Source organism: Phyllobates terribilis, unplaced genomic scaffold, assembly GCF_046119375.1.
Source record: "Phyllobates terribilis strain yellow unplaced genomic scaffold, ASM4611937v1 Scaffold_71__1_contigs__length_7168151, whole genome shotgun sequence".
Lineage (NCBI taxonomy): Eukaryota > Metazoa > Chordata > Amphibia > Anura > Dendrobatidae > Phyllobates > Phyllobates terribilis.
The window spans coordinates 4485792-4557880 of record NW_027362831.1 but is presented as its reverse complement, the minus strand read 5'-3'; the positions used below and the strand labels follow the sequence as shown (position 1 = coordinate 4557880).

General features: G+C 45.0%; 2 protein-coding genes across 3 annotated transcripts in view; both read right to left on the bottom strand.

Annotated features, from left to right (window-relative positions):
* LOC141194458 (uncharacterized) overlaps nucleotides 1-2980 on the bottom strand; it is an 8473-nt gene extending 5493 nt beyond the window's left edge. The window contains exons 1-4 of the mRNA XM_073662380.1: nucleotides 2834-2980; nucleotides 2627-2750; nucleotides 1588-1890; nucleotides 121-218 (exon numbers count right to left, since the gene is read on the bottom strand). The gene's annotated coding sequence lies outside the window, so the exon portion shown is untranslated. The remainder of the gene's footprint in view (nucleotides 1-120; nucleotides 219-1587; nucleotides 1891-2626; nucleotides 2751-2833) is intronic.
* Nucleotides 2981-25436: 22456 nt separating this feature from the next.
* On the bottom strand, nucleotides 25437-61923 carry LOC141194440 (uncharacterized). 2 transcript variants are annotated; one of them, XM_073662355.1, is made up of 7 exons: nucleotides 61863-61923; nucleotides 31650-31799; nucleotides 31341-31520; nucleotides 31135-31258; nucleotides 30954-31051; nucleotides 30665-30755; nucleotides 25437-27585 (listed from the first exon to the last, which is right to left on the bottom strand). In XM_073662355.1, exons 2-7 carry the CDS (start codon nucleotides 31719-31721, stop codon nucleotides 25913-25915), a joined length of 2238 nt encoding a protein of 745 aa, XP_073518456.1. In that variant the 5' UTR covers nucleotides 31722-31799; nucleotides 61863-61923; the 3' UTR covers nucleotides 25437-25912. The 2 variants fall into 2 exon arrangements, with proteins under 2 accessions (XP_073518456.1, XP_073518455.1); XM_073662354.1 differs by lacking the exon at nucleotides 61863-61923 and adding an exon at nucleotides 32047-32159 and having other exon boundaries at nucleotides 25438-27585.
* Between the last annotated feature and the right edge of the window lie 10166 nt (nucleotides 61924-72089).

The window sequence follows — 72089 nt, the reverse complement described above, 5'->3', positions numbered from 1 at the left end:
GTTCTCATTACACAAGTATAAAACACATAATACTGGTGAATAAAACAAGACTGAGCACAAGAACTTCACAGCCGTCTACACATCATAGGGGAGATCTCATGACACCTTCTCTCCATCTACCTGATGATCCTGAGGAACATTGGGATCTTCTTGTTTACAGTCCTGTGAAAGACGAGGACAGGGACATCTCTCTGGTGTTGTCCTTTTGCTGGATAGATCTGGAGGAAATACATACAGGGACTGAATTCATAGAATCATAGAATCATAGAATGGTAGAGTTGGAAGGGACCTCCTGGGTCATCTGGTCCAACCCCCTGCTCAAAGCAGGATTCACTAAATCATCTCAGACAGATGTCTGTCCAGCCTCTGTTTGAAGACGTCCATTGAAGGGGAACTCACCACCTCTCGTGGCAGCCTGTTCCACTCATTAATCACCCTAACTGTCAAAAAGTTTTTTCTAATATCTAATCTGTGTCTCCTCCCATTTAGTTTCATCCCATTGCTTCTAGTCTTTCCTTGTGCAAATGAGAATAAAGATGATCCTTCTACAATGTGACAGCCCTTGACATATTTGTAGACAGCTATTAAGTCTCCTCTCAGTCTTCTTTTTTGCAAGCTAAACATTCCCAAATCCTGCAACCGTTCCTCATAGGACATGGTTTGCAGACCAGTCACCATTCTGGTCGCTCTTCTCTGAACTTGCTCCAGTTTGTCTATGTCTTTTTTAAAATGTGGTGCCCAAAACTGTACACAGTATTCCAGATGAGGTCTGACCAAAGAGGAGTAAAGACCGATAATGACTTCACGTGATCTAGACTGTATGCTTCTGTTAATACATCCCAGAATTGTATTTGCCTTTTTTGCTGCTGCATCACACTGTTGACTCATGTTCAGTCTATGATCTATTAGTATACCTAAGTCTTTTTCACATGTACTGTTGCTTAGCTCTATTCCGTATATGCTTTTTTCATTTTTATTGCCCAGATGTAGTACTTTGCATTTTTCCCTGTTAAAAACCATTCTGTTGGTTGCTGCCCACTGCTCCAGTTTATTTAGGTCTTTTTGAATCCTCTCTCTCTCTTCTCTAGTATTAGCTATCCCTCCTAGCTTTGTGTCATCAGCAAATTTAATCAGTTTACCCTCAATTCCTTCATCTAAATCATTGATAAAGATGTTGAACAATACAGGTCCCAGGACGGAGCCCTGTGGTACCCCACTTGAGACATTCATCCAGCTGGATGTGAAGCCATTTACAACCACCCTTTGAGTCCGATCACTAAGCCAGTTATGAATCCACCTAACAGTTGCCTGGTCCATTGCATACTTGGTCATTTTTTCAATAAGGATGGTGTGAGATACTTTGTCAAATGCTTTGCTGAAGTCAAGATATACTATATCTACAGCATTTCCCTGATCCACCCAGTCAGTGATTCTGTCATAGAAGGAAATTAAGTTAGTCTGACATGACTTGTTAGTTACAAACCCATGCTGACTCTGGTTAATCACTTCATTCTTATCCAGGTACTTACATACATGTTGTTTAATAATTTGTTCAAAGATCTTTCCTGGTATAGAAGTCAGACTCACCGGCCTATAGTTCCCTGGGTCCACCTTCTTCCCCTTTTTGAAGATAGGAACAACATTTGCTCTTCTCCAGTCTTCTGGGACTTCTCCTGTTCTCCAAGAATTTTCAAAGATTATGGAGAGTGGTTCTAAAATTTCTTCTACGATCTCCTTCAGTACTCTGGGGTGTAATTCATCTGGACCTGGAGACTTGAACTCATTTATGTTAGCTAAATATTCCCTCACAATCTTTCTGTTTACAGATAACTTGGATTCTTCTATTCCTTTAAAAGGACAGTGAAGATCAGTTGATGTTACATTTTCTTTCTGAGAGAAAACAGATGCAAAATAGGAATTAAAAAGTTCGGCCTTCTCAACATCCTCTCTTACCATTTCTCCATTTTCATCCTGTAAAAATCCTATAGCATCTTTGACTTTTCTTTTACTTTTGACATACCCCCAAAATCCTTTTTTATTGCTTTTGACATTTCTTGCAAGCCTTAATTCATTGTCAGCTTTAGCTAACCTGATACGTGCCCTGCAGGATCTGCAGACTGCATTATAATCTTCTTTAGATATGCCTCCCTCTTTCCATTTAATAAACATTTCTTTCTTTCTTTTTAGCATGTGTTTAAGTTCTGTGTTCATCCATCCTGGTTTCCTTAAATGCTTCCCATTCTTCCTACTTTTCGGGATTGTTAACGATTGTGCTTTGAGAATCTCATTTTTAAAAATTTCCCATCCTTCCTGGACATTTTTGTCCTTAAGGACATCCAGCCATTGGATCCCTCCTATTCTCTTTCTGAGTCTCTTAAAATCTGCCTTTCTAAAATCTAACCTTGAAGTTTGAGTCTTCACATGTCTTCCTCCTCTAGTTATCCAAAATTCTATAATAGCATGATCGCTGCCTCCTAGCGTCCCAGCCACCTTTACCTCCTCAACCATTTCCTCCCTGTTTATAAGGATTAGATCCAAAGTAGCAGATCCCCTTGTTTTCTCCCCTACCTTTCATTCTTTACATACAGATAATTATAGTCCGTGTGTATTTAGTCCTGTCTATTACCTGGTGATTTGAGGGGCTGGGGTACCTCCATCATGACATCCTTGTACAGATCTTTGTGTCCTTCTAAATACTCCCACTCCTCCATGGAGAAATAGACGGCGACATCCTGACACCTTATAGGAGCCTGACACATACAATGATATCGTCATCCGCCCGATCCCTTCATATCGTTACTGTATAATGTCCCAGCATTCCCAGCAGTGTCACCTCTCCAGCTAGCAGCTCAATCATCTTGTAGGCGAGTTCTAGGATCTTCTGGTCATTGAAGTCCTCATGCATCTGGGGTTGAGGTGGAGGCCCCATGATTGGGCTCAGGGGTCTTCCCCATCCCTCAGACACAGGGTCTTGACAGCGCTCACTAGAGGTCTTCTTCACTACTGTGTAATCCTGGTAATGGAGAGACAAATTAATAAATCTCACTATAGACATTTCTAGAGTCCTCACCTCTCCAGTTCTGTCCATCTGTTATTCCCATAGATAAGAATGATGTAATGTGACGTCATCAGAATCTCTCACCTCTCCAGTAAGCTGGAAGAGGATCTCTAGGGTGAGGTGTAATATCCTCTCCGTCATCTTGTCTCTTTCCATGTCCATCTTTGATAGGTAAATCAGGAAAATTATCTTCTATGGAAGATCTTCACTGAGAGGATCCAATATTGTAAAGACTTGAATGAGAAGAAGATGAGCCGATGTAGCATCATAATGAATTCTGTGTAATAATATAATTACTGGAGACAATAAGGGGAAACATATCAGGAGATAGAATGTGTAGATGTTGTATTCTCTAGTCTTATATGGACTGGAATATAAGTTGAATTGCTGACTAAGACATCTCCTCCATGCTCCCAATCAATGGTTGTGCTCCTTACTGCTTTGGCAACTGATTGACTGTAGGAATCACAAGTTTGTTGGCACTGACCAGTAAATACAGAAACTGGCGGTGGGGGCCCAAGCAGCAATTGTATAATAATAATAATACAACATTCTGATTTTTTCCCTGGCATCTACTAATAAAACCTATATATTTTAGGCCACAGATAACAAGCAGTCTCTTCCTCGGAGTCTGCATCTTCCATAACGCTAATTCTCGTCTCATTTTCTGACACTGGAATCAGCATTAGTAATACTGCAGGAGATATTCATTACACGTGACATGAGAAATAACTACTTCACGATGAGGACGACAGACATATATTTGGCCGGAGTCCGTCACTAACTACATCACCACCGGCCGTGTATATGAATGTTTCCCGCCTTCCGCGGACTGTAATATTCTATCACGTTAGATCCCATGTCTAATTCACACACAGAAGTTTGAGGAATTTATGAAAGCTTGTTTGTAAGAACACCAACACAAGAGTTATTTGATGCCAATGTCTCCATGTACAGTGTTTTTTTCCCTCTGGATGGGCAATACGTTTTTTATAGTTGGGTCGTATGTATCTATCAGCGGAACAAAAACAAAATCATTGTGATTCTTATAAAGGTGGCAACACAAAAACACCCTAAATATACGATTTTTAAAACAACCTCACAATTTGTAAATCTTATGGGTAAATTATTATCTAACCATTTGATTAGAACTGATATTATTAAGCTAAAGTATCTAAACAGACTTTCTTTCAAATCCATAAAGGGGCACTTTTCCATGTTTGTCATGCCAGAACTGTTCAAGGATTAAAGGTGATAGTTTTCCCACCAATTAGAAGGGATACCTGTGGATATTGGTGTTTTTTTTACCTGCTAAGGTATATGCCCACGATCAGGAAATAGCAGTGTTTTGGAAGTAGCCTATACTGGCTCCATCCAAAACGCTGTGTTCTAATCACGCAGTTAAATCCGCATGTGTTCAGTGAACCATGTGGATTTAACACATCCAATACATTCTGTTGTGAAAATTTCTGTTGCGGAGACGAGCGTTTCTGCAACAGAAATGGACATGCGGATGCTTGTAAACCCGCGCCGTGGGTGAGTTTACGCAGCATCAAATAGATGTAGAACGCAGAGTTTTGGACGCAGCGCAGGTGAGCTGCATCCAAAACGCTGCTATTCCTGATCGTCGGCACATACCTTTACAGTTCTGGTGTGATTTACTCAATAAAGTGCCTTGTGATAAAGTGGATGTTGGACAAACAGAACAATCAATTAAAATCAGACTGAAGGAACATCGCTTCTCTATTTGGCTCTATGAATCTTGGATGAAATTCCACTGCGGCCCCAGCAAGAAAAAGAATGAAGAGCAGAAGTTTGGTGAGACCACCGTGGCCAGACATTTCTCGGAAACGGTGATAAAAGTTCTGATCTCCAATAGTCGGTGTTAGAAGAAACGACCACAGCAGATTCACAATCACAACGCAGTAAACTTCTACAGAGACGTGTTCTGAATTTAGTCCCTGGAATCACTTTCTCCCAAAGGGTTAAATGACGTCTGTAACTTCATTGTCTTTCTATGAAGCTTCTTCTCTGAACTTTATTCCTCTGTTCTCTGCTGTATTTATATTACTCTCCGGAATTAGGAATGTATTAAATCCTATAGAAACTGCTGAGACACAATCATCTCTAATTCTGTGTTCCCAGGATTATTCTTGTGGGAATCGGCTGCGGTATCTCCTGTGCAATATATTTCTAGTATTAACAGGTTAGAATCCTGTAACTCAATGGACGGTGGTGGTTGTTTGTTTCTTTTGTCATGTATTATCTTTATGTAATGTGTGTGTATTGGTTCTGACATTCGAGATCTTCTTGTCATGAGACAATCACTATATAAGAAACACCCAAGGGATAGGACGCCGGCTTTTAAAAGGTGTCCAACCTCGAAACATTGCAACAGATGCGTTTTCCAACAACTTTCTTTCCATGATGTCTCCATGAAACGCTGCTTGTGCCTACAGCGAGACATACGAGACGTCAATATGCCATGGACTACATCGGAACTGCGGGGATAATAAATTGGTGAATGAGGGACTGTCTCTTGTCTTTATTTAATTCTCTCTTTTTATGTCGTTCAGGTTGCCATTTGTGGACTATGTCGGAATCCTTGGACTACCTCGGACCAGCAAGGCTTTTTTTTAATAAGTTGGTGAACCAGGGAGTGTTTTTCGTGTGTTTTTTTTAAATTTTTTTTATAGCTTACTGGGTTAATAGTGGGGGTGTCGCATAGATGTCTCTCCAATACTAACCACTGGGATTGAGGCCAGCTGACATAGACTCCCAAAAATATTGCGCCAAATGCCAATGCACCATGATAATCGGCAAGAGCCTGGCAAAGTGCTGCGAGGGCCATCATATTCATGGACCTTCCTAGCCAGATAATATCAGCTCCCAGGTGTCTGTTTTACCTTGGCCGGTTATCAAAAATATGTTTCTAAATTCATTATTTATTTAATAGGTTTAAAAAAAAAAGGCAAAAGGGGTTTTCCCACGAATGAAAGTTCATTTAAAAAATTGTCTGTGTCTGACCGTGTACGGAGCATACCACATCTCCTGTGCGGGGGAGGAAGGAAAAGACAATACAGACATTACAGCAGGAGATGAAGCAAAAGAGTATACAGACATTACAGCAGGGGATCGCAGAGGATTCATTTTGTGAGATAAAATATTTCACTGTCTGTTTTTAAACAATATTTTACGTCACAAAATGAATCCTCTGCGATCCCCTGCTGTAATGTCTGTATACTCTTTTGCTTCATCTCCTGCCCAGGAGATGTGGTATGTTCCGTACACGGTCAGACACAGACAATATTTTAACCCCTTAAGCCCCGAGGGTGGTTTGCACGTTAATGACCAGGCCAATTTTTACAATTCTGACCACTGTCACTTTATGAGGTAATTACTCTGGAACGCTTCAACGTATTCCCCTGATTCTGAGATTGTTTTTTTGTGACATATTGTACTTCATGATTGTGGAAAAATTTCTTCGATATCACTTGCGTTTATTTGTGAAAAAAAACGGAAATTTGGCGAAAATTTTGAAAATTTTGCAATTTTCAAAATTTGAATTTTTAAGCCCTGAAATCAGAGCGATATGTCACACAAAAGAGTTAATAAATAACATTTCCCACATGTTTACTTTACATCAGCACAATTTTGGAACCAAAATTTTTTTTTGTTAGGGATCTATAAGGGTTAAAAGTTGACCAGCGATTTCTCATTTTTCCAACAAAATTTACAAAACCATTTTTTTAGGGACCACATCACATTTGAAGTCACTTTGAGAGGTCTTTATGACAGAAAATACCCAAAAGTGACACCATTCTAAAAACTGCACCCCTCTAGGTGCTCAAAACCACATTCAAGAACTTTATTAACCCTTCAGGTGCTTCACAGGAATTTTTTGAATGTGGAAGAAAAAAATGAATATTTAACTTTTTTCACAAAAATGTTATTTTAGACCCAATTTTTTTTATTTTCACAGGGGTAACAAGAAAAAATGGACCCCAAAATTTGTTGTGCAATTTCCCCTGGGCACGCAGATACCCAATATTTGGGGAAAAAACACTGTTTGGGCGCACGGCAGGGCTCGGAAGGGAAGGAGCGCCATTTGACTTTTTGATTGTAAAATTTGCTTGAATAATTAGCGGACGCCATGTTGTGTTTGGAGAGCCCCTGTGTGCCCAAACTTTGGAGCTCCCCCACAAGTGACCCCATTTTGGAAACTAGTCCCCCCCCAAGGCACCTTTATAGATGCATAGTGAGCACTTGGAACCCCCAGGTGCTTCACAAATTGATTCGTAAAAATGAAAAAGTGAAAAAAAAAACACTTTTTCATTTTTACGAATCAATTTGTGAAGCACCTAGGGGTTCCAAGTGCTCACTATGCATCTAGATAGGTGCCTTGGGGGGTCTAGTTTCCAAAATGGGGTCACTTGTGGGGGAGCTCCAATGTTTGGGCACACAGGGACTCTCTAAATGCAACATGGTATCCGCTAACAAATTGAATGGAAAATCGGCTCAAATTGTTAGCGGACACCACATTGCGTTTGGAGAGCCCCTCTGTGCCCAAACTTTGGAGCTCCCCCACAAGTGACCCCATTTTGGAAACTAGACCCCCCAAGGCACCATTATAGATGCATAGTGAGCACTTGGAACCCCCAGGTGCTTCACAAATTGATTCGTAAAAATGAAAAAGTGAAAAAAAAAACACTTTTTCATTTTTACGAATCAATTTGTGAAGCACCTAGGGGTTCCAAGTGCTCACTATGCATCTAGATAGGTGCCTTGGGGGGTCTAGTTTCCAAAATGGGGTCACTTGTGGGGGAGCTCCAATGTTTGGGCACACAGGGACTCTCTAAATGCAACATGGTATCCGCTAACAAATTGAATGGAAAATCGGCTCAAATTGTTAGCGGACACCACATTGCGTTTGGAGAGCCCCTCTGTGCCCAAACTTTGGAGCTCCCCCACAAGTGACCCCATTTTGGAAACTAGACCCCCCAAGGCACCTTTATAGATGCATAGTGAACACTTGGAAGCCCCAGGTGCTTCACAAATTGATTCGTAAAAATGAAAAAGTGAAAAAAAAAACACTTTTTCATTTTTACGAATCAATTTGTGAAGCACCTAGGGGTTCCAAGTGCTCACTATGCATCTAGATAGGTGCCTTGGGGGGTCTAGTTTCCAAAATGGGGTCACTTGTGGGGGAGCTCCAATGTTTGGGCACACAGGGGCTCTCTAAATGCAACATGGTATCCGCTAACAAATTGAATGGAAAATCGGCTCAAATTGTTAGCGGACACCACATTGCGTTTGGAGAGCCCCTCTGTGCCCAAACGTTGGAGCTCCCCCACAAGTGACCCCATTTTGGAAACTAGACCCCCCAAGGCACCTTTCTAGATGCATAGTGAGCACTTGGAACCCCCAGGTGCTTCACAAATTGATTCGTAAAAATTAAAAAGTGAAAAAAAAAACACTTTTTCATTTTTATGAATCAATTTGAGAAGCACCTGGGGTTCCAAGTGCTCACTATGAATCTAGATAGGTGCCTTGGGGGGTCTAGTTTCCAAAATGGGGTCAATTGTCGGGGAGCTCCAAAGTTTGGGCACACAGGGGCTTTCCAAACGCAACATGGTGTCTGCTAACAATTTGAGCCGACAATTTGTTAGCGGATATCATGTTGCATTTGGAGAGTCCCTGTGTGCCCAAACATTGGAGCTCTCCCACAAGTGACCCCATTTTGGAAACTAGACCCCCCAAGGCACCTATCTAGATTCATAGTGAGCACTTGGAACCCCAGGTGCTTCACAAATTGATTCATAAAAATGAAAAAGTGTTTTTTTTTTCACTTTTTCATTTTTACGAATCAATTTGTGAAGCACCTGGGGGTTCCAAGTGCTCACTATGCATCTAGATAGGTGCCTTGGGGGGTCTAGTTTCCAAAATGGGGTCACTTGTGGGGGAGCTCCAATGTTTGGGCACACAGGGGCTCTCCAAACGCAACATGGCATCCGCTAACAATTTGAGCCGATTTTGCATTCAATTTGTTAGCGGACACCATGTCGCGTTTGGAGAGCCTGTGATGTGCCTAAACAGTGGAGCTCCCCCACAAGTGTCCCCATTTTGGAAACTATACCCCTCAAGGATTTTATTAAGGTGTATAGTGAACATTTTGAACCCAGAGGTACGGCACAGAATTTGTTTACATTAGGTCATCATATTGAATAAGTTGTCATTATTCTTGAGCGCAAGTGCTCGCTACTTGAGTTTGCATCGGGTACTCAGGTATGCACCATGTACAGCGTGTGCTCGAGTGACATGCTCGAGTCCCTGCTCCGCATGTTTCACGGTTATTAGACACCCAAAAAAAAACATGCGGGGATCGCTCGTGCATGGCAGGCAATCCCCGTAAAGTTTTTTGGCCGCGAAGCATATGGGGCAGAGACTCGAGCATGTCACTCAAATACCCACGACACTCAATGCATACCAGAGCACCCGATGCAAACTCAAGTAGCGAGCACTTGCTCTCAACACTAGTCGCCATATCGTCATCTTTTTTTCTTACTTTTGAAAAAAATCCCAACCCCAGCCCTAACCCTAGCCCTAGCACAACCCTAGCCCCAGCACAACCCTAGCCCCAGCACAACCCTAGCCCCAGCACAGCCCTAGCCCCAAACCCAGCCCTAACCCTAGCCCAATCCTAACCCAAGAGTTTATTTTTGACGCTGTTCCTTGTGCGGTATAAGTGATTAGACGACTTTATTCTTCTGGTCGGTGTGATTACAGCAATGCCAGAATCATATGGGATTTTTATGACTGACAGCTGTCACACACTAAAAGACACATTTTTTGTAAAATCTAGTTTTTGCATCGCCATATTTTGAGAGCTATAATTTTTCCAGATTTTGGCAGACAGTCATGTGACGGCTCGTTTTTTGCGGGATGACTTGACGTTGTTATTGGTGCCATTTTCAGGCACGTGACATTTTTTGATTGCTTTCTATTCCGATTTTTGGGAGGCAGAATAAACAAAAACCAACAATTCAGGAATTGTTTTTTTTTTTTTTTTTAATTCTGTTCCGCGTGTGGTAAAATTGATAAGGTAGCTTTATTCTTCGGTTCAGTACGTTTACAGCGGTACCACATTTGTATCATTTTTCTATGTTTTGGCGCTTATACACAATAAAAGCTATTTTATAGAAAAAAATATTTTTTAGCATCGCTTTATTCTGAGAGCTATAACTTTTTTATTTTTCGGCTGATGGAGCTGTATGGAGGCTTGTTTTTTGCGGGACGAGATGACGTTTTCAGTGGTATCATTTTTATTTATATGCATCTTTTTGATCGCGTGTTATTCCACTTTTTATTTGGCGGTATGGTGATAAAGCATTGTTTTTTGCTTCGTTTTTTTTTTTTTTTTTTTACCGTGTTCACTGAAGGGGTTAACTATTGGGACAGTTTTATAGGTCAGGTTGTTCCGGACACGGCGATACCAAATATGTGTACTTTTATTGTTTTTTTTTTATAATAATATTTATTGATGGGTACATTATATTTTTATTTTTGGTGGATTATTTTTTTTATTTTTTTGCAAATTTTTTTTTTATTTTTTTTTCTACTTTCACACAGTTTATACACTTTATTACTTTGTCCCACTATGGGACTTTCACTTTTTTTTCTCTGATCGCCTGCATGGCACAGGAATGCAGCACCATCCCTATGCCATGCAAGCTGTCAGAAATGCACAGTGTGAAGATTGCTTGGAGATGCACTGCGCATGTCCAAGCAATCTTCCTGCTGTCTGGTGACCCGGATGTTGTCATGACGACATCGGGTCGTCATGGCAACACCCGGGAAGCCTTTGCAGACTGCGCTGGAAGCCGGAAGAGGAGGTGAGTATCGGCGATCACCTCCCCTTGCCCCTGCAATGCCGCGATCGACTTCGATCGCAGCATCGCGGGGGTTAATGTGCTGGGAGCGGTGCAGGACCGCTCCCTGCACATAGTACCGGGTATCAGCTGTGACAATCAGCTGACACCCGGCGGCGATCGCGCCCGCACAGCCTGTGTGCGCGCGCGATCGCCATGACGTACTAATACGGGTCTGGCTCTTAAGTCCCAGGGCACAGACGCGTATTAGTACGGCAAATGTTGTTAAGGGGTTAATCAACTTTCGTTTGTGGGAAAACCCCTTCAAATTCACCTTTTAGTGTTTTAGTGCCACATGAAAGGCACTAAAGGTTACAACTTTATAATATTTAGGGCTGGGGGGCATTAATCTAAGCTCTACCTCCTAAAACAACCGCGTTTCCGGGTCTTCTATAAGATCCGATGCGGCCGACCAGTCACAGTAATGCCAGTAGCCAACATGGCTACCCCATTACCGTGTATGGCGGGCAATCCTTGCATGTTTAGTGGCCAACAGCTGCAAAACATATGAGGCTCGAGCACTGGCGATACTCGATCCAGTAATGGAGAGATAATCACTACTATCTACATTACTGCGCTGGAGCTAGGAGAGGAATAATGGCGTTGTGTGAGGACTTCTCTGGGCTTCTGTCCTTCATCCTGCAGTCGTCTGAATGGATCTAATGTGCACGGGAACCAGCTAAGCCGCATTCTGCCCACAGCTGTTACCTCACTGTTCACACCACACAGAGACCCCAAAAGAGTCTCCGTGCTGAAGGGGTTAATGCCCCCTGCACCCAGTAATGGGGTCTCCACATACCTCCACCTGCAGAGCCGCCACCACATATATGGCTGCTCTGTGCGCACAGGAGCTGTGATGAGGTCACAGGAGGGGAGGAGTCAGGGGTCACATGATCAGGGGCCTCAGTGGGTGCAGGACTCTGCTGTGCTGGTTGTCATGGTGCTGGATGAGCTGAAGTTTATGTGTGGGGTCAGGAGGGGTTTACAGTGTGGATGTAGCAGAGCCGCGTGTGTACGAGGTGTACGGAGCAGAGCCGTGTGTGTACGAGGTGTACGGAGCAGAGCCGCGTGTGTACGAGGTGTACGGAGCGGAGCCGCGTGTGTACGAGGTGTACGGAGCAGAGCCGCGTGTGTACGAGGTATACGGAGCGGAGCCGCGTGTGTACGAAGTGTACGGAGCACAGCCGCGCGTGTACGAGGCGTACGGAGCGGAGCCGCGCGTGTACGAGGCGTACGGAGCGGAGGAGCGCGTGTACAAGGCGTGCGGAGCGGAGGAGCGCGTGTACGAGGCGTGCGGAGCGGAGCCGCGTGTGTACGAGGCGTACGGAGCGGAGCCGCGTGTGTACGAGGCGTACGGAGCGGAGCCGCGCGTGTACGAGGCGTACGGAGCGGAGCCGCGCGTGTACGAGGCGTACGGAGCGGAGCCGCGCGTGTACGAGGCGTGCGGAGTGGAGGAGCGCGTGTACGAGGCGTGCGGAGTGGAGGAGCGCGTGTACGAGGCGTGCGGAGCGGAGCCGCGTGTGTACGAGGCGTACGGAGCGGAGCCGCGTGTGTACGAGGCGTACGGAGCGGAGCCGCGTGTGTACGAGGCGTACGGAGCGGAGCCGCGTGTGTACGAGGTGTATGGAGCGGAGCCGGGCGCATACGAGGTGTACGGAGCGGAGCCGCACGTGTTCGAGGTGTACGGAGTGGAGCCGCGTGTGTACGAAGCAGAGCCGCGTGTGTATGAGGTGTACGGAGCGGAGCCACATGTGTACGAGGCATATGGAGCGGAGTCGCGTGTGTATGAAGTGTACAGAGCGGAGCCATGACTCTAATCAGTCTTTTAGGGCTAAATGCTTTTCTAACCTTGCCGTTAGAGGAGCTTATTACAATTTGATTCCCATCATGACGGGTGATGAGTGGGAATCGGCGTCTTTAACGTCTGAGGGTTTATTCGATAATCTTGTTCTGCCGTTTGGATTCTTCAATGCACCAACAGGATTTCACAACTTTCTGAATGATATTTTCTCTGATTACATTGATTAAATTGGATCCAACCTAGTGACCTGAAAGCGTTACAATGTTTTGTAGGATTCGCCAACTATTATAGGAAATTCATTAGGGGGTTTTCTCAGATTGCTGAACCTCTTACTGACCTCACACATAAGGAAGTGGATATCAAGGTTTGGCCACCGGATGCTATGAGGGATTTTGAAAACTTGAAAGTGTATTTTGTCTGCTCCTGTTCTAATCCAACAAGAACCATTCATTGTGGAAGTCGATGATTCGGAGGTCGGGGTAGGGGCCGTTTCATCTCAGGGTTCCAAAACTCTGACTAATTTGTGGCCATGTGCTTTTTTCTTGAGAAAATTTTGGTCTGCTGAAATAAATTATGTTGTTGGGAATTGTGAGATACTCGCTGTTAAATTAGCCTTTAAGGAATGGAGACATTTTCTGGAGGGTTCATCACGTCACTGTGGTCACTGACCACAATAATTCAGCATACATTGAATCAGCTAAACAGCTAACTCGTAGACAGGTCACAGGGTCCTTATTTTTCTCTAGATTCAATTTCTCTATCACTTTCAGGCTGGGGTCCAAGAATGTGAAGGCTGTCGCACTATCACACAGTTTTAGTTCAGCTTCTCCTCCAGATCCTCCATTCTACCTAAGGGCATTGTGGTTTCTGTGGTAATCCCTATCTGGGAGTACAGAACATCACGTGACAAAGCAGTAGATCGGAAAATATGCATTAATGCAATAAACCATGTTATATCATAGCTATCAGCTGACCATGACTGTGGTATCCAATCAGGGTGTCACACATGTACGCAGGATTTTATCTTTGTTTATAAGAGGGATTTAAATTTGTTTGAGACAAAGCAAGGTGGGAAGAATCCCTGCCTTGTCTGTGCCCCCCTCCCCCCACGCTCATCGTCATCTTTATCCTAAAACACCCTGTGTGACCCTAAGCGTTCGAACCCCCTCTCAGAGAGAAATACTCAAACCAGCAGAAAACTGTAATCTCTATTTGGGAATATAGAAAGTCAGGGACAATACAATAGATTAGCAAAAAATACACTGCTCAAAAAAATAAAGAGAACACTCAAATAACACATCCTAGATCTGAATGAATGAAATATTCTCATTGAATACTTTGTTCTGCACAAAGTTGAATGTGCTGAGAACTTTGCTAAACACCTGTTGTCCAAGTTTCAGGAATTCCACTGCATTAATTACTTCAAGTCAATGGATTAGACTAAATCTACAGAAGAGTGAGGACTAAGAGGTACCTGATTGATTGGCAAGTAGCAGACGTACTATAAGTACCAGAAGTGCTGAAGATAGACGTGCTGATGACCAGAGCCCAACATAGTCTAACAAGCTGAGATATCTTAAGGTAAGAAAAATGGATATAATTACCATATTATTCAGACTATAAGACGCAGTTTTTTTGCCACAAATTTCAGAGGAAAAAAGGGGTGCATCTTATTGTCCAAATGCTCACTGTGGTGCGGGGACGCAGTGGTGGATCGGGGTCACACAGCAGAGATTGGTGGCAGCAGGTCTGTTGGTGCTGCCAAGAATTCACTACGGCTGCGCTAGACATGAGGATGTGGGTGGTCCCCAGTCCAGATCACACGCTGCAGTGACATTACAAAGAGGCAGGGCTGGGGGACTCTGCGCATTGTGGAGTTCTGTGTTGTTCCGGCCCTGCCTCTTTGTAATGTCACTGCAGAGTGTGATCTGGACAGAAGACAGCCCACTTCCTCCTGTCTAGCGCGGCAGTAGTGAATTCATGGTGGCACCGACAGACCTGCTGCCATCACTCCCTGCTGTGTCTAGCACAGCCGTAGTGAAGTCATGGCGGTGCTGACAGACCTGCTGCCATCGCTCCCTGCTGTGTGACCCCACTCCCTGCCGTGTCTAGCGCGGCAGTAGTGAATTCATGGCGGCACTGACAGACCTGCTGCCATCGCTCCCTGCTGTGTGACCCCACTCCCTGCCGTGTCTAGCGCGGCAGTAGTGAATTCATGGCGGCACTGACAGACCTGCTGCCATCGCTCCCTGCTGTGTCTAGCACAGCCGTAGTGAAGTCATGGCGGTGCTGACAGACCTGCTGCCATCGCTCCCTGCTGTGTGACCCCACTCCCTGCCGTGTCTAGCGCGGCAGTAGTGAATTCATGGCGGCACTGACAGACCTGCTGCCATCGCTCCCTGCTGTGTCTAGTGGGACCATAGTGAATTCATGGCGGTGCCGCTCCCTGCTGTGTGGCCCCGCTCCTGTCTAGTGTCCAGAAAAGAACAGGAGAGGCAAGCATTATACCATAGTTCAAATAACACAAAGGACATAAAACACTGTACCACTCCTGTGGTGAATTATACCACTCATCATGCCATAGGAGCTGCAGGACATGATGGGAGTTATAGTTATCAAAGGAACCACATGACAAAGTATAAAGTCAGTAATAATGGATGTTAATGCTGCTGTTGAGTTCTATTTACATTGGTGAAATATTATCTTATTTATGTTTTTAAATATTTTGCTGCAAGTTTTTTCCCCGTATTTTCCACCTCTAAAGCGTCAGTGCGTTTTATGGTCCTATGCGTCTTATAGTCTGAAAAATACAGTAATTCTTTTTCAAAGCAAAGTAGACTAAGATTTATGTCTTCAGACTAGTGTAATTTAGAAGTTTTGTGGCTCAGCTTATATGCAGAATGTGAGATGGAAAATCTCAAGCTAAATTCCAAGCTGGTGTTAATAGAGAAAAAGAGAAATTGAAAAATATGTTACAGGTGGTTGACGTATTTCAGAAGTTTGTGTCAGAGAAATCCAAACACAACGACAGTGTAGAGATAGTGTCAAAGGATACTAATGATGTTACTGATTTTGACTGTAATGAGGAACTTGATCAATATGTGAGACACGTGTCTGAAACAGTTACTGAAGATGACCTTGTGTCTCATGACATAGGACGGACATGCAAGAAACTGGCATAGGAGGAAACGTGGGAGGAGACATGAAAATTGACGTAGGTGACATACAAATGCCACTTAAAATAGAAGACAATTTAAAAGCCCAACTCCAAATTAAAGTTAGGAAAATTTGATAAGATTCTACAAAATCATGCCGAAATATGATGTCAAAATCCATGTGTGTAGAAATTCAGAGATATTTGAGAGCTTTGCTGATTAGTTTGATTTAACCAATGAGGAGAGAATTCAGTTGTTTAAAATGTGGCTTCCTGTGATATTTTCCAGACGTCTAATGTTAATGTCTTGTGAAAACGAGTCACCTGAATGGTTAAATGATACTGATAGACTGAGAAATCTGATTTACTGTGAAACTAAAAATACATGCCCAGACATTGTAAATTGTCTCTTCATAGAAGAAGAGGACCAGAACTCTAGTGCCACCTACAGGAAGTAGCAATCCTAAAAGTCAATAGTGACCCTTTAATGAGCCTTATCTTATGACTTAGGATAGAAGCCAGAACCAGAAACTCAATTTGCAGACACTGTGTTTCGGGGTACTGCCCCTCGTCAGTGCAAAATGTGAGTTCTGGTTTGGCTGGGTGAGAGGCATCAGACCAGTACCTTATGGGTAACATTTATCCTTACAGAGAGTGACATGTTAAGCACGTCATGGTGAGGAGACTTTTAAAGGCGCAATGCTCCTCTGGGAAATATTCAAATTGATTCTACAGAGAGGAAGAGAACCAGAACTCTAGAACTCTGGTCCTCTTCCTCTCTGAAGAGACAATTTACATATTTCCCAGAGGAGCATAAAAAGTTTCCTCACCATGACGTGCTTAACATGTCCCTCTCTGTAAGGAGAAATGTTACCCCTTAGATACTGCCCAGACATTGAAATTCTTCAAAAATTAAGGATTGGTAGGAAAGAATGTACGTTTACATTCATGTCCATATTGAACGGCTGTACAGAACTCTCATTAAAAATAGGAAATAACAACAAATGATAAAAAAAATTGTAAACAAATTTACATTCATAAATTCAGCATCTCGAGTTATTGTGTCGCAAAAAGTTTCTTTATTTAAATGTGCGCAGTCGCTTGATCTTGCTAGAAAACATGAGAATCGAGAAAGGAAAATAAATAAAGCTAATTTTGTAAAATCAGAAAGGGTAAAATCTTTTCAAAAGACAGAATCAAACTCTCCTAAACTGAGTCATATCCCTAATCCAATCTATGACATATGCAGGAGAGCACACATCTGCTATAAACCGTATGAGATGATTCAAAAGTCAATTTCTTCACAGAAAGAGTTAAAAATTCAAAGTTCTGACCTTCTCTGTCTAAAAAGACAAATGGCAGAATATTGCTTCATTAAATCTAATGATATGGTTCCAATATTTATTTATTTTACTCGCTTATATAGCGGCATTAATTCCACAGCGCTTTACAGACATTATCATCACTGTCCCCAATGGGGCTCACAATCTACATTCCATATCAGAATGTCTTTGGAGTGTGGGAGGAAACCGGAGAACCCGGAGGAAACCCACGCAAACACGGGGAGAACATACAAACTCCTTGCAGATGTTGAATATAAGAAGAAAATGTTTCAATGTTCTGAGTAAATACAACAAGTCATTCTTTCATTCATTCATATATTTATTCATTTTGGGTCACCAGTATACATTCTTTGGTATTATTGGTTTAATAAATATATCTAGTTAATAAAGTTTGAGTAATAAAGAAACATTTGTTACATCAAAACACACTGACACCTATGATGTGGAAAAGGTAATTACACCTATAACATAAAAATGTTCTATCACATGAAGAACTTGATTAATAATGAATTATCTATTATTGTTTTATTATTCCAAACATCATTTATTTTAATCTTTTGATAATAATTAGATGAATATTACTGATTGCTATGGTACGCTGTGATATTATAGGTTAGGAAATTGCCAGATTTGGTATCAGATTAGGGAATGAAGGCTTCAATCAAAATACTGCAATTATGAATTCTATCTTCATAAAGACTTTTCATATTTATAAATCTAAAGAGATTCTCAAAAGTTACAAGAAGAAACAGCAGATATCTGGAAGTCCCAGAAGGTCACAATGCTGAGTGATAATAGACTGTGTCAATTAAAATACATTCACCACTGACCACCAGGACCGCAGAGGACGATGATCCTACATTCACCGCTGACCACCAGGACCGCAGAGGACGAGGATCCTACATTCACCGCTGACCACCAGGACCGCAGAGGACGACGATCCTACATTCACCACTGACCACCAGGACCGCAGAGGACGACGATCCTACATTCACCGCTGACCACCAGGACCGCAGAGGACGATGATCCTACATTCACCGCTGACCACCAGGACCGCAGAGGACGATGATCCTACATTCACCACTGACCACCAGGACCGCAGAGGACGAGGATCCTACATTCACCACTGACCACCAGGACCGCAGAGGACGATGATCCTACATTCATCACTGACCACCAGGACCGCAGAGGACGATGATCCTACATTCACCGCTGACCACCAGGACCGCAGAGGACGAGGATCCTACATTCACCGCTGACCACCAGGACCGCAGAGGACGATGATTCTACATTCACCACTGACCACCAGGACCGCAGAGGATGATGATCCTACATTCACCACTGACCACCAGGACCGCAGAGGACGATGATCCTACATTCACCGCTGACCACCAGGACCGCAGAGGATGATGATCCTACATTCATCACTGACCACCAGGACCGCAGAGGACGATGATCCTACATTCACCGCTGACCACCAGGACCGCAGAGGACGATGATCCTACATTCACCACTGACCACCAGGACCGCAGAGGACGATGATTCTACATTCACCACTGACCACCAGGACCGCAGAGGATGATGATCCTACATTCACCACTGACCACCAGGACTGCAGAGGACGATGATCCTACATTCACCACTGACCACCAGGACCGCAGAGGACGATGATCCTACATTCACCGCTGACCACCAGGACCGCAGAGGATGATGATCCTACATTCACCGCTGACCACCAGGACCGCAGAGGACGACGATCCCACATTCACCGCTGACCACCAGGACCGCAGAGGACGAGGATCCTACATTCACCACTGACCACCAGGACCGCAGAGGACGATGATCCTACATTCACCACTGACCACCAGGACCGCAGAGGACGATGATCCTACGATGCTAAATGAACTGTGTTGTGTTCAAGTTTTCATCACGTTCCAGTGGTTTCCTATCACCTGCAAAGCTACAATGAAAGCTGGAGAACATGGAAAGGTAATTGTCATGAAGCTGCCAGCCTGACATATGTCCTGTGCATTAAAGACTAAGTACTGGTTATGGTGCTATGTTAAGCAGGGAAGTGTCAAGTTAACCCCTGCTTTGCTGGCCAAAGACGTCACATCTGTTCCAAAAGTGACACGAGACCAGTGCGGATGACACGGAGGATTCCAGAATCATCCAAAGACAATCCAACGTAAGTCCAGGTGACATTACACAGATATTAAAGCTACATTTCATCCATGGACTTTGTTTTGTTATCAACAATAAATGGCGCTATAATAATAAATAATAATAATAATAACATTTAATTTACGGATTCTGATTGACACATGATTTTCTAATAAAGAGAACAGTTTATGGATTGAACAATGATGAATACAATTATGGACTGTACAATAGCTACACGCTGTCATTTATTTCAAAGGAGTTTTCATCTAAAGACTGTGTTATAAAAGAACCAAGAAAATGATGGGATGAAGAGCAGATGACAAAAATGATGACGACTGGACCAGTGATTGCGTTAATTTAGATTCAGGGAAGTATAATTATACATTTTATATGAATATTAGTCACGGCTTACCATAACATGAATCCACATCATTATATAACAATAATCCGATATTGATAATATTATTACTATTATTATTATTATGGACATTAAATTATATTGCCAAAGAAGAAGAAAAGAAAGAAGATCCTGTTATCCTAATGATGAACCTTTCTACTTTGAGGATTCCAATTGATGTCTGTCTCCCTCAAAAGGGGGAATTGTTAAATAGTAATTATATTGTTTAGAATTAATTATATATACGTATTCATTTTATACTTTTATTTCTATAGATTGCGTCAGCCTCGTGGTAGAGTTTAACTGACACGACGTGCTATTCTTATACTTAGCTCAGGGTAAATGGTCAATGCCATATATAGAGAACAGATGCTATGAGGGGCCTATATAACCCATATATAACCCACGTGAGACACAGGCAGGGGGCGCTCTCTTTTGTTACTTCACACTACATCAGACAGAGGATCTACGTGTTGAGGAAACCAGCTGATGATGTAGGCCCAGACGCAGGTCCATCTGGACATGTGCTTCACAAACACACGAAATACCAGTCAGGATCCAGGGAAAGATGGACACTCATGAATCAATCACTTTGTAATTATTTCACCTATTTTATATAACTGCTGCAATTATTCTTTTTAATGGACAATCCAAGAATAAACCGCTAATTTTTTAATTAGAATATCGTGATATATTCTTTGAACAGTCGCATCTGGTAAACAGTCCTATATATATATAAGTATACAAAATAAGTATAATTCAACATCAGGTAACTGAGAAGAGGAGCAGAACGGCACTGGATACAGGAGAAGACGGCAGTAATGTAGTATATTAACACTGACACTACAGCTTTATTCCCTGCACCCAGTTTGTTTACCTGCGCCTCTATCAAACTTGATAGCTCCCTGTGCTGTGTTATCTAACCTCACAGCCAGAGCTGGCCTCAGTGTCCAGCCCCGCCCTCTGCACACTCATTGGTTGTCAGTATCTGACCCAGCACTGCCCTCTGCACACTCATTGGCTGTCAGTATCTGCCCCAGCACCGCCCTCTGCACACTCATTGGTTGTCAGTATCTGCCCCAGCACCGCCCTCTGCACACTCATTGGCTGTCAGTATCTGCCCCAGCACTGACCTCTGCACACTCATTGGCTGTCAGTATCTGCCCCAGCACTGCCCTCTGCACACTCATTGGCTGTCAGTATCTGCCCCAGCACTGACCGCTGCACACTCATTGGCTGTCAGTATCTGCCCCAGCACTGCCCTCTGCACACTCATTGGCTGTCAGTATCTGCCCCAGCACCGCCCTCTGCACACTCATTGGCTGTCAGTATCTTCCCCAGCACTGACCTCTGCACACTCATTGGCTGTCAGTATCTGCCCCAGCACTGACCGCTGCACACTCATTGGCTGTCAGTATCTGCCCCAGCACTGACCGCTGCACACTCATTGGCTGTCAGTATCTGCCCCAGCACTGACCTCTGCACACTCATTGGCTGTCAGTATCTGCCCCAGCACTGACCTCTGCACACTCATTGGCTGTCAGTATCTGCCCCAGCACTGACCTCTGCACACTCATTGGCTCTCAGTATCTGCCCCAGCACCGACCTCTGCACACTCATTGGCTGTCAGTATCTGCCCCAGCACCGCCCTCTGCACACTCATTGGCTGTCAGTATCTGCCCCAGCACTGACCGCTGCACACTCATTGGCTGTCAGTATCTGCCCCAGCACCGCCCTCTGCACACTCATTGGCTGTCAGTATCTGCCCCAGCACTGACCTCTGCACACTCATTGGCTGTCAGTATCTGCCCCAGCACTGCCCTCTGCACACTCATTGGCTGTCAGTATCTGCCCCAGCACTGCCCTCTGCACACTCATTGGCTGTCAGTATCTGCCCCAGCACTGCCCTCTGCACACTCATTGGCTGTCAGTATCTGCCCCAGCACTGACCTCTGCACACTCATTGGCTGTCAGTATCTGCCCCAGCACTGACCGCTGCACACTCATTGGCTGTCAGTATCTGCCCCAGCACCGCCCTCTGCACACTCATTGGCTGTCAGTATCTGCCCCAGCACTGACCTCTGCACACTCATTGGCTGTCAGTATCTGCCCCAGCACTGACCTCTGCACACTCATTGGCTCTCAGTATCTGCCCCAGCACTGACCTCTGCACACTCATTGGCTGTCAGTTTCTGCCCCAGCACCGCCCTCTGCACACTCATTGGCTGTCAGTATCTGCCCCAGCACCGCCCTCTGCACACTCATTGGCTGTCAGTATCTGCCCCAGCACCGCCCTCTGCACACTCATTGGCTGTCAGTATCTGCCCCAGCACCGCCCTCTGCACACTCATTGGCTCTCAGTATCTGCCCCAGCACTGACCTCTGCACACTCATTGGCTGTCAGTATCTGCCCCAGCACTGACCGCTGCACACTCATTGGCTGTCAGTATCTGCCCCAGCACTGACCGCTGCACACTCATTGGCTGTCAGTATCTGCCCCAGCACTGCCCTCTGCACACTCATTGGCTGTCAGTATCTGCCCCAGCACCGCCCTCTGCACACTCATTGGCTGTCAGTATCTGCCCCAGCACCGCCCTCTGCACACTCATTGGCTGTCAGTATCTGCCCCAGCACCACCCTCTGCACACTCATTGGCTGTCAGTATCTGCCCCAGCACCGACCTCTGCACTCATTGGCTGCTAGTATCTGCCCCAGCACCGACCTCTGCACACTCATTGGCTGTCAGTATCTGCCCCAGCACCGCCCTCTGCACACTCATTGGCTGTCAGTATCTGCCCCAGCACCACCCTCTGCACACTCATTGGCTGTCAGTATCTGCCCCAGCACCACCCTCTGCACACTCATTGGCTGTCAGTATCTGCCCCAGCACCGCCCTCTGCACACTCATTGGCTGTCAGTATCTGCCCCAGCACCACCCTCTGCACACTCATTGGCTGTCAGTATCTGCCCCAGCACCGACCTCTGCACACTCATTGGCTGTCAGTATCTGCCCCAGCACCGCCCTCTGCACACTCATTGGCTGTCAGTATCTGCCCCAGCACCGCCCTCTGCACACTCATTGGCTGTCACTATCTGCCCTAGCACTGACCTCTGCACACTCATTGGCTGTCAGTATCTGCCCCAGCACCGCCCTCTGCACACTCATTGGCTGTCAGTATCTGCCCCAGCACTGACCTCTGCACACTCATTGGCTGTCAGTATCTGCCCCAGCACTGACCTCTGCACACTCATTGGCTGTCAGTATCTGCCCCAGCACCGCCCTCTGCACACTCATTGGCTGTCAGTATCTGCCCCAGCACTGACCTCTGCACACTCATTGGCTGTCAGTATCTGCCCCAGCACTGCCCTCTGCACACTCATTGGCTGTCAGTATCTGCCCCAGCACTGACCGCTGCACACTCATTGGCTGTCAGTATCTGCCCCAGCACTGCCCTCTGCACACTCATTGGCTGTCAGTATCTGCCCCAGCACCGCCCTCTGCACACTCATTGGCTGTCAGTATCTTCCCCAGCACTGACCGCTGCACACTCATTGGCTGTCAGTATCTGCCCCAGCACTGACCGCTGCACACTCATTGGCTGTCAGTATCTGCCCCAGCACTGACCGCTGCACACTCATTGGCTGTCAGTATCTGCCCCAGCACTGACCTCTGCACACTCATTGGCTCTCAGTATCTGCCCCAGCACTGACCTCTGCACACTCATTGGCTCTCAGTATCTGCCCCAGCACTGACCTCTGCACACTCATTGGCTCTCAGTATCTGCCCCAGCACTGACCTCTGCACACTCATTGGCTGTCAGTATCTGCCCCAGCACCGCCCTCTGCACACTCATTGGCTGTCAGTATCTGCCCCAGCACTGACCGCTGCACACTCATTGGCTGTCAGTATCTGCCCCAGCACCGCCCTCTGCACACTCATTGGCTGTCAGTATCTGCCCCAGCACTGACCTCTGCACACTCATTGGCTGTCAGTATCTGCCCCAGCACTGACCTCTGCACACTCATTGGCTGTCAGTATGTGCCCCAGCACCGCCCTCTGTCATTCATCTCAGCATTGGGAATAACAGAGCAATGTCCGGTCATCTGAGGAAAGCAGCACAATCCCTGCCCTCCACATCTACAGCGGTGACAGAGCCGCACGTCTGCACATCACCCCTGACATAGGAATACTGGAAGTGAAAAGCCTATAGGGATGTGTAATGCCTTAAAGCATTCTCTCTCTCTCTCATTATTCTGGCATTTGGCAAATATTATAAATGATGGTAATCCTAATTCACCTAAAGCGGGAAAGGTTTATTCTGATTTCATGTCAGATACTGAGAAAAACATGCAGATGTATCTTTTTATATAGTGTATGGAAACTTCTGGTTTCTACTGTAGGTGATATCCAGAAGTCTATTGATCCTAGTCTGAATATTATTGGAGAGTTTGGTGAATGGTCAGGCCTGTCCATTAATTGGGATAAGTCGGTTATTCTACCATTTGAGGATATCCCTAATTCCAGCATATTAGAACCTACACGAATACAAACTGTTGAGAAATTCTAATACCGAGTATAAATATCACAAAAAGATCTCCGGATTACATTGCACTGAATCTATATCTTCTGGAAAAGTATAAAAAGAAAATCGATGTGTGGTGGAGATTACCATTATCAGCTGTAGGAAGAGGGAACTTATTAAAAATGATATTGATGCCCCAACTCTCATACATTCTGCATAATGCCCCTATTTGGATCCATAATTCCCATTTTCAGAAAATTCATAGCAAGTTTCATTCTCTTATATGGAAAAAGAAATCGTCTAGGATAAAATGTGAATAACTACAAAGTGACGAGGAATCTGGTGGATTGGCGATTCCTAATGCACTAATATATTATATTGCAACATTTGGGTGGGTGGCAAAGCGCTGCAAACCCAAATAGTATTAAGGGGTTAATTACCTCAGGACACCGTGGAATATTCCTATTCATATAGTGGAACTGAATGACCTCGCACACAAGAAATCACTATACCCTACACTTGCTCTACTCTACAAGGTCTGGGATAGGGGTAAAGATATAATGGAAATAGGAGACTGCAATGAATCTATACCTATATGGTTTAATAATAAATATGCAGAGGTCTATAAATTAGAGGGATTCCGGAGTTGGGTGGATAAAGGAATATATACGATATAAAACATATAAAACATATATACGATATAAAACATTGTCTGAAGGGAAACTTAAGTCCTTTGATCAATTAAAGGGGGGATTTGGGTTGACAAATAAACAATTGTATAAATATCTACAGTTTCGGCATTCATTTAATGCACAATCAAGATGGACGCCCTTTTGGGTAGAAAATAATACTTTTGTCTATTATAAAGAGGGTATATAAAATAGATATTGAACCAGACTAAAAAAATTGCCTATTAGGTATATTAGAGGATGATATGAAATTTGACCCAATTTCAATAGGGATTTCACACATTTTATTTCAAGCTAGGAAACATATTGCATCCAAATGGATTAACCCCTCCCCTCCAGAAATGAGTGAACTCAAAAATAGGATAAATAATATTATCAGATTAGAAAAAGGTGTATATAAAAAACAAAACTGAATGAATACATTAGAGAAAATATGGGGCTTATGGTTGGATACACCTAGAATGCCACCAAGGGGGTTATTGTTGGAGAGACAATGACTTATGGGAGAAGGGGGTATTGGCGAGGTCTAATGTTTCATTGTAATGAGTATTGGAATTCCTTAACATGTGGTATGGGTAATATAGCACACCTATATGTGTATAGGATTATAATGTTTATTACAATATTATGGTTATATAAGAGATTTCAAGAATGTGAAATGTTAATTGTAAGATATAGTAACTGCAAGTTATCAGACGGTAATGGGCAAGCTGAAAGGATATACAGGAGAGATGCATGTATGTCATCCCTATGATATGTTATTTTTTTATTGTATGTACTGGTTTCTTGTTTTGTAAAAAAAAAAAAAACTAATGAAAAAAATCTCAATAAAAATTTATTGGATTAAAAAAAAAGATTAGAAAAATGGCTTCTCCCCTGTGTGGGTTCTCTGGTGCTTTACCAAAGCTGATTTATGGTTAAAACATTTCCCACATTCTGAACATGAAAATGGCTTCTCCCCTGTGTGAGTTCTCTGGTGTTTATTAAGATGTGATTTATGGTTAAAACATTTCCCACATTCTGAACATGAAAAAGGCTTCTCCCCTGTGTGGGTTCTCTGGTGGTTATCAAGATTGATTTTACGATTAAAACATTTTCCACATTCTGAACATGAAAAAGGCTTCTCCCCTGTGTGAGTTCTTTGGTGATTAACAAGATTTGATTTCTGGGTAAAACATTTCCCACATTCTGAACAGGAAAAAGGCTTCTCCCCTGAGTGAGTTCTCTGATGATTAATCAAAACTGATTTTTGGTTAAAACATTTCCCACATTCTGAACAAGAAAAAGGCTTCTCCCCTGTGTGGGTTCTTAGGTGACGAACAAGATCTGATTTAAAGTTACAACATTTCCCACATTCTGAACATGAAAATGGCTTTTCCCCTGTGTGGGTTCTCTGGTGACGAACAAGATCTGATTTAAGGTTACAACATTTCCCACATTCTGAACATGAAAAAGGCTTCTCCCCTGTGTGGGTTCTCTGGTGGATATTAAGATGTGCTTTCCGGTTGAAACATTTCCCACATTCTGAACATGAAAAAGGCTTCTCCCCCTTGTGGGTTCTCTGGTGATTAACAAAAACTGATTTATGGTTAAAACATTTCCCACATTCTGAACATGAAAAAGGCTTCTCCCCTGTGTGGGTTCTCTGGTGGTTATCAAGATTGATTTTACGATTAAAACATTTTCCACATTCTGAACATGAAAAAGGCTTCTCCCCTGTGTGAGTTCTTTGGTGATTAACAAGATTTGATTTCTGGGTAAAACATTTCCCACATTCTGAACAGGAAAAAGGCTTCTCCCCTGAGTGAGTTCTCTGATGATTAATCAAAACTGATTTTTGGTTAAAACATTTCCCACATTCTGAACAAGAAAAAGGCTTCTCCCCTGTGTGGGTTCTTAGGTGACGAACAAGATCTGATTTAAAGTTACAACATTTCCCACATTCTGAACATGAAAATGGCTTCTCCCCTGTGTGGGTTCTCTGGTGACGAACAAGATCTGATTTAAGGTTACAACATTTCCCACATTCTGAACATGAAAAAGGCTTCTCCCCTGTGTGGGTTCTCTGGTGGATATTAAGATGTGCTTTCCGGTTGAAACATTTCCCACATTCTGAACATGAAAAAGGCTTCTCCCCCTTGTGGGTTCTCTGGTGATTAACAAAAACTGATTTATGGTTAAAACATTTTCCACGTTTGGAATAAAAAAATCTATTATCCATTGTGTGTATGTTTTGATGTTTAAGAATAGACTTTTTGAGGGTAAAACGGTTTCCATTTTCTGAATATGAAAATGATTTCTTTGCTTTAGGAGCAGTTCGTTTTGTTCTTATTTTATTTTGATTTTCCTTAGTAGTCGGTAATGAATCGGAAGACAGGATCTGTTTCAAAGGATCAGATGACAGATCTTTGCTGTGAAGGGATGCTGGTAAATCTGGAGTAATGACATTCACTTCAATTGTATCCTGTGGGATCTCAAGATCATCAGATTTAAAAATCTCTTGTCCCTCTGATCTTCTGGTACAGTCATCTTCCAAGAAAAAAAACAATTATTAATTTTGAATAAAATGTCCTTGAAATTTATATTTTTTAACATTTCTACTTAAAATGTCTAAACAAACACATCCCTGGGCTACATGCTAATCCAGGGAAATGAAGAGATATATGCTCAAGTTTAAAAATCTATTTTATTAGACACAAATCTAAACAATAGAGGATTTTAAATATTCCTCTATTTATTATAATTGTGTCTAATAAAATTGATTTTTAAACTTGAGCATATATCTCTTCATTTCCCTGGATTAGCATGTAGCCCAGGGATGTGTTTGTTTAGATTGATTTAGAAGTGGTATGTAATCTTAATTTATTTTTCTATGGGATTCTTGTGTTAATTGTACTTAAAATATCTGTAGAAATGGGAAGTTATTGACAGAATGACAGTTCACAGTCTAATAGAAAACCTCATAGGATGAACCAGTGGAGCGTGGTGTCCAACTGTTTGTTCATTCTGCAGAAATGATACCAATAAAAACTTCTACTCATCCCACAAAAAAACAAACCCCCACTCAAGTCAAACAGAGGATTCCACATTATTAGATTCTCAAAGGTTCTTTAGAATCAACATGGCTTCCATAAACCAATCCAGCAAAATCCGCTCTTTCGAAGTCAAATCCCCCCTCGCTTCTGCGCCCAAACAACATTTAGCATCCATGTATTTGGCATTACTATAGTGAGAAGATCCGACTTAATTTAGGGTGTGTGTCTCCTGGAGCACAATCTGGGCACAATGTGTTTGGTAAAAAATGGCCCATGTGCAATTTTTTCTCTCCAACATCCCTGCGTGCTAATTTTCAGAAAGTGCCTATGGAGTCAAAATAATCAAAACTCCTATAGATTAATTCACTGAGAGTTATAATTTCCAAAATGAAGTCACTTTATGGGGATTTCTACTGCTTTGGTTTTCTGACATTTTGTCATATTAGGGCTTCTGCAAATGGTGGGTCCCATCTCCTCTGGGATCTGTTCCTGCGACGTCTGCTTCTGTCACCAGAAGCCGCCTTATTCATCCTGCAGGCGGCGCTGGTGATGGAAGAGACGTCAGAACCAGAAGCTCTGCGCGGTGCAGGCTCTATCCAGCCATTAGGATTCGGGTGCCTGTGACCTGTTGAACCATCCTGTCTGGCAGTATGGGTGTGTGTGGTCCAGCTGAAGTAATGTACTTCAGCCAATTGGAAAGCACCATACCCTAGCAAAGCTGGAAGCATATTGCTGGAAGCTGCCAGATACAGCCTTGTTCTCCTCTGGTTCAGTCCTCTGTGCTCAGCTCCCGGCTTGTGTATTTGTTTCCTGTTGTGACCTCGGCCCGTTTACTGACTACTCTTGTGTCTTCTGATTTTGTATTTTCTCTGCCTTCCTGGTTCTGACCCGGCTACCTGACTATTCTTCTTGCCATCTCACACTACAGAACTGCAGATAACACCGTGGCCCAAGCCTAGGGGTCCCTGTGTAACTCTAGATCCATGTAGAGGGGTTAAATGGTGATGAGCAAGACAATCCCTGGGATCTAGAAAATGAAGTAGATAGCGCCAAGCCTGTTTGTGGTAGCCATCTTTTGAGCTGCCAGGTGACCATGAACAGCGCCCCCAATACATTGTGTCTGCAAACTATTCCAGCAAGATCTGCATTCAGATAGCTAAATGGCGCTTCTTCCCTTCTTAACCTGCCATGTGCCCAGACAGTAGTGTACAACCGTATATAGGGTATTGTCAGAGTCACAAGAAGTTGGAAAATAATTTGTAAGGTCCATTTGTTTCCTATTATCCTTTGTGAAGAATTCCAAAGTTATCACCATATAAAGTGACACGTTAGATTAGGAAAATGAGACCTGATTAACAACACAAAACTGGCTGCAGGAAGAGGTTAAATCAAGTATTTTGGGAACCAACTACTGTAGTCAAAAACTGTGACTATAGACAATAACACATCTACTGAAATGACCAAACTCAGCAGTCTTCATCAGTAATAAATGAGTAACTAATGATGAAACCTCTCTGGGGTAATTGGAGTATGGGGCTCGGTGGCTCTTGGCAATCTAAACTATCGTAAGGGACAATATTTTCTGTCAGATGAGTTTCAAGAAGAGATATTAGACGTTCAAAGAAAACTTTTTATAATAGTGCAGAGCTGAGGTGTCTTAAATTTAGCCCTCGGGCATTTGGAAGAGGCAATGGAGACCTTCTTTTAAAGACTACCAGGGAGTTACAGAGACACATAAGTGAGTCAGGCCGATCCCACCACAATAAAGGTATTATACAGAATGAACCTGGAAAAAAATACAGAATAAAAGATATGTTACATCCCCAATAACAACGTATGTATGAGGGGAGAGCTCCAACACTAAACCGGAATTGTACTCATATATGGTGGAGCATTGGAGCTACTATAACTCCTGAGCAGAAGAGTAGAGAAAGTATTAGCGCCCCCATTTCAGGAGAGATTGTGCAGTAATCTGAATTCTTTAGGATTGAAAACATAACGAAATTTATGACGTGGAGTGAATCCATGAAACCAGGGCTGGAGCCAACACATCTCCTTCAGGCGTGAATAAATGTATATTACAGCCATCAGCCAAGCACAGCTTAGAGATATATCATGGCACAGGAGTAATGCTTTCTGTATAGTTTATCACAATCCTGTTTGAAGTTAGATTTAAAATAAATTTTAAAGTTTAGATAAAAGGAAACTCTGCTGTTATTGCATCATTACCCTCCGCCCATCATATTTTTCTTCAAGTGATTTTCTCACTTGTCAGCACATTCTACATACGCTGTCTTTTGGCTTTATAGTTTACAGATCTGGGCAGGTAACGGTCAGCGTCTCCTAATCCCAGGGGGTAGGTGGATCCTCCAGATTGTAAATTCTACAGAAAAGGGCTTTCACAATTCACAAAGTCATTTGAACATTTTCAGATGGAGGCGAATGTTATGCTCCAGCGGCAAAATGGTGACCACACGATTGTGATATGGCCGGACTACTGAACTGATAAAGCAGCCACAGCCGGTGACTGAGAAGAATCTGTGACTTCTCTGCATTTAGTGGTTACTACTCACCTGGGTAGTCATATGTAGGAATCTTCTCTTTACACCACTCATCACTCCTCATATATGTCTCTGTAGTATTAATATGGGTCAGATCTTCAGCCTGAAACAAATATTATAAAAGTAACAGACAGATAGAGAAGTCCCATCTATGATCAGCTCTAATCCTACCATCTCCACCGTTCTCATTACACATGTATAAAACCTATAATACTGGTGGATAAAACAAAACTGATAACAAGACCTTCACAGCCGTCTACACATCATAGGGGAGATCTCATGACACCTTCTCTCCATCTACCTGATGATCCTGAGGAACATTGGGGTCTTCTTGTTTACAGTCCTGTGGAAGAAGAGGACGGGGACATCTCTCTGGTGTTGTCCTCTTACTGGACAGATCTGGAGGAAACACATACAGGGATTGAATTCATTCTTTACATACAGATAATTATAGGCCGTGTGTATTTAGTCCTGTCTATTACCTGGTGATGTGAGGGGCTGGGGAACCTCCATCATGACGTCCTTGTACAGATCTTTGTGTCCTTCTAAATACTCCCACTCCTCCATGGAGAAATAGACAGCAACATCCTGACACCTTATAGGAACCTGACACATACAATGATACCGTCATCCCCCGATCCCTTCATAGCGTTACTGTATAATGTCCCAGCATTCCCAGCAGTGTCACCTCTCCAGTCAGCAGCTCAATCATCTTGTAGGCGAGTTCTACGATCTTTTGGTCATTGATGTCCTCATGTATCAGGGGGTGAGGTGGAGGCTCTGTGATTGGGCTCAGGGGTCTTCCCCATCCCTCAGACACAGGGGCCTGACAGCGCTCACTAGAGGTCTTCTTCACTACTGTGTAATCCTGGTTATGGAGAGACACATTAATAAATCTCACTCCAGACATTTCCAGAGTCCTCACCTCTCCAGTTCTGTCCATCTGTTATTCCCATAGATAAGAATGATGTAATGTGACGTCATCAGAATCTCTCACCTCTCCAGTAAGCCGGAAGAGGATCTCTAGGGTGAGGTGTAATATCCTCTCCGCCATCTTGTCTCTGTCCATATCCACGTTTGATGGATAAATCAGGAAAACTCTCTTATATAGAAGATTGTCACTGAGAGGATCTGATATTGTAGAGATCTGAATGAGAAGAAGATAAGTAGATGTAACATCATAAAAATCCTGGGTAATAATACAATTACTGGAGATAATAAGAGAAAAATATGAGATTTATTATTTTACACTATTTAGTTTTTTTCTTTATATCTGCTAATAAAATCTATATATTTTAGGCCACAGACAACAAGCAGTTTCTTCCTCGGAGTCGGCAGCTGAATACGTTTCTCATAGACTCATCTTCCATAAAGCTAACTGTCATCTAATTTACCGACACTGGAATCGGCATTAGCAATACTGCAGGAGATATTCATTACACGTGACATGAGGAATAACTACTTCACGATGAGGATGACATTAGTCTTTCCTATATTGCAAGAAAAACAACAGAAATAAAGCAGATATTAACCACTTCGCGCCAGAGCCTGTTTTTGCCTTCGTGACCGGGCCAATTTTTTCAATTCTGACCACTGCCAGTTTATGAAGTAATTACCCTGGAACGCTTCAACGTATTCCCCTGATTCTGAGAATGTTTTTTCGTGACATATTGTACTTCATGATAGTGGTAAAATTTCTTCGATATCACTTGTGTTTATTTGTGAAAAAATCGGAAATTTGGCGAAAATTTTGAAAATTTTGCAATTTTCAAACTTTGAATTTTCCTGCCCTTAAATCAGAGAGATATGTCACACAAAATAGTTAATAAATAACATTTCCCACATGTCTACTTTACATCAGCACAATTTTGGAACCCAAATTTTTTTTTGTTAGGGAGCTATAAGGGTTAAAAGTTGACCAGCGATTTCTCATTTTTCCAACAAAATTTACAAAACCATTTTTTTAGGGACCACATCACATTTGAAGTCACTTTGAGGGGTCTTTATGACAGAAAATACCCAAAAGTGACACCATTCTAAAAACTGCACCCCTCAAGGTGCTCAAAACCACATTCAAGAACTTTATTAACCCTTCAGGTGCTTCACAGGAATTTTTGGAATGTGGAAGAAAAAAATTAACATTTAACTTTTTTCACAAAAATGTTACTTTAGACCCAATTTTTTTATTTTCACAGGGGTAACATGAAAAAATGGACCCCAAATTTTTTTGTGCAATTTCTCTTGAGCGTGCTGATACCCCATATGTGAGGGAAAACCACTGTTTGGGCGCACGGCAGGGTTCGGAAGGGAAGGAGCGCCATTAGACTTTTTGAATGTAAAATTTGTCTGAATAATTAGCGGACGCCATGTTGCGTTTGGAGAGCTCCTGATGTGCCTAAACAGTGGAAACCCCCCACAAGTGACACCATTTTGGAAACTAGACCCCTTAGGGAACTTATCTAGATGTGTGGTGAGCACCTTGAACCCCCAGCTGCTTCACAGAAGTTTATAATATTGAGCCGTAAAAATAAAATTTTCACATTTTTCCCACAAAACCGTTTTTCATCCCTTAATTTTGCATTATCATAAGGGTAATAGGATAAATTGCACCATGAAATTTGTTATGCAATTTCTCCTGAACACGCTGATACCCCATATGTGGAGGCAAATTACTGTTTGGGCACATGGCAGGGTTTGAAAGGGAAGGAGCGCCATTTGACTTTTTGAATGTAAAATTTGTTTGAATAATTAGCGGACGCCATGTCACATTTGGGGAGCCCCTAATGTGCCTAAACAGTGGAAACCCCCCACAAGTGCCACCATTTTGGAAACTAGACCCCTTAGGGAACTTATCTAGATGTGTGGTGAGCACCTTGCACCCCCAGCTGCTTCACAGAAGTTTATAATATTGAGCCTTAAAAATAAAATTTTCACATTTTTCCCTCAAAAAATGTTTTTCATTCCCTAATTTTGCATTATCATAAGGGTAACAGGATAAATTGCACCATGAAATTTGTTGTGCAATTTCTCCTGAGTACGCAGATACCCCATATGTGGGGGAAAACCACTGCTTTGGTGTACGGCAGGGTTCGGAAGAGAAAGGAGCGCTATGTTGGCTGGGATAGGCAGCAGACACCATGTCACATTTGAAGAGTCGCTGACATGCCAAAACAGCAGAAACCCCCACAAGTGACCCCATTTTGTAAACTACACCTCTCAAGGAATTCATCTAGGAAAGTAGTGAGCATTTTTTAATTTATACCATTGGGCAGTGAAAAAAGCATAATTATATTTTTACCACAAAAAAATGTTTTACCCTCAGATTTTACATTTTCACACAGGGCAATGGGTAAAAATGGTGCCGAAATGTGTCACACAATTTCTTCTAAAAGTGTCAATACCCCATATGTGGCTGTATCGTACCACTTAGCCATACGGTGAGATTTGAGGGGGAAGGAGCGCTATTTGACAATTGGAGAACAAATTATTGTAGAATAGGCATTTGGATTTGGGAGAACAAAATTTTCTGAATTTCTTTTGGGGGGCAAGGACCATTTTGCTTTTCCAGAGCCTTTCTGCTACCAGTAACTTGGAAGTCCCTTATATTTTTAACAGATGATGGACCTGAGTGGGGACTAGCTTTTTTTGAGGACTGAGTTGAAGCTTTTATTGGGAACATTTTACGTAACATTTATCCGGCGCTCTAGGCTGAGCACTTACATCGGGGTTTCCATCTAATTTTCCAAGTGATGTAATTCAGATGAAACCCCTGCAGGATCCATTCACTATAATGAGGCAGCTGAGTTACTCTGGACTCCGTCTGGCCTCTGTTTAGTGGTGTCCTTTTTTTCAGAAGTGCACAAAACTGTGGCCAACCGCACTTTTATGCACGCCTAAAACAAATGACACCGTGGGATCCCAGGCTAGACGGCATCCACAGTGGCCTATATCTGCCTCATTACAGGGAATCTTCCATCATGGGTTCTGGCTGAATCACGTATTTCAGAGATTTACACGGAAACTCTGGTGTAAGCGCTCAGCGCAGAGCACAGGATAAATGTGAGCAGAGCCTTACTGGGATCTTTGGGAGACATAATAAACAAATCAGTAGCAGGTGAATAATATTTGTTTTATTTATTTTTTATGCCGTTCCTAGTGTGATATAACTGATTAGATTACTTTATTCTTCGGGTCGGTGCGATTACAGAGATACCAGATTTATATCGGGTTTTTATGACTGACAGCTGTCACACACTAAAATACGCTTTTTTTGCAAAATCTAGTTTTTGCATCACCATATTTTGAGAGCTATAATTTTTCCATATTTCGGCCGATAGAGTCATGTGATGGCTTGTTTTTTGCGGGACGAGTTGAAATTTTTATTGGAACCATTTTTGGGCATGTGACATTTTTTGATCGCTTTCTATTCCGTTTTTTGGGAGGTAAAGTTAACAAAAACAAACACTTCAGGAATTGTTTTTTGAGTTTTTTTTTATGCCGTTCTGCGTGTGGTAAAAGTGATCAGGCAGCGTTATTCTTCGGGTCAGTACGTTTACAGCGATACTACACTTACTGTATTTTTTTCATGTTTTGGCGCTTTTACACAATAAAACAATTTTATAGAAAAAAAAATATTTTTTTTGCATTGCTTTATTCTGAGCGCTATAACTTTTTTATTTTTTGGCTGATGGAGCTGTATGGCGGCTTTTTTTTGCGGAACAAGATGACGTTTTCAGTGGTACCATTTTTATTTCTATTATGCTTTTTGATCGCATTTTTTTCCACTTTTTGTTTGGCGATATGAGGAAAAAGCATAGTTTTTTGCTTCGTTTTTTATTTATTTTTATTACGGTGTGCACAGAAGGAGTTAATTAGTGTGACAGTTTTATAGCTCGGGTTGTTTCGGACGCGGCGATACCAAATGTGTGTACTTTTTTTGGTTTTGTAATAATTTACGGATTTATTGGTTTAATATTTTATTTATTTATTTTTATTTATTTTGTGATTTTTTTTTTTAATAGTTTTAAAACTTTTTTTTACTTTTTTTTACATTTTTACTTAGTCCCTGTATGGGACATTAATTTTTATTTTTCTGATCACTGATCTCATGTAATGTAATACACATATATTACATTATATGAGATCTTCACTGACTGTTTCAGTCAGAGTCTCCTGTCTGACTTCAGCTACATACAAGCTGAAGTCAGACAGGAAGGACACCATATATGGCAGAGCTGGAGGCGGTCATGTGACCTCCAGCTGCCATAGCAACCCCAGGTCCTCAAACGAAACGGAGGTCTTCGGAGGTAAGTAAGACGACCCCCCTCTCTTCCTGCTGTCTCCTATATGCCGTGATCACTATAGATCACAGCATATAGAAGACAGCAAAGGGTTAACATCACTGGGACCTGATCTAATCAGGTCCCGATGATGTACCCTGTCAGAGCTAACGCTCTGCACCGGAATCGCAGTGCTTGCAGGACCCTGGGAGTCCTGAGCACTGCGAGACCACCCACCGTGTTTAAACGTCGGCACTGCACAGAGCCCGGCAAGCGCCGACGTTTATCTACAGTGGGCGGTCGGGAACCGGTTAAAATGTTTCAAAAGAAAATTGGTACCAACAATTCTTGTAAAAAGAAAAATACATGCAAAGAGAAATTTTCTTATTTTTAAACATTTAAGAAAAACAAAAAACCTCTTTTGGGCACCAGAACATAGATGTACACCGCAGGGATGGCATGGGTGCGGCTGCAATAAAATCCCTGGCAGTTTAACCACTTGCTGCTGACAATTACAAACATGGCATCTAAGAAGGTTTGGTAGAGTTTTGCTGAATGTCCCTCCTCCCCCAAGGTCTTGATAATATGGGGCTTCCTAGTTAAGGCCCTGTCACACATAACGAGATCGCTAGCGAGATCGTTGATACGTCACGGGTTTTGTGACGCAATAGCGACATCGCTAGCGCTCTCGTTACGTGTGACAGGTAGCAACGATCAGGCCCCTGCTGTGAGATCGCTGATCGTTACAAAGCTTCCTGGACCATTCCTGGGTCGTTGCGCTCCCGCTGGGCAGTGTGCATCGCTGTATTTGACACCTTATCAATGACCTCGTTAGCGATTCAGAACTGAGACACGTAGGCATGCATAAATTGGACTTTTCCGCGCCCCTCGTCCCCGATTGGTGGTCGCTACAGCGTTCTCATTAAAGAAGGCAACAGGATAGCGATTCCATCCTTTGTTTCTGACCTCATGCTTGATTGCAGATCCTAGCAGAGTTCTCCGGGCTGTTAATATCCATTCATTGGACTAGTGCTGATTTTTGCGGATCATTGTAGCGTTCTCCAGCTGTGACTCCGCTTTGAAGAAATCAGGCATCTTTAGCGAGGTAGGTATTGTTTGAGGTCTCAAATGAGTTTCCATTTTTAATTCATTTATAGGACATTTACCAATTATCTGCTATCATTGCTCTTCAGGGAGGGAGGGCTTGGCTTCTATCTGTATATATATGCTTTTGCATGGACAGATATTTTAGGGGTCTCATGCACACGCACTCACACAGCACGTTTTCTGTCACGCTCACTAACGGAATGGAACACGGTTTTCCATGATATTTTTTATGTACAGTTTAAATACTTGCATTGTTTTGTTGAAAGTGTTCTCATCTTTCCATGTTATGTTTGCAGTTTGCACATCATGGACGACGGGCAGTGTGCTATTGTGGTTGCTGCATTGCTGGTTGAGGAAGCTCGGCGTCAAGATGAGGCACGAGAGCTACAGAGGCGTTCCAAACGAAACCGTCGCATGTGGACCAGAGAGTGGCTGCAGAAGAGGTCTGAATTGTCCCACATGCAACTTGTAAGAGAGCTTCAGGAGAAGAATCCTCATGATTTCTGCAACTATCTGAGGATGTCAGAGGAATCATTTAAAGAGTTACTGGAACGAGTTACGCCAAGTATTCCAAGGAAGGATACAGCGATGCGTGCTGCCATTCCGGCAGATGAAAGATTGGCAGTCACACTGAGATTCCTGGCCACCGGACGCTCACTCCAAGACTTGCATTTTTCTGCAGCCATTTCAAGGCCCATGCTCAGCGTTCTAATTCCGGAGACATGTAATGCGATTTACCACAGTCTACGTAGTTACATACAGTTTCCCAACACGGAGGAGGAATGGAAAAAGATTGCCTCTGATTTTGAGCAGCTGTGGCAGTTCCCTAACTGTGGTGGGGCTTTGGACAGGAAACATGTCCGAATCACTCAGCCACCAAATAGCGGATCCTATTTTTATAATTATAAGGGCTATTTCAGCATCATCATGATGGCCCTTGTTAACGCCAATTACGAATTTATAAATGTAGATGTTGGCATGAACGGCAGGGTTTCTGAAGGTGGTGTTTTAGAGCACACACTTTTTGGAGAGCGATTGGACAACTGTGACCTACACTTGCCTCCCAACTCAGAGACTACAGGTAACCTTAATTTTGTTTTTGTCGGCGATGAAGCCTTCCCACTTCATCCCAATCTTATTAAACCGTTCCCCCAAAAAAGTCTTACCCAGGAAAGAAGAATTTTCAATTATCGTTTGTCAAGGGCACGTCGTGTTGTAGAAAATACCTTCGGTATCATGGCCAACCGCTTCAGAGTTTTTCATACGGCAATTAACATGAAGCTTACATCAATAGACGGTGTTGTTTTGGCCTGTTGCACGCTTCACAACTTTCTGCGTTTACGTGATGCAATTACGTACTGTCCGGCTCGCTTCGTGGACTCTGTGGACCTAGCCAATGGGGAAGTGGAGCTCAGTGAATGGCGTGCAAACGATCCTGCAATTGCAGGCCTTCAACCAGTGGGACATGGCAGAAACACCCATGATGCGAAGACCTGCCGCGACAACTACTGACAGTATTTTAACGGTCCTGGTGCTGTTCCTTGGCAGCATCAGAACCTATAGTGGGCAGCTACTCATGTTTCTACACTACTGACATTTCTGTACTGATGTGTCTAATAAACTGTGTGTTCTACTATGCAAAAGCTTTGTTTCTCATTCTTTCAGTAGTAGCAGTAGTCACCGCAGTAAGCAGTCCATATATATATACACAGTACAGACCAAACGTTTGGACACACCTTCTCATTTAAAGATTTTTCTGTATTTTCATGACTTTGAAAATTGTACATTCACACTGAAGGCATCAAAGCTATGAATTAACACATGTGGAATTATATACTTAACAAAAAAGTGTGAAACAACTGAAAATATGTCTTATATTCTAGGTTCTTCAAAGTAACCACCTTTTGCATGGATGACTGCTTTGCACTCTTGGCATTCTCTTGATGAGCTTCAAGAGGTAGTCACCGGAAATGGTCTTCTAACAATCTTGAAGGAGTTCCCAGAGATGCTTAGCACTTGTTGGCTCTTTTGCCTTCACTCTGCGGTCCAGCTCACCCCAAACCATATCGATTGGGTTCAGGACTGGTGACTCTGGAGGCCAGGTCATCTGGCGTAGCACCCCATCACTCTCCTTCTTGGTCAAATAGCCCTTACACAGCCTGGAGGTGTGTTTCGGGTCATTGTACTGTTGAAAAATAAATGATGGTCCAACTAAACGCATACCGGATGGAATAGCATGCCGCTGCAAGATGCGGTGGTCGCCATGCTGGTTCAGTATGGCTTCAATTTTGAATAAATCCCCAACAGTGTCACGAGCAAAGCACCCCCACACCTCCTCCTCCATGCTTCACGGTGGGAACCAGGCATGTAGAGTCCATCCATTCCCCTTTTCTGCTTCGCACAAAGACACGGTGGTTGGAACTAAAGATCTCAAATTTGGACTCATCAGACCAAAGCACAGATATCCACTGGTCTAATGTCCTTCCTTGTGTTCTTTAGCCCAAACAAGTCTTTTCTGCTTGTTGCTTGTCCTTAGCAGTGGTTTCCTAGCAGCTATTTTACCATGAAGTCTCCTCTTAACAGTTGTTGTAGAGATGTGTCTGCTGCTAGAACTCTGTGTGGCATTGACCTGGTCTCTGAACTGCTATTAACCTGTGATTTCTGAGGCTGGTGACTCGGATAAACTTATCCTCAGAAGCAGAGGTGACTCTTGGTCTTCCTTTCCTGGGGCGGTCCTCATGTGAGCCAGTTTCTTTGTAGCGCTTAATGGTTTTTGCAACTGCACTTGGGGACACATTCAAAGTTTGCCCAATTTTTCGCACTGACTGACCTTCATTTCTTAAAGTAATGATGGCCACTCATTTTTCTTTACTTAGAATTTGTATTATGACAAGAAAAAAGCAGCTAACAGTCTATTTAATATGACTATCAGCTGTGTATCCACCTGACTTCTGCACAACACAACTGATGGTCCCAACCCCATTTATAAGGAAAGAAAACCCACTTATTAAACCTGACAGGGCACACCTGTGAAGTGAAAACCATTTCCGGTGACTACCTCTTGAAGCTCATCAAGAGAATGCCAAGAGTGTGCAAAGCAGTCATCAAAGCAAAAGGTGGCTACTTTGAAGAACTTAGAATATAAGACATATTTTCAGTTGTTTCACACTTTTTTGTTAAGTATATAATTCCACATGTGTTAATTCATAGTTTTGATGCCTTCAGTGTGAATGTACAATTTTCAAAGTCATGAAAATACAGAAAAATCTTTAAACGAGAAGGTGTGTCCAAACTTTTGGTCTGTACTGTATATACATATGTATACACATGCGTATACAGATACATACATACACGCATATACATTCGTGTACTCGTATGTAAACAGATTCATCCATGTACTCATACATATTTTTAAGTACATAAATATATACACACACACACTCATATACACATACGTATACAGGTAACTATATATACACATACATACTCCCAAACATACAGATATGCATACACATAAATGGCCATTTACATCTCTATATATATATATTCATATAAATATATGGACATCCATACATCTGTACAGGAACAATGCACACACCAGTGTTCCCATCTGACTGGAGACGCAGTAGCGATCCCGTCTGGTGGGTGATCTTGTGTTAAACGAAGGCCGCCAAATCAGAACGCAGTAGCGTTCACCAATCGGAGATGAGGGGGCGCGGAAAAGTAATTTTATGCATGCCTTTGTGACACAGTACAGTCCCTATCAAGGTGTGGATTGTTGAAATAGCTGCTGTGTGAAAGCGTCCCAACGACCACCGAGATCGTTAGTTAGATCGCTGGGGCGGCCGAAATCATTGGGAAGTTCTGCATGTTTGACAGCTCCCCAGCGATCATGAAACGAATCTCCAGTGATCCCAAAACCGTGACCTACTAACGATCTCGCTAGCGATATCGTTATGTGTGACAGGACCTTTTGTGACACAGTACAGTCCCTATCAAGGTGTAGATTGTTGAAATAGCTGCTGTGTGAAAGCGCCCCAACGACCACCGAGATCGTTAGTTAGATCGCTGGGGCGGCCGAAATCATTGGCAAGTTCTGCATGTTTGACGGCTCCCCAACGATCACGATAAGACTCTCCAGCGGTCTCAAAACCGTGACGTAGTAACGATCTCGCTAGCGATCTCGTTATGTGTGACAGGGCCTTTAATACGATATATAAATGCCTAATAATGGTGCCTGGGCCTGTAATGTACAAAAGTCTATTAGGCCGGGCCAGAGGCAGCGTCCAATAAGTTACTTTTTAACCCCTTAAGCCCCGGAGCATTTTCCGTTTTTGCATTTTCGTTTTTTGCTCCCCTTGTTCCCAGAGCCATAGCGTTTTTACTTTTTGGTCAATATGACCATGTGAGGGCTTATTTTTTGCGGAACGAGTTGTACTTTTCAACGCCATTACTAGTTTTACCATATCCTGTACGGGAAAACGGGAAAAAAATTCCAAGTGCGGTAAAATTGCAAAAAAAGTGCAATACCACAGTTGTTTTTTATTTATTTTTTTTACCACGTTCACTGAATGCTAAAACGGACCTGCCATTCTTATTCTACAGGTCATTACAAGTTCATAGACACCAAACATGTATAGGTTCTTTTATATTTAAGTGGTGAAAAAAAATTCCAAAATTTGGTAAAAAAAAAAAAAATGGCGCCATTTTCCGAGACCTGTAGTGTCTCAATTTTTTGTGATCTGGGGCTGGGTGATGGCTTATTTTTTGCACGCCAGGCTGACATTTTTATTGATAACATTTTGGGGTAGATCCGATGTTTTGATCACCCGTTATTGCATTTTATTGCAATTTTGCGGCGACCAAAAAACGTAATTCTGGCGTTTAGAATTTTTTTCTCGTTACGCCATTTACCGATCGGATTAATTCTTTTTTTATATTGATAGATCAGGCAATTCTGAACGGGTTTTTTTAAAAATTATTTTGAATGGGGCGAAAGGGGGGTGATTTAAACTTTTATATTTTTTTATATTTTTAAAAACTTTTTTTTTTTTACTTTTTGCTTACTTCAATAGTCTCCATAGGAGACTAGAAGCAGCAACTGTCCGATCGGCTCTGCTACATACAGAGGACGAGCAGGTCCGGTCCTGTGCTATGAGCGCCGACCACTAGGTGGCGCTCATAGCGACCAGATCATGACAACCACAGGCGTCTGCTGCAGACCCTGGGTTGTCATGCCCACTCATCGGTGACCCACGGTCACGTGACGGGGTCGCCGGTGGGCGGGGCTTAGGACGCGCTTCCAGGAAGCGCGCGTTAAATGCCGCTGTCGGAGATTGACAGCGGCATTTAACATGTTAACAGCCGCGGGTGGATCGCGATTCCACCCGGGGCTGTTGCGGGCACATGTCAGCTGTAAGAATCAGCTGACATGTGCTCGGTTCAGTGAGGGCTCAGCGCAGCAGCCCTCACTGAACGGGGGGTACGCAAATGTGCGTACTAATACGGCAAGGGTAGTTAAGGGGTTAAAGCCCCCAGACACATTAGACTAAAGCTGCATGAAAGTTGGTTGACTATATAATGTATTTGGGGGCCTCCTGACAGATGATTTCAGGGCAGAGAAAGATCTGGCATCCTGAATTTCAGAGGCTAATCCGTTTGTTCTTCCTGTAGATAATCCTCCGCTAGAGGAGTCTGGAGGTGACTCTCATACAGATCACAGGAAAGCTGGAATATTTGTGTGTATGGGGGAGGGAGTCAGGAGAGATAGCTGTCTGCCAAATGACTGTTCAGTCAACACTTATCTCATGTGTACGGGCCCTTAGTATTACACTGACAGGCAGTGATGATACACAGCACTACAGTAGTACAGTGCATTATCTGAGCAAGCAGAGGCTTGTATGTTGTATGATGGCACTAATGAGAGTTGTTTAAAAAAAGTTTTAAAAAAAGTTTAACATGAAAAAAAAAAAAATCAGTTTTAGCAACAACAGACTCACTGCACAATATTGGTTGAGTCACGTCCATAACAACAGTGGAGTAGACTGAAATCACAGATCCCAATATAAAATAAAAATATAACCATATATACATAACCCGGACCAGATGGTATGGAGATGAATGAGGGAGACCAAAGTCCAAAAATAAACTTTACTTTACAAGAACTTGATATACATCAGATAGCAGGCACAACACTTCATGGATGCTTCTTCTGTATTATGCAGAGTCAAGAACCGGTTACACGTGTCGATACTTAACTTTTGTTACAAGCTAAAACAGTCCAGCAAATCATTATAAGTAGGCCAAACATCCCCTGTGGGGACCATACAGGTAACCTCAGCTCCCAGTTGATTTCCGAGTACAGTTTATAAGACGCAATATATACAGGGTGGGCCATTTATATGGATACACTTGAATTAAATGGCAATGGTTGGTGATATCAACTTCCTGTTCGTGGCACATTAGTATATGGGAGGGGGGAAACTTTTCCAGATGGGTGGTGACCATGGTGGCCATTTTGAAGTCGGCCATTTTGGATCCGACTTTATTTTTTTTTTAATGGGAAGAGGGTCATGTGACACATCAAACTTATTGAGAATTTCATAAGAAAAACAATGGTGAGCTTGCTTTTAACATAACTTTATTCTTTCATGAGTTTTTTTACAAGTTTATGACCACTTATAAAATGTGTTCAAAGTGCTGCCCATTGTGTTGGATTGTCAATGCAACCCTCTTCTCCCACTCTTGACACACCGATAGCAACACCACAGAAGAAATGCTAGCACAGGCTTCCAGTATTCGTTGTTTCAGATGTTGTACATCTCGTATCTTGATGGTATCTGGTGTGGTATATGGGATACAAATGTTAGGGTGAACACTTTGGTATGTTCACTAGTTTCCTGCTCCTGGCCTAATAAATATGATCAAGTGCATGCACGAAAGAATAACATCAGACACCCACACAGTCGGATGTAAGCTCTCCTTGATCAGCTATGGCACAGCTCCAAGTGTCTTTATTGAACCCGAACATAGACTTATATAAACACTGTATGTGGGCTCGGTTAGCCCAGAATGTGAGTAACCAGCTGTATTGATTGGTTAGTCCAGGGGGGCGTGGTCCATGAGGTCATCAGGAGGCGTGATCCATGAGGTCATCAGGGGGGCGTGATCCATGAGGTCATCTGGGGGGCGTAGTCCATGCGATGTGTCGCTCTGTGGTTGATTACTCCTTCTATAGAATGCAGCTTTCTCCCATGGTGTGATGAAACAGGAAATGGCCGCCATCTTTTGATCTATACAACCTTATGTAAGGTGAAATAATACACTTTGTGGGTCTTTCCTCTCAAACTCCTATGTCTGGAGGTTAATTAAGTATTTGAGCCTATGGCTCTCCTCAACAGTCCCCCCTAAATACTTTATTAACCTTTTGTTCCTACTGTGGTTCCCTCACCCATCAGTGCGTGATCACCCCTCTTGCTTGGGTAATTGCGACCTGTTGTGCTCCTACAAATAAGTATAGAATGGCACAACACACAAAGTAGAGGATATGTAACATTATGGAGAAGGTTCTGATGGAGGCATAAACTTATTGCAGTGGGAGGCGTGTATCCACGTCGGTCTTCCTTTAACTTTGACTGAAGTAGGAGTGGTCAGGAGCACTTGGTAGGGACCCTCAAATCTCAACCCCAGGGATGTCTTTCTGGTGAACTTCTTTACCAGCACGTAGTCACCAGGTTGGAAAGTGTGAGCACCTTCACTAAAATCTGTATCTGGAATAGATGATAAAACTCGAGCATGTGTTAGTGACAATTCTTTAGTAAGGGCGATGACATAATTTACAAGAGTATCACTTCCTAAGGCTAGCTGTTGTGGAAAATATTGACCAAACCTTGGAGGCCCCCCAAAAAGAATCTCCTATGGTGTAAGTTTAGTGGGACCCCTCGGAGTATTTCTGACTAAATATAGGGCAATGGGCAAAATGTCTGTCCAAGGAAGTTTGACCTCCTGACTGGCTTTCAATATTTTGTTTTTCAAGGTGCCATTTAGCCTTTCTACTTTACCACTGCTCTGGGGGTGATTAAGGAGTATGTAAACCCAAATCGGCCCCTACCAATGTCCATAGTTCCTTAGTCAGTGCTGCAGTGAATGCGGGTCCTTGGTCACTCTCAACTACCTCTGGGATTCCATATCTGCACACTACCTCAGGTCATGAGTCTCTTAACAGTCACTCTGGCAGTCATGTTGGTTACTGGATAGGCTTCAGGCCATCCGAGAACATGTCAGTCACTACCAGTACATACTCGTACTTCCCTACTTTTGGCATTTGAATATGATCGATTTGAATTCTTTGAAAGGGATAGAGTGGTTTAGCTAAATATTTCTGAGTAACTTTCTGAGGCAGTGCTGGATTGCATGTTGCACACACAAAGCAGGACTTGCAATATTTTTGGGTGACAGTAGAAATTCCAGGTGCCATATAGGTCTTCCAAATCAAGTCATTCATCTGATTCTTGCCTCTATGGGTGATACCGTTTGCCCATTCTGTCACCGAGGGGTACAGATTACGAGGTAGACAGATCTTTTTGTTCTTCCTCCAGACTCCATCTTCATCCTTTTTTAGCTCCTGCTTCTTGCCAAGACTTATTTTCATCATCCGTTGTCTTGCCTTGATGTAAATAGATAAATTTCATAAGAGGGCTTTGAGGCCCTTCTTCAGTGTCTTGGAGACACGTACACCGTTGGTTTCTCTTTTCTAAATGAATCCTTGTCATGTGTAACCATGGCATATCCCATATGGAATCTTCCTGTTTCATCTGCATATCTGAAACCATTGGTGAAGAACGTCAGGTCAGCATGCGGGAGTGGGTCTTCAGACACATTTCTCTTGGAGGCAGCTTCTTCCTGCATCTGTTTGAGACAATCATGATCCTCTGAGTGTGTAAAGGCATCTTCATCTAGAGCATCAGTATCATCATCCACATCCCCCCTGGAAAGAGGAAGTAGCATGGACGGGTTGAGGATGGTGCAGCGGAGATCTTGAACCATACGGTACTTCGGGGCTTCTCCCTTTAATGTCCTTTTTTTTACTGGAAACAAGGGCGTGTTACAGCGAGAGTTACATTTGACTAGTGCCCAATTTTCCAGGAGGGCCTTGATTTGAGTGAGTATTGGGGCACACTAGGGAGTTGAGCTCCAGGTTTGAGAATGACCCGTACCGGAGGTACAGCAAGACGTCCAATATGTTCAGGGCCAGTAGACCATAGAGTAGATGGGACCTGTGACATCACTTCTGGCGGAACACTTGAGGTGGTATTAGCAGCTTTGTCCATCATCATGAGCAGAGGTGCAGCTTGAAGTTGACACTCTTCACTCGGATCGAGCGGGTCAGTGATGGTGATGGTGAGACCATCTGATGAATAGGCGATGGTCACTCTTAACTTTTGAAGAAGGTCTGCTCCCCGAAAGGTTAGTAGGACAAGTGGGGGACACCACAAGAAGCATAAACACATCTTCGTATGGTCCAACCTGTATTTTGCGGGTGAGCTTGTTAGAAGTAGGCTTGCCATCTACTCCCATGCATGTCATGGCTTCAGAGGATATCAGGTTGGGAAAAGGCAGGTCCTGTAATCTGATAACACTTCTGGCTGCATCGGTGTCCACAAGGAACGGTAAGGGTTTGTCTTGAACGTTGATAGTTACTTTGGCTATTGGACCAGATATAGAAGCCAAAGTAGTGGACACGGGCTTGACCTTGTCCTATTGGATATTTAGATCCATCAGAGCAGCGGTGTGATTGGTATCTGGATGTATCCGAGCTTGTGGTGGTCGTTCGTAGTATTGGTCATTGCGTCGAGGATAGTTGAATCTGCGATTATCCTCATTGCGGTTTCTGAAGCTGCGTCCTTGAAGAGGGGCCCTACAATCCCATCTTTGGTGATAAGGATTACCACAATTGAAACAGACATCTTTGGTACGAGATAATGGGGTTTCTGGGTTTGGTGTTGCACCTCAGTCCATAGAATATGGGTCTTTCTGTTTGAGGTTGTCATAGATTTCTCAGGGAGTGTTTTTTCGAATCCCTTAGCTATCATTAAGACATCCTTAGGATCCAATGTAGCATATTCAGGTCTAACTGCTTGAAATTGCTTCCTCAGAGCTTCCCGAAGGCCCTCAACAAAAGAGGAAATGAACAGTGTCCGTTGAATTTTTATTTAGTTACTGAAGCCAAGGTCATTAAACATTTGCATTAGACGAGCATGATATCTCTCCACCGATTCCCCTGGTTCTTGCGTGACGGCCAGTTGACTGATCGGCCAATTTATCCGAGGCAAATGTCTTAAGCTGTTGGCAGAACTAAACACCAGAGTCCCATGTAGTGTCACTGACAAGTGAGGCATCATTAAATGCAGTGTCCATAACAGGCCAATATGCATCGTCTGCTTTAAGATTTGCCAGGGAAATGAGATCTTGCCATGTGGCTGAGTAATTCCTTTGGATTTGAAGCATGCTTCTATAGAAAGGCATCGGCAGTTTTTCTGGATCTGGGAGTTGGTTCAGCAGAGTAACAGCTTGCTGGGGTGTAAACTTGACATAAAGGGTGGGCTCCTCAGGACGTGGACGTTGGCACGGTTGGTGGTGGCAACCGAGGCGGGAGTAGAGATGGCACAGGAAGTACAGGTGTAATTACTTGTGTATGAGGAGCAGGAGGAGGTAACAGTCCTGGAATGAGGGGCTCTATTTGGGCAGCTCCTATATCATGGGGTGGAGTGCAGGTCATGCAGGCAGTCTTAAAAGCTTTAACAGTCCTGTCCTCATTACTAATTAACCTGATTTCAGAGAGGCAGCAAATGCTTGGAGGGTTACACTTGCTCATTATAATGCCAACAATCTCCCTTGCACATGCATGAACAGGGAACCCGAAGATGCCAACACCAATGGCAGGAATTGTCAAGGTCTCAATCTGCTCACTAATATTCTAAGATACGAGTTATTGCCGCGCGTAGTTGTCAAGCACTGACATCTGGATGAATAGGGTCAAAAGTAGGGATTACAGCGTGTATGATCATTCTACAAGGAAGATTTCCAGATTTAGTCACCGCTATGTCCCCAACAGCTATCTGACCAAGCGACTCAACAATGATTCGACTGTCAGTTTGAATAGTCGCCCCTCCTGCTTCCACTATGGCTCTAGCCACACCTCCGTTGTGCTCTAACCGAGGGTTGGCAGCATTAACAATAGCGTCCGTTTCCATTGTCGTTATGTCACCCTTACCCACCACTAACAAGGGTCCCTCAGGAAGTTCCTTGTCAAAAATGGGTTGCCAACATTCCCTCCCCTTCGTGCTTCCTGTGATGTTGGTGTCCCCTCCCCAGATTGAGCCCCTCCTTGGTTCAGTGGCCACCGTTCCATACAGGTGTGCGCTCGGCTGCGAGAGAGGCTGTGAGGTACTGGGAATAGAGTTAGGTAGACTGACTGAGAGTGCTGTTATAGCGGAAATGTTGGGAGGAGAAGTCGCTGCTTGAAGTAACTTGTGTGGACGTGCGGCTGAGTTGCCAGTGGAAGGGACAGTGGAAAGGGTCGGTGCTGGGGATGATCCAGGTGGGAGAATAGCTGGGCTCACGATGGGACTGTTAGGTGAAAAGGTCGGTGGCCCACTGGACACCGTTGTGACAGGGAACATGGGTAAAGCCTGTTCACTTCCCGAAGGAGTATAGTACTGGCCATTAGTGGTCATTACTGGGTAAAAAGGATCTGGTCTTGTGGTGTGTAGCATTTGCCTAGTATGTTCACCACCGAAAGTCGTGTGTATATTACTGGATTGTGCCTCACTCGATTTAGCCAGATCTCTGTCAGTTACATAATGATATGGCTCAGTTTGTATGATCTGAGGCAACGTTCCAAGATTGCCGCCACCGGAGGCAGCACATTTGCCATCCACAAAATGGCTGCCGCCAGAGACAACACATTTGCCATCCACAAAATGGCTGCCGCCAGAGACAGCACATTTGCCATCCACAAAATGGCTGGTGCCAGAAACCGCACATTTGCCATCCACAAAATGGCTGCTGCCAGAAACAGCACATTTGCCATCCACAAAATGGCTGCTTCCAGAAACAGCACATTTGCCATCCACAAAATGGCTGCCGCCAGAACAGTACATGTGCCATCCACAAAATGGCTGCCGCCAGAAAGAGCACATGGCAATGTGCCACCATCACCACCATTATATGGCGGTGGCCGCTCACAGGATACATTTTTGTAATACATATAACTCAAAACTCTGTCCATTGTCCTTTCCTCTTCTACCCAATATTCTCTATACAAACTTTCAGAGACTCTTTCCCATGCCCTAGCAGTAGACAACAATCCATTATCTTCTAAAATACCTTTTCTTTGTTTTAAGACAGTCTTCCACTCCAGGGTCTGTAACCTCCCCCCTTCTGGCATTCCACACAACTCCATAAGCTTTTTACATTGTTTAACATGAACAAGATAACAAAACACAAAACAAACAATAAGATGGGGGAGGATGACTCAAACCTGATATTCTAAAGGAAAACTGAGTCTGCAGCACACACTTTCTATCTGTCTCCGTCCTGCCACGTGGTCCCTGTCTGATTTCCGTATATATATAAAAATAAATAAATAAATAAATAAAACACCTCATATTAATCCAATTAACAGGCCCCGTACCGAGTCACTCACTCTAGGCTACGTGCTGAAAATCAATTTACTAGGCTCCGGGCCGAGTCCCTCACTCCAGGCTCCGTGCCGGTACCAGGCCGAGTCAAATCACTCCAGGCTAAGTACCCCTACTTTCTCCACCAGAAAGGAAATCGTATCGCAGGCGACAAACGTGAACTATACCACAGACAAATATCCTTTTTTTTTTTTCCAGATACCGCTCAAAAAAACACTTGTACCCTTTAAATACCAGTCAATCTCCCCTCAACACGACACATAAGAGGCAGCAGGCAACTGAGCATGTGACGGTTCTTCCGCAATTAAAATGGCCAGCAGCGGAGAGACCCTTCTGCCGTCTTACAGATAACTCGAAAACCAGACACAGTCAGGCAATCTGCACAGCATACACCAAGGAACACAGGAAAAAACTACAGATTATAAAAATCAGCAGACTTACAGTGTTTGGTTATGGAGGTGATCAGTCTCCTGGCTCGGAGTATTCAGTGCGTCCTGCCGTTCAAATTGCTGGTCCTAAAAGTATAGGGCTCTCACTCTGCTGGCCCCATGTTGGGCGCCAAAAATGTTAGGGTGAACACTTTGGTATGTTCACTAGTTGCCGGCTCCTGGCTTAATAAATATGATCAAGTGCATGCACGAAAGAATAACATCAGACACACACACAGTCGGATGTAAGCTCTCCTTGATCAGCTATGGCACAGCTCCAAGTGTCTTTATTAAACCCGAACATAGACTTATATAAACACTGTATGTGGGCTCGGTTAGCCCAGAATGTGAGTAACCAGCTGTATTGATTGGTTAGCCCAGAGGGCGTGGTCCATGAGGTCATCAGTGGGCGTGATCCATGAGGTCATCAGGAGGCATGATACATGAGGTCATCAGGGGGGCGTGATCCATGAGGTCATCAGGGGGGCGTAGTCCATGCGATGTGTCGCTCTGTGGTTGATTAGTCCTTCTATAGAATGCAGCTTCCTTCCAGAACAGAGCATGGTGTGATGAAACAAGCAATGACAGCCATCTTTTGATCTATACAACCTTATGTAAGGTGAAATAATACACTTTATGGGTCTTTCCTCTCAAACTCCTATGTCTGGAGGTTAATTAAGTATTTGAGCCTATGGCTCTCCTCAACACAAAGATAGTGGGGCAATTCTTCATCAATGGAAACCTCAATGCCACTGGATATCTGAAATTGCTACATGATGATGTGCTGCCCTCTTTATGCACTGAAGATGGCACGTTCCCTGAGTTTTTCTAACAAGATGATGCACCACCACATTATGGGTGTCAGGTCCGAGAATTCCTACATGAACAGTTTCCTGGAAAGTGGATTGGTCGTCGTGGGCCAGTTGAATGGCCACCAAGGTCTCCAGATCTGACCCCCTTAGACTTTTAGCTTTGGGGTCATCTAAAGGCAATTGTCTAAGCTGTGAAGATACGAGATGTGGAGCATCTGAAACAACGGATACTGGAAGCCTGTGCTAGCATTTCATCTGCGGTGTTGCTATCAGTGTGTCAAGAGTGGGAGAAGAGGGTTGCATTGACAATCCAACACAATGGGCAGCACTTTGAACAGATTTTATAAGTGGTCATAAACTTGTAAAAAACTCATGAAAGAATAAAGTTATGTTAAAACCAAGCACACCAATGTTTTTATGAAATTCTGAATAAGTCTGATGTGTCACATGACCCTCTTCCCATTGAAAAAATAATGTTGGATCCAAAATGGCCGACTTCAAAATGGCCGCCATGGTCACCACCCATCTGGAAAAGTTTTCCCTCTCCCATATACTAATGTGCCACAAACAGGAAGGTGATATCACCAACCATTCCCATTTAATTTAGATGTATCGATATAAATGGCCCTATATATATTATATATATATATACACAGTACAGATCAAAAGTTTGGACACACCTTCTCATTTAAAGATTTTTCTGTATTTTCATGACTATGAAAATTGTACATTCACACTGAAGGCATCAAAACTATGAATTAACACATGTGGAATTATATACTTAACAAAAAAGTGTGAAACAACTGAAAATATATCTTATATTCTAGGTTCTTCAAAGTATCCACCTTTTGCTTTGATGACTGCTTTGCACACTCTTGGCATTCTCTTGATGAGCTTCAAGAGGTAGTCACCGGAAATGGTTTTCACTTCACAGGTGTGCCCTGTCAGGTTTAATAAGTGGGATTTCTTGCCTTATAAATGGGGTTGGGATCATCAGTTGTGTTGTGCACAAGTCTGGTGGATACACAGCTGATAGTCCTACTGAATAGACTATTAGAATTTGTATTATGGCGAGAAAAAAGCAGCTAAGTAAAGAAAAACGATTGGCCATCATTACTTTAAGAAATGAAGGTCAGTCAGTGTGAAAATTGGGAAAACTTTGAAAGTGCCCCCAAGTGCAGTTGCAAAAACCATCAAGTGCTACAAAGAAACTGGCTCACATGAGGACCGCCCCATGAAAGGAAGACCAAGAGTCACCTCTGCTTCTGAGGATAAGTTTATCCGAGTCACAAGCCTCAGAAATCGTAGGTTAACAGCAGCTCAGATTAGAGACCAGGTCAATGCCACACAGAGTTCTAGCAGCAGACACATCTCTACAACAACTGTTAAGAGGAGACTTCATGGTAAAATAGCTGCTAGGAAACCACTGCTAAGGACAGGCAACAAGCAGAAGAGACTTGTTTGGGCTAAAGAACACAAGGAATGGACATTAGACCAGTGGAAATCTGTACTTTGGTCTGATGAGTCCAAATTTGAGATCTTTTGTTCCAACCACCGTGTCTTTGTGCGACGCAGAAAAGGTGAACGGATGGACTCTACATGCCTGGTTCCCACCGTGAAGCATGGAGGAGGAGGTGTGATGGTGCTTTGCTGGTGACACTGTTGGGGATTTATTCAAAACTGAAGGCATACTGAACCAGCATGGCTACCACAGCATCTTGCAGCGGCATGCTATTCTATCCGGTTTGCATTTATTGGACCATCATTTATTTTTCAACAGGACAATGACCCCAAACACACCTCCAGGCTGTGTAAGGGCTATTTGACCAAGAAGGAGAGTGATGGGGCGCTACGCCAGATGACCTGGCCTCCACAGTCACCAGACCTGAACCCAATCGAGATGGTTTGGGATGAGCTTGACCGCAGAGTGAAGGCAAAAGGGCCAACAAGTGCTAAGCATCTCTGGGAACTCCTTCAAGATTGTTGGAAGACCATTTCCGGTGACTACCTCTTGAAGCTCATCAAGAGAATGCCAAGAGTGTGCAAAGCAGTCATCAAAGCAAAAAGTGGCTACTTTGAAGAACCTAGAATATAAGACATATTTTCCATTGTTTAACACTTTTTTGTTAAGTGTATAATTCCACATGTGTTAATTCATAGTTTTGATGCCTTCAGTGTGAATGTACAATTTTCATAGTCATGAAAATACGGAAAAATCTTTAAATGAGAAGCTGTGTCCAAACTTTTGGTCTGTACTGTATATATATATATATATATATATATATACACACACACACACACAAAGGATGATCCAAAATTAGGTGGTCAGAAAATAATACATATAATTTTATATATGAATCAAAATAAATGTTACTAACACAAGCATAACATTGACAATTAAATTTTATTCTGAACAATAATACAAAAGCCCTTAAATTTTATCAACACAGGTGCTCAAACTGTTTTCCATTACAATTTGCACAGCTTTGAAGTCTGCCTCTTACACTTTGACAAACTTTTTTGCACAAGTCTCTTTGGGTATTAATTTCTTGAAATGACTCTCTTATGTAATTTTTCAAATCACTGACACTTTTTGGTTTTCGACTATAAACTTTGTCCTCAAGTACTTCCCAAAAGAAAAAATCCATTGGGGTCAAGTCTGGTGAACGTGCCGGTCAATCAAGTGGGTCTCTTCGGCCAATCCATTTATTAGGAAATGTTTCATCAAGATACTCGCCACTACATTGTGGCTGGTGGGGTCTGTGGGGGGAGCGGCAGGTGCACAATCCCCACTCCACAAACCTGCACACCCTCGCAGAAATCTTAAACACCTTGATCTACATTCACTTTCCGAGTCTCTTCTCCCTCTTGCAAACATAAGTTCCTTACACAATGCAGATGCTGCCGCTTTATGTAACACCACTATATCTGCATCTCTCAAATCGGCTTTCCCTCTCAGACATACCAAAGCTCACAAAATTAACAGGCAACCCTGGTACACTAGCCTGCCTAAAGAACTAAAGGCGGGCTTCCAGAGTTGCTGAGAGGAGATGGAAAAGATCCCACTCCAAAGAGCACTTCATCGCAATCAAACAGGCCCTCACTACTTTCAAGTCCACACTCACTGCAGCAAAACAAACATACTTCTCATCTGTCATAGCTTCCCTGTCTCCTAACCCTAAACAGCTATTCAACACTTTCAATTCTCTCCTCCATCCCCCATCATCTCAGCTGAAGACTTTGCCTCATTCTTCAAGCAGAAGATTGATAACATCAGAGAAAGCTTTGGCCGACAACCCCCACAGCCCCTGCTCATATCTACTCAGCCCTCCTCCTCCAAAACCAGCTTCTCCGCCATCACGGAAGGTCAACTTTCTGCTCTACTCTCAAGATCACATCTCACCACAATGACTGTTCATTCTCCCTAGTCCTGCAAGCTAGCTTCCCCGGGGTAACCTTGGATTCTGATCTCTCCTTCAAACCACATATCTAAGCCCTTTCTACTTCCTGCCGAATCCAACTAAAAAATATTTCCCGGATCCGTACAATTCTTACTTAATAATCAGCAAAAACCATAGTCCATGCCCTCATCATATCCTGCCTCGACTCCTGCTCTGTGTGGCCTCCGTTCTAACACTCTCGCACCACTCCAATTTATACTAAACTCTACTGCCTGACTAATCCACCTGGTCCCTCGCTATTCCCCAGCCTCTCCCCTCTGTCAATCCCTTCACTGATTACCCATTACCCAGAGACTCCAGTACAAAGCCCTACCCATGACATACAAAGTCATCTACAACCTGTCTCCTCCATACATCTGTGACCTAGTCTCCCGGTACTTCCCTACACACAACCTCCGATCCTCACAAGATCTCATTCTCTACTCCACTCTCTGCTCTTTGTCTCTGCTATGCTCTCGCCTTGGAATCCAGATTCCCACTGCTATTATATCTTTGTTTTCCTTCAGAACGTACCATCTGATGTCTACCTTTGGTCACACAAAACCATATCAATTCAAGTCACCAGGTAGACCAAAAATTTGTATTTCTCACTTAATTATCACTATCTGACTCATCACCAGGAAATTGTTCTACTGTATGCCAATGTAACTCAGAATGAGGCTCCAACAAAGTATGATGGCCCCCACAGCCCCTCATAGAGTATTATGGCCACAATAGCCTGCTAAACAAAATGGGGACACACACTCAGTATGGAGGCCATTAAAGTCCATCAAAGCACACAACACAGTTTAATGGCCCCCACCAGCCGCCCACTCTGTATGAGAGCCCCAAAGGCCCTTCACTTAATATGATGCCCCCATAATTCTTGATATTAAGAAAAAAACCACACACACACTCTACTCAACCAACCCCGTTCCCGAGTGCACTGCTCCGGTCTGTGCAGTGTGAGTACTATACTATCCATACTACAGGTGTAATGTAGTGACATCATTGTGCCTGCAGTGCACAGAGACTCAGATTCACAGGCGAAGGCTGAATGATGGATCAGTGAGCTTTCGAATTCCTGATTCATTAACCTATTCATTGTATTACCGTCACGGGAATGTGTATATAGCTGAAATTTTGATGATTGGGAAGGAGAGGGTGCCCGTTGCTGACCCACACCGAGCCCTCTCAATTCACAGGCATTATAGTGGCTACATGGGCTGCCACTATGGATGATATGCCTTTGCCTATCCAACTATTGTGTGGTAAATATCTCAGAGGTTCTGGGTTCATTAGTATCTGCACCAAGAATGGTGCTGAGTTTTTATTAATTGCCGTGGGGTAGTCGGTGAGATGGGTGGTACAAAATTGTGTGTCTAATGAACAGTACTGTGGGAAACCTCCGCCCCCCAAATTAAAATATATGCACTAAAAACTGGACTAACAACATATATATACTTAAAACTACAAGCTGAATGGCTTACCCTATCCTGTACCCAAACAAAACTGTTACAGCCTAAGTGCGGAGTTTGGCACCCTAAGAGACGACAATAGCATCCCCACACACCATTGGCTGTCCCTCAGAAGCCCTAGATAACCCTGATATACACTGCTCAAAAAAATAAAGGGAACACTCAAATAACACATCCTAGATCTGAATTAATGAAATATTCTCATTGAATACTTTGTTCTGTACAAAGTTGAATGTGCTGACAACAAAATCACACAAAAATCATCAATGGAAATCAAATTTATTAACCAATGGAGGACTGGATTTGGAGTCACCCCCAAAATTAAAGTGGAAAAACACACTACAGGCTGATCCAACTTTGACGAAATGTCCTTAAAACAAGTCAAAATGAGGCTCAGTATTGTGTGTGGCCTCCACGTCCCTGTGTGACCTCCCTACAATGCCTGGGCATGCTCCTGATGAGGTTGCGGATGGTCTCCTGTGGGATCTCCTCCCAGACCTGGACTAAAGCATCCGCCAACTCCTGGACAGTCTGTGGTGCAACGTGACGTTGGAGGATGGAGCGAGACATGATGTCCCAGATGTGCTCAATCGGATTCAGGTCTGGGGAACGGGCGGGCCAGTCCATAGCTTCAATGCCTTCATCTTGCAGGAACTACTGACATACTCCAGTCACATGAGGTCTGGCATTGTCCTGCATTAGGAGGAACCCAGGGCCAACTGCACCAGCATATGGTCTCACAAGGGGTCTGAGGATCTCATCTCAGTACCTAAAGGCAGTCAGGCTACCTCTTGCGAGCACATGGAGGGCTGTGCGGCCCTCCAAAGAAATGCCACCCCACACCATTACTGACCCACTGTCAAACCGGTCATGCTGAAGGATGTTGGAGGCAACAGATTGCTCTCCACGGCGTCTCCAGACTCTTTCACATCTGTCACATGTGCTCAGGAAAGACAAATTGGAGCTAGAGAGGGTACAAAGGAGGGCGACTAAGGTAATAAAGGGAATGGAGGGACTAGAATACCCAGAGAGGTTGTCAAAATTAGGCCTATGTACGTTGGAAAAGAGAAGGCTTAGGGGAGACCTCATAAACATGTATAAATACATCAGGGGGCAGTACAGAGAGCTCTCCCATGACCTGTTTATACCAAGGATGGTGACAAAGACGAGGGGGCACACTATGCGTCTGGAGGAAAGGAGGTTCCTGCACCAGCATAGAAGGGGATTCTTTAGGGTCAGAGCCGTGAGACTCTGGAACTCTCTGGGAGAGGAAGTGGTGATGTCCAACTCACTTAATGAGTTCAAGAGAGGCCTGGACGCCTTTCTTGAGAACAATAAAATTACATCTTATGCTTAGTGATAGTTAATTAATCCAGGGATTTAATCTGACTGCCAGATTGGAGTCGGGAAGTGAATTTTTCCTCAATGATGTAAATTGGCCTATACCGCATGAGTTTTTTTTGCCTTTCCCTGGATCAACGCTGCGGAATAGCTGCAGTGCACAAGAAATAGGCTGAACTCGATGGACGCTTGTCTTTTTTCGGCCTTATAAACTATGTAACAGTGTGAACCTGCTTTCATCTGTGAAGAGCACAGGGCGCCAGTGGTGACTTTGCCAATCCCGGTGTTCTGTGGCAAATACCAAGTGTCCTGCTTCACGGTGTTGGGTTGTGAGCACAACCCCCATATGTGGAAGTCGGGACGTCATACCACCCTCATGGAGTCGGTTTCTAACAGTTTGTGCAGACACATGCACATTTGTGGCCTGCTGGAGGTCATTTTGCAGGGCTCTGGCAGTGCTCCTCCTGTTCCTCCTTGCTCAAAGGCGGAGGTAGCGGTCCTGCTGCTGGGTTGTTGCCCTCCTACGGCCCCCTCCATGTCTCCTGGTGTACTGGCCTGTCTCCTGGTAGCGCCTCCAGCCTCTGGACACTACGCTGACAGACACAGCAAACCTTGCCACAGCTCGCATTGATGTGCCATCCTGGATGAGCTGCACTACCTGAGCAACTTCTGTGGGTTGTAGAGTCCGTCTGATGCTACCACGAGTGTGAAAGCACAACCAACATTCAAAAGTGACCAAAACATCAGCCAGAAAGCATTGGTACTGAGATGTGGTCTGTGGTCCCACCTGCAGAACCACTCCTTTATTGACGGTGTCTTGATAATTGCCAATAATTTCCATCTATAGTCTATTCCATTTGCACAACAGCATGTGAAATTGATTGTCAATCAGTGTTGCTTCCTAAGTGGACAGTTTGATTTCACAGAAGTTTGATTTACTTGGAGTTATATTCTGTTGTTTAAGTGTTCCCTTTATTTTTTTGAGCAGTGTATATATCAAAAAATACACTGATACATTAAATAGGACCACTTATGTCTCAAGGTATATGTAAAGGAAAGTGTATGGTACTCTTCAGAGAATGTTTCAATAATCCGCCTCAACGCGTTTCCCCAACAGGTCCATCAGGAGACTTGATTCAGGGATGTTAATTCATGATGTTCAGCATAGTGTGCCTAATAGCCAGGTGTCCACGTTTAAATATCCTACTTCATCCAAAACCCCTCCACAGACTAGGAGACCCATTCCCTTTCCTAGAAGTGAATTGTCATAGAATATATAGAATGGAGTCTGTCTATAATAATGTACTGCACCTGCGCTACTTCCCATGCACGAGAGGTCCGATAATGTCCATCTTCTAGTGTGCATGTCCGGAAGTGACGTGCTATACAGTTTAATGGCAGATATACTGATTGCTGCCAAACTACTCGTACCCTTCACTGCGCATGACCCTAGTTATGCATTCCACGCCGGAGAGCATCTAGGGTAATTTTTGGTGATTGTGCATGTCCGGACGTATCCGGACGCATACTGAATCTGGATTGCATTCCTCCCATATAGAAAAGTCCTGTCTCTGAGATCAGTATCATGGGAGACTAAAATCAAGTATTGCACATCTTCTCATTATGCAATAGGCATGTAGATCTACTTTATCACTACATAAAATATGGGATGGTGGCCCACAGTATATTCCTAAATGGCCAAATTTGACCCCTATTACATAATTGGAGATATACAATGATCACCACACGTGTTAGTTACTAAATAGTATATATGGGACATAACTGATAAGAAATAATTCTGATATAGAAGCTCAGATATCTTGATGAAGTACAGCAATATGTGAACCTCATTCACAGGGAACTGAGTAGAAATGGGTAGAGTATAAAATCCAAAAGTGTAATTCAGAATATGGATGTATTCATACAAAACAGGCATAGGAAATTTGCTCATCGAGTCCCTTAGAGGCTCGTCAATCCAGTCTGGAAATCCACTCTCTTTCCTTTTTGAGGATACATCTATTGTGATCACCTCCTCTGACACTGGGTTTAACCACCGCAATGATAGAAAAGGAGAGGTTTCCGGTTTCACCTCGATGTGCACTAATTGGGGTGTCCTGACCATGGCATAAATTACCCAAATGCCCCCTCCCCCTAGACTGCCTCTTGGTCATTCAAACATAATCTAGGGGACAGGTGCATGTGGCCATATATAAAAGTCCTGAGGTTTTACAGCTGGAATAATCCCTCTGGAAAAAGGTTTCACCTGTAGAAGAACTCGAAGAAGATTTACATGGTCTCATCCAATTACATGTACAACTTTATCCACATCTAAAGAAACCGCAGACTCTTCTATCTAGCCATGTCCCCTTGGTTGCAGGTTTTTATAGAAACTATGCACTAACGGTCTCTAATTGACCGACCCTTTCTGAAAGTTATTGTGGGAGTAAATCACGCAGCACCCTCAGGTCCAGGTCGGCCAGGGTTTTCTGAGGATATTAAAGATATGGTCACTCTGATTCTCGTAAGTTCCTATTACTTGTGTTATCCCATATTTTTCTTGCTCTCGTGGTTAGGTATGGAGTGTCTGTCTCTCCCGATTTTCTTCAAACAATCGTGTGGAATCCAAAATGTATTGTGAGGACCTTTTTCCATGAATCTAGTGTTCATGTCTATTGCCTGTATATTAAAATCTGTGACATTAGAGCAGTCTCTTCTCAACTGTAAAAATTGGCCCTTGGATATTGCTTTTTTAAGGAGGATGGGGGTGGTGGCTATCCCACTTCAATAGTTTATTAGTGCTTGTAGGTTTATGGTAGATGAGTGTCCCTAAGGTCTCATCCTGTTATTTCTTGATTAGTACATGCAAGAAAGGCAACTGGTAATATTTAAACTCTGATATAAATCTCAGGCCGACTCTATGGATATTGAGTTCCCTGACAAATTCAAGAAACTTTTCACTCGTTCCTGACCAGATGATAAAAATGTCGTCAATATATCTATACCATGCCCCAATATATGGATGCCACCACTTATGATCATCTACGAATATTGTGTTTTCCTCCCACCAGCCCAGGAATAGGTTAGCAAATGAGGGGACACAGCGACTTCCCATCGCAGTACCCCTGAGCTGGTGGAAGTACTTCCTGTCAAAAAGAAAGAAGTTATGTGTAAGAGTGAATTTTAGAAGATCCTCCATGAAGTCATTATGTCTGCTACACTCTATTGATCTCGATTTTAAGAAACGTCTTACTCCTCTGATACCATCCTCATGCGGTATATTACTGTACAAAGCCTCAATATCTAGTAAGGCCTGCTCCCCTACATGCATGTATACATGCTCGAGGGTCTACATGGAGGGGAGCAGGCAAAGGGAAAACCAACTCCAGAGGGATTATTCCAACTGGAGGACCTCAGGCGCTACTGGGGGAACATTATACTGTGTGGGGGCATCATACATACAGTATAAGGGGCATAATGGGGGCATTACACTGTGTGGGGGCATCATACATACTGCATAAGGGGCATAATGGGGGCATTACACTGTGTGAGGGCATCATACATACTGCATAAGGGGCATAATGGGGGCATTACACTGTGTGGGGGCATCATACATCCTGTATAAGGGGCATAATGGGGGCATTACACTGTGTGGGGCATCATACATCCTGCATAAGGGGTATAATGGGGGCATTACACTGTGTGGGGGCATCATACATACTGTATAAGGGGTATAATGGGGGCATTACACTGTGTGGGGGCATCATACATCCTGTATAAGGGGCATAATAGGGGCATTACACTGTGTGGTCATCATACATCCTGCATAAGGGGCATAATGGGGGCATTACACTGTGTGGGGGCATCATACATACTGCATAAGGGGCATAATGGGGGTATTACACTGTGTGGGGGCATCATACATCCTGCATAAGGTGCATAATGGGGGCATTACACTGTGTGGGGGCATCATACATACTGCATAAGGGGTATAATGGTGGCATTACACTGTGTGGGGGCATCATACATCCTGTATAAGGGGCATAATGGGGGCATTACACTGTGTGGTCATCATACATCCTGCATAAGGGGCATAATGGGGGCATTACACTGTGTGGGGGGCATCATACATCCTGCATAAGGGGCATAATGGGAGCATTACACTGTGTGGGGGCATCATACATCCAGCATAAGGGGCATAATGGGGGGAATTACACTGTGGGGGCATCATACATACTGCATAAGGGGCATAATGGGGGCATTACACTTTGTGGGGGCATCATACATCCTGTATAAGGGGCATAATGGGGGCATTACACTGTGTGGGGGCATCATACATCCTGCATAAGGGGCATAATGGGGGCATTACACTGTGTGGTGGCATCATACATCCTGCATAAGGGGCATAATGGGGGCATTACACTGTGGGGCCAGTAAAGGGGTCCTGTACTATGGGAACAATACGTTTCCTCCCTTCCTGTCTCCATAGTTGGGTCGTATGTATCTATTACAGGGAACAGAACAAAAACCTTATGATTCTTATAAAGGGGCAACACAAGACCCCAAAAGAGTCTCCGTGCTGAAGGGGTTAATGCCCCCTGCGCCCAGTAAAGGGGTCTCCACATACCTCCACCTGCAGAGCCGCCACCACATATATGGCTGCTCTGTGCGCACAGGAGCTGTGATGAGGTCACAGGAGGGGAGGAGTCAGGGGTCACATGATCAGGGGCCTCAGTGGATGCAGGACTCTGCTGTGCTGGTTGTCATGGTGCTGGATGAGCTGAAGTTTATGTGTGGGGTCAGGAGGGGTTTACAGTGTGGATGTAGCAGAGCCGCGTGTGTACGAGGTGTACGGAGCAGAGCCGCGTGTGTACGAGGTGTACGGAGCAGAGCCGCGCGTGTACGAGGTGTACGGAGCAGAGCCGCGCGTGTGCGAGGCGTATGGAGCGGAGCCGCGCGTGTACGAGGCGTACGGAGCGGAGCCGCGCGTGTACTAGGCGTACGGAGCGGAGCCGCGCGTGTACTAGGCGTACGGAGCGGAGCCGCGCGTGTACGAGGCGTACGGAGCAGAGCCGCGTGTGTACGAGGTGTACGGAGCGGAGCCGCGTGTGTACGAGGCGTACGGAGCGGAGCCGCGCGTGTACGAGGCGTACGGAGCGGAGCTGCGTGTGTACGAGGCGTACGGAGCGGAGCCGCGTGCGTACGAGGTGTACGGGGCGGAGCCGCATGTGTACGAGGTGTACGGAGCTGCATGTGTACGGAGCGGAGCCGCGCGTGTACGAGGCGTACGGAGCGGAGCCGCGCGTGTACGAGGCGTACGGAGCGGAGCCGCGCGTGTACGAGGTGTACGGAGCCGTGTTATGAGGTGTACGGAGCCGTGTTATGAGGTGTACGGAGCCGCGTGTGTACGAGGTGTACGGAGCAGAGCCGCGCGTGTACGAGGCGTACGGAGCGGAGCCGCGCGTGTACGAGGCGTACGGAGCGGAGCCGCGCGTGTACGAGGCGTACGGAGCCGCGCGTGTACGAGGTGTACGGAGCCACGCGTGTACGAGGTGTACGGAGCCGCGCGCGTACGAGGTGTACGGAGCGGAGCCGCGCGCGTACGAGGTGTACGGAGCGGAGCCGTGTGTACGAGGTGTACGGAGCTGCGTGTGTACGAGGTATACGGAGCGGAGCCGCGCGTGTACAAGGTGTACGGAGCAGTGCCGTGCTTACGAGGTGTGCGGAGCAGAGCAGCGCGCGTACGAGGTGTACGGAGCGGAGCCGCGTGTGTACGAGGTGTACGGAGCGGAGCCGAGTGTGTACGAGGTGTACGGAGCGGAGCCGCGCGCGTACGAGGTGTACGGAGGGGAGCCGTGTGTGTACGGAGCGGAGCCATGTGTACGAGGTGTACGGAGCTGCGTGTGTACGAGGTGTACGGAGCGGAGCCGCGCGTGTACAAGGTGTACGGAGCAGAGCCGTGTGTACGAGGTGTACGGAGCGGAGCCGTGCGTGTACGAGGTGTACGGAGCGGAGCCGCAGGTGTACGGAGCGGAGCCGTGTGTGCACAAAGTGTACGGAGCGGAGATGCATGTGCACAAGGTGTATGGAACAGAGCCACGTGTGTACGGAGCAGAGCAGCGCGTGTACGAGGTGTACGGAGCGGAGCCGTGCGTGTACGGAGCGGAGCCGCACGTGTACGAGGTGTGCGGGGCGGAGCCGCGCGTGTACGAGGTGTACGGAGCGGAGCCGCGCGTGTACGAGGTGTACGGAGCGGAGCCGCACGTGTACGAGGTGTGCGGGGCGGAGCCGCGCGTGTACGAGGTGTACGGAGCGGAGCCGCGCGTGTACGAGGTGTACGGAGCGGAGCCGAGCGTGTACGAGGTGTGCGGAGCCGTGTGTGCACGAAGTGTACGGAGCGGAGATGCATGTGCACAAGGTGTATGGAACGGAGCCACGTGTGTACGAGGTGTACAGAGCGGAGCCACGTGTGTGTACGAGGTGTACGGAGCAGAGCCGCGTGTGTACGATGTGTACGGAGCCGAGCCGCGTGTGCACGAGGTGTACGGAGCGGAGCCACGTGTGTAAGAGGTGTGCAGAGCGGAGCCGCGTGTGTACAATGTGTACAGAGCGGAACAGTGTGTGTGTGAGGAGTACGGAGCAGAGCCGTGTGTGTATGGAGCGGAGCCATGTGAGTACGGAGCGGAGTTCTGTGTGTACGCTGTATACAGCTGTAGAATCCCCAGGTTCAGTCGGAGACACTGCGGCTCTTTATCAGACTGTAGAAGAACTGACTCTGGACACTCGGTAAAACTGCGCTCGGACGTCTCCTGTTTCTCGCACAGATTTTAATAACATAAGGTGGAGTCAGACGAACCCTCCTACAAAACCTGATAACAAAGTCATTACTACAGGACTGGATGAGAAAGGTATTTATTCTACAAGAAACGCTGGGGCCACAAATGAGAGAATCCGGGCCCCGTGGCTGGATATGGCGGGCCCCCAGTGTGTTAGGATCAGATGGGGTCATTGTCCCTGGAGCTTCTCTTCTCAGTATAATGAGACTCTGATCTTGTTCATACTAAGAGGGTTTCAGTAAAATAGAAACTGCGTAAATCTGAGGAGTGTGAGGAGCTGGCCATGGACTAAAGATTACTGGACCAATGGACGTAGAGCAGAGTTCACATCTCTAAGGGATGCAGACTTTTTCCAGCACGGAGCACCGGTTACGTCAATCTTATTGTTGTGTTTTATTAGAGATTTGCTTGCTCGTCAGTTGAGATGGGTGAACCCGAACAGTAAAGTTCGGGATCTGTTCCGAACACCTAGTGATCGAACATGGATCCAGAACTCGGACTTCATCTGACAGCGTGAGTCCGCAGCGCTGTGACCGGTAGTAACAATATTTCCGCCAATCAGAGCCTGTGTTTCCCACGCTGTCACGCAGATGACAGAGTGGGAAACCACAGATGTTTGGGCCCCCCATTCATAAGACTGAGGTTCAGGTTCAGATACCGTTCAGGTACCCAAACCGAAGTTTTTTTAGATGTTCTGCCGAACCCGCTGAACCCAAACATCCACGGGTTCTCTCATTACTACTCGTGAGTTTAAGGAGCACAAATCTCTCCTGGAATGTGTTCAGGCCCAGGAATTGATGTTTCCATTCAGTTACAGTAAGCAGAGGAAAACGTGCGTGCTGGATCTTATGAATATATAAGGCCAGACAGGAGATAGGTAAAGATAAAGCAATCATTCCATTACTCTCATCAGTGTTTCAGGGGCCTCAATTAAGCTATTCACCCAGTCACTAGGAGGAGATGGAAGACGTGCCCTTCATTAGGCGCCTTTCAGACGTCAGTGTTGTGAGTATGAGTGGTGTCCTTTTCCACACGTACTGGAGACACTGACACTCGTAGACCCATTAAAATGAATGGGTATGTGCACATGTCAGTGTGGTTCTACGGACAGTGTATCTGTTTGCAAAACACGCTGATATGTCAGTTTTTTTCTCACAGCACAGGCGGCAAAATGTCTTGCACACATGCACAGTGATGACACATGGATGACATCTGTGTCTCATCAGTATCACACGTATCGGCGCCTGGGAACCAATGGTAACGGTAGAGCTGTTCCTAAGCGCCAGGTGCTGGCCTCATCATTGTCCCCTGAATACGCTATGATCAGCACGAGCAAGGGACAATGTTGAGAGTAGTATTTTGCTCCCGCTGTGTCCTGCTGTAAAACTAAGAATACAATTAAAAAATCCTTATATTCACCTGTCCGAAGATGTCCCCCACTGGAATCCAACTGACCGTCAAGCCGGGGAGAATGACTAGCTACAGCGAGCAGGCCCCTGCTCTGTGCTGAGCTCAGCGAGAGCAGAATACTACTCTCATCATTGTCTCATCATCGCTGATCGCAGTGCAAGCAGGGGACAATGATGAGGGCAGCATTCTGCACCCGATGCGTGAGAACAGCGCTAACTGTACCACTGATTCCCAAGTGCCGGTACTGATGGGGCACATGGGTGACACACGGTTGCTATACATATCACACACATGGACACGGATATCTCCGGTACTGTTTTTTCCAGACAATCAGTGTTTCACTGCTAAACACAGTAAGTCATCCTCACCCTCTTTGTCCGGTCTGCAGTGGTCTATAGGCCTTCATGTTGTAGCTTTTGATTCAAAAGTGTAATGTGATTGTGCACACGAAGACTCAGAAGGATGAACAGACCAGCTTCTCAGTTTATAAAAAGTCTCCTTTTTTAGTTTTCTTACATTTTTTTTAAAAGAGGCAAATTCAGTCTTGTGCCTAACTGCTCCTGAATTCTGTGCCCATGACATGATATGGGCCCATACTGATTCTCTATATGCCCTTAATGTTTTATCCAATTGATTTTATGATAACAATATGGATCGCTGCAACTAATGTCATATTAATAATGACACAAAGCTCCTTGAGGAGACACAAAGAAATATGGAGCTTCATATTAATCAGGTTGCAAAGTAATTTAATGCAAACTGATTGAAGGGAACCTGTCAACAGGATTTTGCTAAGTAAACTACAGGCATTGTCATGTTGGGGCTGTTGCTGTGGTCCTTGTTACATGGAAATTGCTGCTGTTGCCGTTAGATGGAAGTTGTTGCTGCCGTTAGATGGAAGTTGTAGTTGTTATCGTAAATAGATGTTGCCGTTACATGGAAGTTGCCGTTGTTGTTGCCGTTACATGGAAATTGCAGTTGTTGTTGCCTTTAGATAGAAGTTGTTGGTGTTGCGTTAGATGGAAGTTGTTGTCGTTAGATGGAAGTTGTTGTTGTCGTTAGATGGAATTTGTTGCTGCCGTTAGATGGAAGTTGTAGTTGTTACCGTTAAATGGATGTTGCTGTTGGTGTTGCCGTTAGGTGGAAGTTCCCGTTGTTGTTGCTGTTACATGGAATTTGCTGTTGTTTTTGCCTTTAGATGGAAGTTGTCATTGCCGTTAGATGGAAGTTATTGTTGCCATTAGATGGAAGTTGTTGTTGCCATTAGATGAAAGTTGTAGTTGTTGCCGTTAGATAGAAATTGTTCTTGTCGTTAGATGAAAGTTGTAGTTGTTGCTGTTAGATGGAAGTTGTTGCCATTACATAGAAGTTGTTGTTGCTGCAGTTAGATGGAAGTTGTTGCCGTTAGATGGAAGTTGTTGTTGCCATTAGATGGAAGTTGTTGTTGCCGTTAGATGGAAATTGTTCTTGTCGTTAGATGAAAGTTGTAGTTGCTGCAGTTAGATGGAAATTGTCATTGTTGTTGCCATTTGATGTAAATACAATTCATGGAATAAATGGTAGTATATGTACCCAATGGGGAACATATATTAAACTATATTATAACCTGACTATGTATATATAATTAATTCTGTACTACCATAGTACGGACCAAGTCAGGGCCAAATCTTCAGTAACACAGAAAAACAAATAAAAAATACGAAAAATAGCCCACTTAATTTATGCAAAAGAATCAAGGTTTATTAAGGGGTAATAACAAGCACAAGAGGGGGGTAAAGTGCAAAGTGCAGATGGTAAAAACCATAGAGATAGCACCACGTGGCAGCTGCCATAAATAATATATATGATTATACCCAATTTGCAAGCATGCTTGATGGGTGGTACAAAAAGCAGATTTACAATCAAGAGTGTGTATCAATTAATACATATTATCCAACTCGATGTACCAGATAGTATTACCTATGAAGCCCTGTACGAGTGCCTAAATAGTTGAAGACATTATATATTGTAAGCCTAGCCCTAAATAATTGATTTTGTATAATTCAAAGTACCATCCACACACATGTCAAAATAGTAGAGGGGTCACCATAGCCCTGTGTATACATACCAGGGAATAAAGCGTGGAAAGGCACGGCAGGTACAGGGACATAAGATGTAAGCTGCACACGTGGAGCTATCGCCCTGACGCGTGTTTTGATTTCCCTTCGTCAGGAGGCATGGGAAAGTGCACGGTGCAGGAGTATATAAAGGTGGCAGAGCTCACCGCAGACTGGAAGTGGCCAAAGAGACCGGGACACCAGCCGGCGTCCGCGTCACATGACAGCCATCGGCAGGGAACACGAGCATGTGACCTGACGTGAGACGCCACCTTAGATACGGAGAGCGCCCCGGAATGCACGCATGCGTACAAGGTTACAATCACAGTATGTAGCAATATATATGCTAGATCCGTGCATTCATTATAGATCAGCAAAATGAATTAGAATGCATATATATGTACCAGAATGCAAAAACAGAGGAAGAGAACACAATCCCTCAACCATATGCACACATTATTATTATTCCAAATCAATCACATGTAGACCCCATCTTAATTACTATCAAAAGATGCAAAAACATGATGAATAACAATTATATTAAAAATTTGCATACAGATGGCAGCAAATAATGAAAACCTTATTCAGAAAAGTGCCATAGGGTAAACAACAAACCTGTAATACATCACATGATTATTTAATAAAAACTAAGGAACAATATATAATCTGCATAGAGTTTCCACGGGCCCAAATAGTGACAGCAGTGTCCATACATTATAATATGAAGTGGTTTCAGATTGTTCAAGGTAATGTTGAGATAATTCATTGCATCCAAATCAAATGAAGGGACCAGAAAAAAGGTCCTAAACAACATAGAAAAAATGATATAATAGTGAGTAAATGAATAAAAACAATAAAAACACGGTTAAACCATCAAAACCTGCACAGACGGAAAAGAATAAAATAGAGCGGAGAAGAGTGGATGATCAAAGGAAGGGTACATCACTAATGCTTTCGTTTAGTCCGTTCGGATGGAGTGTATCCAAAGTCCATATCCAACGTGATTCTAGTTGGGCCAATCTCTGTCCAACCTTACCTCCACGTATATTAGGTATAGAATCAACACCCCTAATCCTGAGGAAAGAGGCATCACAATTGTGATAGATTTAAAAGTGTCGTGGTATTGTCTTCAATGTGGATGTGTGGAGCCGCGTGTGTACGAGGTGTACGGAGCGGAGCCGCATGTGTGCGAGGTGTACGGAGCAGAGCCGTGTGTGTACGAGGTGTACGGAGCAGAGCCGTGTGTGTACGATGTGTACGGAGCAGAGCCGCGTGTGTACGAGGTGTACGGAGCGGAGCCGCACGTGTGCGAGGTGTACGGAGTGGAGCCGCGTGTGTACGAGGTGTACGGAGCGGAGCCGCGTGTGTACAAGGTGTACGGAGCGGAGCCGCGCGTGTACGAGGTGTACGGAGCAGAGCCACGCGTGTACGAGGTGTACGGAGCAGAGCCGTATGTGTACGAGGTGTACGGAGCGGAGCCGTGTGTGTACGAGGTGTACGGAGCAGAGCCGTGTGTGTACGAGGTGTATGGAGCAGAGCCGCGCCTGTACGAGGTGTACGGAGCGGAGCCGCACGTGTGCGAGGTGTACGGAGCAGAGTCGCGTGTGTACGAGGTGTACGGAGCAGAGCCACGCGTGTGCGAGGTGTACGGAGCAGAGCCGTGTGTGTACGAGGTGTACGGAGCGGAACCGTGTGTGTACGAGGTGTACGGAGCAGAGCCGTGTGTGTACGAGGTGTACGGAGCGGAGCCGCACGTTTGCGAGGTGCACGGAGCAGAAACGCGCGTGTACGAGCTGTACAGTGCAGAGCCGCGAGTGTGCAAGGTGTATGGAGCGGAGCCGCGCGTGTACGAGGTGTACGGAGCGGAGCCGCACGTGTACGAGGTGTACGGAGCGGAGCCGCACGTGTACGAGGTGTACGGAGCGGAGCCATGTGTGTACGAGGTGTACGGAGCGGAGCCGCACGTGTGCGAGGTGTACGGAGCAGAGACATGTGTGTATGAGGTGTACGGAGCGGAGCCACGTGTGTACGAGATGTACGGAGCGGAGCCGCGTGTGTACGAGGTGTACGGAGCGGAGCCACGTGTGTACGAGATGTACGGAGCGGAGCCGCGTGTGTACGAGGTGTACGGAGCGGAGCCACGTGTGTACGAGGTGTACGGAGCGGAGCCACGTGTGTACGAGGTGTACGGAGCAGAGCCGTGTGTGTACGAGGTGTACGGAGCAGAGCCATGTGTGTACGAGGTGTACGGAGTGGAGCCGCGTGTGTACGAGGTGTACTGAGCGGAGCCGCACGTGTGCGAGGTGTACGGTGCAGAGGCGCGTGTGTACGAGGTGTACGGAGCAGAGCCGCGTGTGTACGAGGTGTACGGAGCGGAGCCACGTGTGTACGAGGTGTACGGAGCAGAGCCGTGTGTGTACGAGGTGTACGGAGCAGAGCCATGTGTGTACGAGGTGTACGGAGCGGAGCCACGTGTGTACGAGGTGTACTGAGCGGAGCCGCACGTGTGCGAGGTGTACGGTGCAGAGCCGCGTGTGTACGAGGTGTACGGTGCAGAGCCGCGTGTGTACGAGGTGTACGGAGCGGAGCCACGTGTGTACGAGGTGTATGGAGCGGAGCCACGTGTGTACGAGGTGTACGGTGCAGAGCCGCGTGTGTACGAGGTGTACGGAGCGGAGCCACGTGTGTACGAGGTGTACGGAGCAGAGCCGTGTGTGTATGAGGTGTACGGAGCGGAGCCGCACGTTTGCGAGGTGCACGGAGCAGAAACGCGCGTGTACGAGCTGTACAGTGCAGAGCCGCGAGTGTGCAAGGTGTATGGAGCGGAGCCGCGCGTGTACGAGGTGTACGGAGCGGAGCCGCACGTGTACGAGGTGTACGGAGCGGAGCCGCACGTGTACGAGGTGTACGGAGCGGAGCCATGTGTGTACGAGGTGTACGGAGCGGAGCCGCACGTGTGCGAGGTGTACGGAGCAGAGACATGTGTGTATGAGGTGTACGGAGCGGAGCCACGTGTGTACGAGATGTACGGAGCGGAGCCGCGTGTGTACGAGGTGTACGGAGCGGAGCCACGTGTGTACGAGATGTACGGAGCGGAGCCGCGTGTGTACGAGGTGTACGGAGCGGAGCCACGTGTGTACGAGGTGTACGGAGCGGAGCCACGTGTGTACGAGGTGTACGGAGCAGAGCCGTGTGTGTACGAGGTGTACGGAGCAGAGCCATGTGTGTACGAGGTGTACGGAGTGGAGCCGCGTGTGTACGAGGTGTACTGAGCGGAGCCGCACGTGTGCGAGGTGTACGGTGCAGAGGCGCATGTGTACGAGGTGTACGGAGCAGAGCCGCGTGTGTACGAGGTGTACGGAGCGGAGCCACGTGTGTACGAGGTGTACAGAGCAGAGCCGTGTGTGTACGAGGTGTACGGAGCAGAGCCATGTGTGTACGAGGTGTACGGAGCGGAGCCACGTGTGTACGAGGTGTACTGAGCGGAGCCGCACGTGTGCGAGGTGTACGGTGCAGAGCCGCGTGTGTACGAGGTGTACGGTGCAGAGCCGCGTGTGTACGAGGTGTACGGAGCGGAGCCACGTGTGTACGAGGTGTACGGAGCGGAGCCACGTGTGTACGAGGTGTACGGAGCGGAGCCACGTGTGTACGAGGTGTACGGAGCGGAACTACGTGTGTACGAGGTGTACGGAGCAGGGCCGTGTGTGTACGAGGTGTACGGAGCAGAGCCATGTGTGTACGAGGTGTACGGAGCGGAGCCACGTGTGTACAAGGTGTACGAGCGGAGCCGCACGTGTGCGAGGTGTACGGAGCGGAGCCGTGTGTGTACGAGGTGTACGGTGCAGAGCCGCGTGTGTACGAGGGGTACGGAGCGGAGCCACGTGTGTACGAGGTGTACGGAGCGGAGCCACGTGTGTACGAGGTGTACGGAGCGGAACTACGTGTGTACGAGGTGTACGGAGCAGGGCCGTGTGTGTACGAGGTGTACGGAGCAGAGCCATGTGTGTACGAGGTGTACGGAGCGGAGCCACGTGTGTACAAGGTGTACGAGCGGAGCCGCACGTGTGCGAGGTGTACGGAGCGGAGCCGTGTGTGTACGAGGTGTACTGAGCGGAGCCGCACGTGTGCGAGGTGTACGGTGCAGAGCCGCGTGTGTACGAGGTGTACGGTGCAGAGCCGCGTGTGTACGAGGTGTACGGTGCAGAGCCGCGTGTGTACGAGGGGTACGGAGCGGAGCCACGTGTGTACGAGGTGTACGGAGCGGAGCCACGTGTGTACGAGGTGTACGGAGCGGAACTACGTGTGTACGAGGTGTACGGAGCAGGGCCGTGTGTGTACGAGGTGTACGGAGCAGAGCCATGTGTGTACAAGGTGTACGAGCGGAGCCGCACGTGTGGAGCGGAGCCGTGTGTGTACGAGGTGTACGGTGCAGAGCCGCGTGTGTACGGTGCAGAGCCGTGCGTGTGCGAGGTGTACGGTGCAGAGCCGTGCGTGTGCGAGGTGTACGGTGCA

What these genes read in the sequence shown, in the direction of transcription:
- LOC141194440 (XM_073662354.1), bottom strand. An exon ending in TCTTCCGGCTTACTGGAGAG is followed by an intron (nt 31,521 to 31,649) that starts GTGAGAGATTCT and finishes CTCCATAACCAG; the next exon opens with GATTACACAGTAGTGAAGAA. An exon ending in ATGTTCCTCAGGATCATCAG is followed by an intron (nt 30,756 to 30,953) that starts GTAGATGGAGAG and finishes TATTTGTTTCAG; the next exon opens with GCTGAAGATCTGACCCATAT.